The following is a 72,089-nucleotide window of genomic DNA, read 5'->3' as shown; positions in this document are numbered from 1 at the left end:
TCTGGGTCGTGGTGAAATTCTGAGTCGATCTGAGCATGTCCGTCCGTCCGTCTGTTGAAATCACGTTAACTTCCGAACGAAACAAGCTATCGACTTGAAACTTGACACAAGTAGTTGTTATTGATGTAGGTCGGATGGTATTGCAAATGGGCGATATCGGTCCACTTTTACGTATAGCCCCCATATAAACGGACCCCTAAATTTGCTTGCGGAACCTCTAAGAGAAGCAAATTTCATCCGATCCGGCTGAAATTTGGTACATGGTGTCAGCATATGATCTATAACAATCGTGCAAAAATTGCTCCACATCGATACATAATTATATATAGTCACCATATAAACCGATCCCCAGATTTGGCTTGCGGAGCCTCTATTTAAGAGAAGCAAATTTCATCCGATCCTGCTGAAATTTGGTACATGGTATTAGTATATGGTCTCTAATGATCATACCAAAAATGGTCCACATCGGTCCATAATTATATATAGCCCCCATATAAACCGATCACCAGATTTGACCTCCGGAGCCTCTTGGAAGACCAAAATTCATCTGATTCAGTGACAGTATTTCGTAGAAGTTTCTACGCAATCCATGGTGGAGGGTAAATAAGATTCGGCCTGGCCGAACTTACGGCCGTATATAGTTGTTTTTTAATTGGCTTCGGCGATTGATACTAAAGGGTGATTGGTCAATATAAACTTGACGTATTTCTTTCAATTTTGCATTTAAAAAACCTGAACAGCCCCCATTTTGAAGGTGTGTGTGTGTAGAATGTTGCTCCTATTTTGATTTTGGAATTCACTCTTCAGTTGTCAAAATGCCGTCCAAGCAAGAAGAGCAGCGTATCAAAATTTTGCTCGCGCATCGCGAAAATCCGAGCTACTCGCACGCAAAGCTGGCAAAATCGCTAAAAGTTGCCAAATCAACCGTTACAAATGTAATTAAAGTGTTTGGGGAACGTTTGTCGACAGACAGGAAGTCTGGATCGGGGGGAAATCGAAAACCGGAAGCCGCCGAGACGACAAAGAGAGTTACCGGTAGTTTCAAGCGAAACCCTAACCTCTCTCTCCGAGATGCCGCAAATAAGCTGGGTGTATCGTCTACAACCGTGCATCGAGCAAAAAAAAACGAGCCGGACTATCGACTTACAAGAAGGTAGTGACCCCAAATCGCGATGATACACAAAATACAACGGCCAAAGCGCGATCCCGGAGGCTGTACACGACGATGCTGACGAAGTTTGACTGCGTGGTAATGGACGACGAAACCTACGTCAAAGCCGACTACAAGCAGCTTCCGGGACAGGAGTTTTATACGGCAAAAGGAAGGGGAAAGGTAGAAGATATTTTCAAGCACATAAAACTGTCAAAGTTCGCAAAGAAATATCTGGTTTGGCAAGCCATCTGTACCTGTGGCTTGAAAAGCAGCATTTTCATAGCTTCCGGGACTGTCAACCGAGAAATTTACGTGAAAGAGTGTTTGAATAAAGGTAGTGACTCCAAATCGCGATGATAAACAAAATACGACGGCCAAAGCGCGATCCAGGAGGCTGTACACGAAGATGCTGACGAAGTTTGACTGCGTGGTAATGTACGACGAAACCTACGTCAAAGCCGACTACAAGCAGCTTCCGGGACAGGAGTTTTATACGGCAAAAGGAAGGGGAAAGGTAGCAGATATTTTCAAGCACATACAACTGTCAAAGTTCGCAAAGAAATATCTGGTTTGGCAAGCCATCTGTACCTGTGGCTTGAAAAGCAGCATTTTCATAGCTTCCGCGACTGTCAACCAAGAAATTTACGTGAAAGAGCGTTTGAATAAACGTCTGCTGCCTTTCCTGAAGAAACACGGTTGTTCCGTACTGTTTTGGCCGGATTTGGCATCTTGCCATTACGGTAAAAAAGGCCATGGAGTGGTACGCCGCCAACAACGTGCAGGTGGTTCCCAAGGATAAGAACCCTCCCAACACGCCAGAGCTCCGCCCAATTGAGAAATACTGGGCTATTGTCAAGCGGAACCTAAAGAAGACCAAAAAACTGCCAAGGACGAGCAGCAGTTCAAGGCAAACTGGCTTTCTGCGGCGAAGAAGGTGGACAAGGTGGCTGTACAAAATCTGATGGCAGATGTCAAGCGTGAGGCCCGGCAATTCGGATTTGGAAAAGCGAAAGCCTAACTGAATATTTTTCCTGAATTTTATACTTATTGAACTTGAAAAATAAATTTAATTTGATTTTTTAAATAAACGATTTCACCGATTTACACGCGTTTTCCTTGACCACATTTTGACCGTAACACCCTTTATCATTGCTGTTATCAAAGAAATTTCCAATATGTTACAGCTCGCATTGTCGTGGTGAAGAGCGATCCGTCTTCGACAGTTAGTTCAAAAGGACTCAGTACCAAGAATGACGTCAAAAGAAAGTTCCTCGCTTCATTTTTTACCGTACAAACCGTTGGACTTTTATGCATGAGGCCAAACTGGCACAACAAAGATGGCGCTTCGCCGGAAATACCGCAGAGCCACTTTCGAATAGCGTGTGATGACTTTGTCGGTCGTTTGAAGGCCATAATTCGTTACAAATGTCCTACCAAAAAATATCGTGCGTGAGTGGGCGTGAGTATGATTTCTCAGTCGTGAGTGTGAGTGAGCGTGAGTAAACTATTACTCACGCGCACACCTCTATTTGATACTAGTTTCTATTTTTTCAGTTGAGAAAGATTTACCACCACATCCACCAGTAGATTTAAATTATAAACCTAATAAATCTTTTAATTAGCATTAGCATTTGTTCTGAATCTGTCGCGGCGAAAGCAACTATATAATATTAATAAAAAAAAAGTTTAAAAAATTAAGCATAAATTAAAGTGCAAATCTTTTGTCAATTTGGTCTTATTAGCCATGCGATCACATACATTCACCACCATTGGTATAAATTGAAGATGGCAAGATGATTGCTTTTAATTTAGAACGTAAGCTTTCTTAAGTCAATCATTTTTCAGTTTGTGCACCCACCCCAAATAAAATTTGATTACGTCGCTGATATTGTAGCCCCCACCAGAAATAACGCATCTTGTATTGTAAACCCCAATATCAAATAAAATCCTAGTAATCCCTTATTGACATTAGGCTCGAAATCGATTCAAACAGGGTTTGAAATCCTTTTTTATAGAGCAAATGACAGTTGAAATCTAGTTAAAGAAGAAGTGTAATGTGAATGAGGTATAATGTGAATGAGGTATATTAAAACACAGGGAAGTGTGAAAATTGTATCAATCTCGTATATTATACATTTTTTTTTTCATTTCAAGGCCAAATATTGCAGACGCGGTCTCTGAACATTCTTTTAATATTTTATTAAAACCCAACTTATTATTTTTTTTGTTTTGTTTAACATTAAACGTAAAACACACACTAATGAATATATCCGTAGTGGGTTTATTTGCTTGTTATTTGCTACTGACCAACAGCTGCAACAACATCTAGTCCAACTGGTTGACTATTAACAATTGCTTCTTGAACTTTATTTAATGCCTATTCTAATCATATAAATTATTTTTGAAATTAATTAGAATATTCCAAGACTCACACACGTTTTCAATTCGCTATGATAGACAGTTACTTTAAGTCACATTCAAATTTATTAAAATTAGTATGGTTAATAAATGTTATGACTAAAGACATAATTCTTTTTTTGAATTTATGTAAAGACTAGATGTAAACAATTTTTCTGTTTTTTCATACGATTATACTTTTATGTCATTTTTTGTCGTTGTACCTGTAAAAGATATTTTTTTTTTTTTTTTTTTATTTAAGCAATTTCTACAATCATACTATGCTTATATTAACTACAACTAGTCTCTTTATACAGTAGTGACTAACCAGTAGTTTAATTAAGGAATTTTGTAATGTTAATTAATTAATGATTCATAAATTAAAAGCAAAATTTAACTGGTTGTAAAGCGAGTAATAAGGTCATGCGGCTTAAATCTTTGTAATCTTCTTCTCATGTTGCCAATTTGAGAAAGTTCTGCTGCTCCCATGTTTACATGTTGTTGCAGTCTTTCATTATGCCTCTTTGCGAGGTTTACTATTTCTTCCTTTACGGTTTTTACTTGCAGGTCCCGATGCAGATCGCTATTCCTAATATACCATGGCGCGTTTACCGCGTTTCGTAGAACTTTGTTTTGGAAGCGTTGTATTTTCTCAATATGGGTAGCTTTTGCACATCCCCAGAGTTGTATGCCATATAACCAAACAGGCTTTAGTACTTGGTTATAAATCATAAGTTTGTTGTCAAGAGATAGGATGGAATTGCGTCCAAGTAGCCATTGGAGTTCTCGGTATTTTGCCTTCAATTCTACTTGTTTTTTGTCGATATGTTCATGCCACTTGAGTTTGGAATCTAATGTAATCCCGAGATATTTTGCTGAATGCGAATGAGGAATCTGGTTTCCATTTATGAATAGAGGATTGTATGTTATTTGATTTAGAGCGAAATCTATGTGAATTGATTTGTTACTGTTTAATTTTAGATCCCAATCTGTCGTCCACTTATATAAGCTATTCAATGTTAATTGCAAGTTTTGTTTGGTTTCTACAGTGTTTAAACCAGTCGACATGATGACCGTATCATCCGCAAAGGTACCTATGAAACAGTTTTCGCTCGTCGGAACGTCGTGGGTATACAAAAGGTATAACGTGGGGCCCAGAATGCTTCCTTGTGGAACACCAGATGTGATTTGATGTAACTCACTATATGAATTTTCGTAACGAACTCTAAAGTATCGATCTTCCAAGTACGATTGAAGAATATAACAAAATTTAAGCGGTAGTAGCGTACTAATTTTTTGAATAAGGCCAGCATGGTTCACTCTATCAAAAGCTTGGGAAATATCTAAGAATACTGCAGAGCAGACTTTTCTATGTTCAAAAGCCTCTTCTATGTAATTTGTTACCCTATGAACCTGATCTATCGTTGAGTGTTGTTTTCTGAACCCAAATTGATGATATGGAATAATATTCTTCGAAGTTATAATGGTTTCCAATCGGTTGCATAAAAGTCTTTCAAACAGTTTTCCAAGCACGGTATATACTTTTACATTTTTGATATACTTTTACATTTTTGTGCTACCTTTTTATCTTATTGTCGCACTTATTAATTTATTCCTTTTATACCGTAGAATATTTTTTGTAAATTTTTGTCTCGAATACCGTTAAAATAAAATAAGTATACACACCCAGAAAAAATTGCCTCGAAACTAAAGGAAAAAATGTTCATCAATATGGTTTATCCATTTTATTACCATTAAGGTAAATTTTTGTGAGAAATAATAAAATTTACTTGTTTCAGTAAAAAAATCCTAAACTGTAAGCAGTTAGGAATAGTTCATTAACTAGAATAAGTCATGGAATTTTACTCATACAGTTTTCTTCGCTGGGTATAAGAATTTACTACTAAACAAGAAAATTTTATTCACCGATAACAAAGCATTCGTAAAAATAAACAAAATCCGAACTGAAACCAAGTTTCCTCAAAATTAGTAAAATTTCTTATAAAATGATAATTGCGACTTCCTTTGTAATAGAAAGTTTTTCATACATACGAACAACACTTGGCATAGAAAAATATTTTAGTTCATTCGCACTAAGAAGTATGCAATCCTTTCAAAACTTAAGGAAACACACTTGTTAGAATATAGAAAATTTTCCTATATTTCTATTGTCTACCTGTAATCGATACCTGTCATCGTAATCGATGAGTTTGCGCGTGGGTGTAATCGATATGTTTGCGCGTGGGTTGTTTTTTAGTTGGAATCGCGTTGTTGTGGTATACGGAGAGATTGTTAAAAAATAATATGGTAAAATAATATAATAAATAACAAATAAAATATATAAAATATTTGTTATTTTAAATTAGTGAGAAAAATTTTCGTTTTTTGAAAATAAATCTATCAATGTTCGTGGTGGTGTATAAAGAAAGAAAACACCAGCAGAATAACAACCCTTTCATTTGTCTTCATTTTGGAATCTTCAATTATCAGGTAATATTCAGTGACGCTAACCTTTTGTAACAAAAATGGTTTATGATTTTTTATATTTGTAGGTATTGAAATTGCAAAAGGAGAACAAAATCGTTAACTTATTAAAAGTGAAAAGTACAAGAAGAAGAAGAAAAAGTGCGTTTTACAGTTGATAATATCACATGGAAATTGGAAATAGTGCAATAATAAACTAATATTTCAAGGACAGTCGATGCTGTTGATTACTAATAAATATATTCAATATATTAATAAAACATGTCTTTTATTGAAGATAAAATTGCTTATATAAATAAATAAAATTGTATTTAAAAACGACGGTAGGCAGTTCTAATTATGAAGTAAAAGTTTTACCACAAATAAGTAAGATTTGTCCAAATGAATGAAAAAATTTCAATAAAATCATTCCATATATGAATTCAAATCAGTTAAATTTTTTCATTCTGTAGTATAGTGGTACATAAATATAGGAAAATGTTAACTAATATATGGAATGCCTTATACCTAATTTCTACGAAAATCACATCGTTCAAACAAATAAAAATGTCTTTGGCGCTATACGAAGTTCAATTTTCTTCACAATGAGTTCATTTTAACTTAAAGAAGGGGTCACTTTTTTCTGGGTGCAGTGGGTTGTAAAAACCACAGTACAAAGGAAATTTGGGCAATGAATATGGGCCTCATGAGAAATTCTAAGACGATATAGCCATGGCCTGTCTGTCTGTTGTAATCACGCTACCGTCTTCAATAAAGGGTGATACGGTCAAAATTTGGTCAAGGGAAAACGCGTGTAAATCGGTGAAATCGTTTATTTAAAATTCAAAATAAATTTCTTTTTCAAGTTCAATTAGTATAAAATTCTGGAAAAATATTCAGTTAGGTTTTCGCTTTTCCAAATCCGAATTGCCGGGCCTCACGCTGGACACCTGCCATCAGATTTTGTACAGCCACCTTGTCCACCTCTTCGCCTCAGAAAGCCAGTTTGCCTTGAACTGCTGCTCGTCCTTAGCAGTTTTTTGGTCTTCTTTAGGTTCCGCTTGACAATATCCCAGTATTTCTCAATTGGGCGGAGCTCTGGCGTGTTGGGAGAGTTCTTGTCCTTGGGAACCACCTGCACGTTGTTGGCGGCGTACCACTCCATGGCCTTTTCTCCGTAATGGCAAGATGCCAAATCCGGCCAAAACAGTACGGAACAACCGTGTTTCTTCAGGAAAGGGAGCAGACGTTTATTCAAACACTCTTTCACGTAAATTTCTTGGTTGACAGTCCCGGAAGCTATGAAAATGCTGCTTTTCAAGCCACAGGTACAGATGGCTTGCCAAACCAGATATTTCTTTGCGAACTTTGACAGTTTTATGTGCTTGAAAACATCTGCTACATTTCCCCTTCTTTTTGCCGTATAAAACTCCTGTCCCGGAAGCTGCTTGTAGTCGGCTTTGACGTAGGTTTCGTCGTCCATTACCACGCAGTCAAACTTCGTCAGCATCGTCGTGTACAGCCTCCGGGATCGCGCTTTGGCCGTCGTATTTTGTTTATCATCGCGATTTGGAGTCACTACCTTCTTGTAAGTCCGGCTCGTTTTTTGGCTCGATGCACGGTTGTAGACGATACACCCAGCCTATTTGCGGCATCTCGGAGAGAGAGGTTAGGGTTTCGCTTGGAACTACCGACAACTCTCTTTGTCGTCTCGGCGGCTTCCGGTTTTCGATTTCCCCCCGATCCAGATTTCCTGGCTGTCGACAAACGTTCCCCAAACACTTTAATTACATTTGTAACGGTTGATTTTTCCAGCTTTGCGTGCGAGTAGCTCGGATTTTCGCGATGCGCGAGCAAAATTTTGATACGTTGCTCTTCTTGCTTGGACGGCATTTTGACAACTGAAGAGTGAATTCCAAAATCAAAATAGGAGCAACATTCTACACACACACACCTTCAAAATGAGGGGTGTTCAAGTTTTTTAAATGCAAAATTGAAAGAAATACGTCAACTTTATATTGACCAAATTTTTGACCGTATCACCCTTTAATGAAGCAATCGTGCTGAAATTTTGCATAAACTCGTGTTTTGCCTGCAGGTAGGTCAAGTTCAAAGATGTACTAAATCGGTCCGGGTTTTTATATAGTCCCCAATATAAACCGACCTACCGATTTGGGGTCTTGGGCTTATAAGTTTTTATCCAATTTGCCTGAAATTGAAAATCTAGAGGTATTTTACGACCATAAAGAGGCGTGCCAAAAATGGTGAGTATCGGTCAATGTTTTGATATAGCTCCCATATAGACCGATCTCCCGATGTTATTTCTTGGGCTTCTAGAAACCTTAGTTTTTATCCAATTTGCCTGAAATTTGAAATCTAGAGGTATTTTAGGACCATAAAGAGGTGTGTCAAAAATGGTGAGTATCGGTCCATGTTTTGATATAGCCCCATATAGACCGATCTCTTGATTTTATTTCTTGGGCTTATAGAATCCGTAGTTTTGTTTTCCAATTTGCCTGAGATATGCCGAAAACGGTGAGTATCGGTCCATGTTTTAGTATAGCCGCTATAAGGCCGATCTCCCGATTTAACTCCTTGGGTTTCTAGAAACCGCAGTTTTTATTCGATTTGCCTGAAATTTTAAATATTTAGTTTTTATCGGTCCATTTGGTAAGACCTATATGTACACCGATTTCACTTCTTGAGGAAAATTACCACATTTTACTTCCCTTAATCATTTAAATTAAGGAGGTGAAAATCTACAGATTTTAGATTTCAAATCAAGGCGTTATTTCATCATTTTGAGAGAGATGTTAATGATTCCTTTAAAACTCAAACAAAAATGGTTCTCACAAATCCGGAATCAGATATAGTCTTCGTAGGTAAAATCTTTAAATGTATATTCGGGAAGTGTACTGGTTTAATTGCTCTGCTTGGGATATCTGTCATCAAATCCCCCTGAAATTTTCAAAGGAAACTATGATATTTAATTCATGGTGGTGGGTATTTAAGATTCGGCACGGCCGAACTTACTACTATATATACGTGCTTTTGGGATCAGTTTCATTATAAAACTAAACCTCAATATTTTAAATGAAAATAAACCCCAATTTTCTTTTTGGGATTGTGCTTTGTTTTCAAGTGGGGCCTATTTTCGCATTCTAGGATTTCACAATGATGGCAACTACAGACACTTTTATTGTTCCGAATAGTTTTACTTTATGCGTGGACAGCCTTCGGCCGGAGTTTAGGATTTTCTCCTACACTGAAAGAGGAGATTTCTTTTCTGGGGAACGAAATTTTGGACAAACAAAGTTTTCTTTTGATGCTATTGAATTTTCTATAAAATTTAATAAAAGTAATTACAGACAAACGTAGGACAGTTTGTCATATTTACTCTTAAAGAAAATACTTTGCATACCTATTTATACCCTTCACCACTACTGTGGTACAAGGTATAATAAGTTTGTGCATTTGTATGTAACGCCAAGAAGGAAAAGTCTGAGACCCATCGTTTAGCATACCGATCGTCTTAGAATTAAATTCTGAGGCGATTTAGCGATGTCTGTATGTCTGTCCGTCCGTCTGTCTGTTCATGTATTTTTGTGCGCAAAGTACAGGTCGCAGTTTAAGTCCGATCGTCCTCAAATTTGGCACAGGGTCGTTTTGGGGAACAAAGACGATCGCTATTGATTCTGGAAAGATCGGTTCAGATTTAGATATAGCTGTCATATATATTTATCCCCGATCTGGTTATAATTGGCGTGTTTATCAACCGATTTTCTTTAAATTCAGTACATCCGAATATTTCATGAGTTTTGAAAAACTTGCAAAATATTATCCAAATCGGTTCAGATTAAGATATGGCAACAGAGGCCAAATTTTACTACCGATTTTTGTGAAATTTTGCACAGAGAGCAGAGTTGGCATTCTACCAATGGTTGGTAAATTTGATTGAAATCGATTCATATTTAGATATAGATTTTATGGGGGCTATACGTAAAAGTGGTCCTATATGGCCCATTTGCAATACCATCCGACCTACATCAATAACAACTACTTGTGCCAAGACATGCTTAGATCGACTCAGAATTTCACCACGACCCAGAATATATATACTTTATGGGGTCTTAGAGCAATATTTCGATGTGTTAAAAACAGGGATCCGGAGCGGTCCATTTTTTTCGCTCCGCTCCCGCTCCCGCTCCGGAGAAAAAAAAACCGCTCCGCTCCGAGAAAAAAAAAATCGCTCCGCTCCGCTCCTCTTCGAGAAAATTATAGTACAAACATTGTGTTATTTGTTCAATTGAGTTTTATTTTATTTAGAAAAATCGGGCGGTACATATATGGGAGCTATAGCTAAATCTGAACCGATTTCGATGATTTTTTGCACATATAGTTAGTGCTATAGAAGATTACATTTCGCCAACTTTGAGTAAGATCGGTTGATAAATAAGGGTTTTATGACCTAATTTGACAAAATCGGGCGATACATATATATGGGTCCTATATCTAAATCTTAACCGATTTCGATGAAATTTTCAGACTTAAAGGGTGACACAGAAGATTATTTTGTGCTAAATTTGACGACGATCGGTTAGTAAAAAAAGTGCAACGTGACCCCATTTGTCGAAATCGGGCAATACATATATATGGGAGCTATATCTAAATTTGATCCGATTTCTTCCAAATTCAATAACGTTCGTCCTTGTGCCCAAAAAAACTCCCTGTACTAAATTTCATCAAAATCTGTGAACAACAAATACATGGACAGACGGACACCAAGCGCTAGATCGACTCAGGAGGTGATTCTTAGTCGATCGGTATATATTTTATGGGGTCTAAAATCAATATTTCTTGTAGGCACATTTTTTGGCAAATCAAACTTATTATACCCTAACCACTATGTGGTTTAGGGTATAATGACTTTAAAACAATGTGTTGAAACATTTTATTAATTTTGAAGATTTTTTCAGAAATATTAAATCCATTTTGACTTCATAAAAACGAAATTTGCATTCATGTTAGGATACACAGTTTTATGTCGAATCATTTAGCTATAAGGATAAACGGACTTCATTGAAAAGTTTAGAGACTTTTAGACAAGGAAAAACTTTTTTTCAGAGAAATACGTCTTCTATTCTAAGCAAAATTAGTACTCGTATTTTAAGCATGTGAAATATTTGGACTCCCGACAATATTCTTTGCGGTGCACCATCTACTATTTAATATGTGATAGAAACCAAATTTATGATATAGGACCAAAATGGACCAAATTCTGTTTGGTCTGACCATCGGACCAAATTTAAAAATTGGAAATCTTTTGGACCAATTTTGGTCCGATCGGACCAAAACGGCAACTGATTGGAATTGAAAGTCTATACACAGAGTAGAAGTAACTACTCTCCGAAAGTTTTTTTTTGTTTTGCAACAGACGTAGAGAAGAGGTTTTGTTATATTTGTAATGTGTGTGTGGATGTTTATGTTTGCAACAACCTCCATCGACATCAGTCCGTGATATACCTACGAATATTCTTACTCAGATCTAGTGTTACCTAATTTCGCTTTTTCCCCCTTTATTGTATAATAAATGTATATGCGCACATTTTTCAACCAAAATTGAAACTATCCATAATTTTAATTAAATTTTCGAGAACTAATATCAGAAATAAGAGAATGCTAGGATATAGTACAATAGTAAAGCAAATATGAATGTCCTTACACTGAAAAAAAGCATGCCCGGTTCCAAAGATTTTGTCTTTACTTTAACAGTTTGGCTATTAATTCCGAGCCAAAGAAGCGGAGAATACAAGTAAGGATACTTTAAAGACGTAATTCTCTTTTAAATTTGGGGGTTATGTACTTGCTTCTAGGAAGCAAATGTTAATTTTTCATTTTTTTTAGATTTTTTTCGTCAGTTGTTATCAAAATCCTTTAAAAACGAGTTAACGAGTTGTTTTTTTTTTCCATATTAAGACTCGACTTCCAGTAGAAATTATGCTATGTTTCAAGTAAAAAGCGTCTTTAAAATAAAGTGTTGAAAAACATGTCTTATTTTTTAACGATTTTTTGCTTTGTAGGCAAGATGCAAAAAGGAAACAAATTTAAAGACAATTTTATTAATTTTAAAGAATTTTTCTTAATTATTAAAGTCACGTTGACCTTACCTCAAAAATTTTATCTTTCATGTTATGATACACATTTTTAAGTAAAATCACTTAATTATAAGGACATTACAACTTCATTCAAAAGTTTATTGCCTTTTGGACAAGAAAAAAAACTTTATTTTAGAGAAATGCGTCTTCCATGTTAAGCAAAATTTGCATTCTTATTCTAAGGACATGGAATCTTTGACTTCACGACAGTATTTTTTTCAGTGTAGGAAACTAAAAAATTAAATATAAATAAGATCGTTTAATTGCATTTATTTGACGTTCATTACAAACATCTTTGTAGTAATACGGGATGAAATTGATCGAAGGTATTGTTGTTACTTTTACAACACATACTAGAGATATATTTTGACATTTGCCGTTTTTGAAAACAATTACTAAAAAAACACGTTGTGTTTTCCCCAATGTACGTACGTACAAAACTACATATCGTACATTTTAAACGTTTGCTCACACTACGCTAAGTACTAGCTAAATTTGAAATTACCTACACAGTGTAATTTCAAAGTTACACATTTCATTCAAGTAATATTATATTCGGAGCGGAGCGGTTTTTCATTTGGAAACCGCTCCGCTCCCGCTCCGCTCCGGATTTTAGAAATGCCGCTCCCGCTCCGGCTAAAAAAGGGCTTGCTCCGCTCCGCTCCACGCTCCGCTCCGGATCCCTGGTTAAAAACGGAATGACAAAGTTAATATACCCCCCATCGTATGGTGGAGGGTATAATAAGTCGGGTTTGCCTTCCTGACGATTTAACTCCAGAACGCACGAACTGATTTCCAACGTTTTGCATACGATTTCCAACGTTTTGCAAGGTCTCGGGCTTCGTAAGGTTTATAGAAAAGGAAATTCAAGAAAAGTTTCATCGGAAAAGAGGGAAAATCTTTTTTTTTTCATGCAGCGCAAAAATTGGTCCACATCGGTCCATAATTATATATAGCCCCCGTATAAACCGATCCCCAGATTAGGCTTGCGAAGCCTCTAAGAGAAGCAATTTTCATCCGATCCGGCTAAAATTTAATACATGGTGTTAGTATTTATATGGTATCTAACAACCATGGAAAAATTGGTCCACATCGGTCCATAATTATATATAGCCCCCCTATAAACCGATCTCCAGATTAGACCTCCGGAGCATCGTGGAAGAGCAAAATTCATCTGATGCGGTTGAAATTTGGTACGTGGTGTTAGTAACATATATGATCTCTAACAAACATGCAGGAATTGATCCATATCGGTCCATAATTATATGTAGCCCCCATATAAACCGATCCCCAGATTTGACCTCCGGAGCCTCTTGGAAGAACAAAATTCATCAGATTATGTTGAAATTTGGTACGTGGTATTAATATATGGCCTCAAACACACATGGAAAAATTGGTCGAAATCGGTCTATAATTATATATTACCTATCCCCACATTTTACCTCCGGAGGCCCTTGGAAGAGCAAAATTCATCCGATTCGGTCGAAACTTGGTACGTGATGTTAGTATATGGTCTCTACCAACCATGCAGGAATAGGTCCATATCGGTCCATAATTATATATAGCCCCCATATAAACCGATCCCCAGATTTGACCTCCGGTGCTTTTTTGAGAAGCAAAATTCATCCGATCTGATTGAAATTTAGTACGTGGTGCTAGTATATGATATTTAACATCCATGCCAAAAGTGGTCCATATCGGTCCATAATCATATATAGCCCCCATATAAAGCGATCCCGAGATTTGGTTTTGGAACCTCTTGGAGGGGAAAATTTCATCCGAGTCAATTGAAATTCGGTACATTGTGTTAGTATATGGCCGTTAAAAACCATGCCTAACTAGGTCCATATCGGTCTATGTTAGGTTTGGTTAGGTTAGGTGGCAGCCCGATGTATCGGGCTCACTTAGACTATTCAGTTCATTGTGATACCACATTGGTGAACTTCTCTCTTATCACTGAGTGCTGCCCGATTCCATGTTAAGCTCAATGACAAGGGACCTCCTTTTTATAGCCGAGTCCGAACGGCGTTCCACATTGCAGTGAAACCACTTAGAGAAGCTTTGAAACCCTCAGAAATGTCACCAGCATTACTGAGGTGGGATAATCCACCGCTGAAAAACTTTTTGGTGTTCGGTCGAAGCAGGAATCGAACCCACGACCTTGCGTATGCAAGGCGGGCATGCTAACCATTGCACCACGGTGGCATATCGGTCTATACACTAATAGAAAAAATTGCGTTTCACAATCGTGAACGGACGTAGTCAAAATGAAACGGAAACGTTCACAAAAAATCAAAACGGAATGTTCACGATTTCGTCCACGGGCGTTAGTGATTTCATGAACGGCTTTCGTTTTTCTTTGGCCATGAAAAGTCTTAAAATAATCGTTAGACGTTGTTATGGCAACTCCGCCGTTGGTGCAATGTGTTAAGGCGACTGTTAACGCATATCGTGCAGGCAGCACAGGTTCGAGTCACGGTAGCGGAAATCTTTTTTTAATTTTATTTATAAATTCGGAACTATTATGTTTTTAGATCATAAACGCTGGTTGTTGTTTTGATAACGTATGGTGTCATTTTTACGTTGTCAGATTGACCCCATCTGTTCTCAGTTTGACAACACATGTGTATTGATTCACTTTCATGAACGGATCGTTTCGAAATGACCACTTCGTTCATGATTTTTTCTATGGGTGTAGTTTTATGTTATATAGCCCTCAGTTAAATCGAACCCCAATCACACAAAAATTGGTCCATATCAAGTTCATAATTGTATATAGCCCCCATATAAGCGACCCCCATATTTCAATTCTTGCTCTCTACGTACCGTGCAAAAGTCCATATCGTCCATATACTTTTTTTGGCTAATATATACCACGTATGGACTAACTCACAATTTAAAAAACGTTGTTAAGAAGTTTTAAGATACCTTGCCATCGGTAAGTATTAGCACAACCCAAGTAATTCGATTGTGGATGACAGTTTTTCGTATAAGTTTCTACGCTATCCATGGTGGAGAGTATATAAGACTGCCGTATATACTTGTTTTAGTATATTAGATTAACTGCTCATAAGTGAACACCTCCCAAATATAGACAAGATTTAGACGACCGTGGGTGTACAATTTTGAGGGGTTTCACTGTATATTTTTCCGGTTTTAACCTGTTGTGAAAAAAAAAATTTTTGATTACTTGAAATTTTGAATTTTCGAATAAACTGAAAACAGTTTTCCAAAAAAAAAAACTAATAATTGGTGCCATAACTATCAATTTTAATCAATAGCTTAATCATCAATATCAAATACATACATCATATACCATAATGTGTTAAACTTTGACCATGTGTTGACAAAATATAAATACATATATTTTTTTCAATTTAACAATAATAGCATTGCGTGAGAAAGAGCATCATTGTTTATTAAAACCAACACAAAATACAAACACTTGTTCTAAAAGAAAAAATATATTTTTGTATAGACAATGAATAATTAATGAATGACATTTTCAAAACTAATGGTAGGCTTTTAGATTTTATTAGATTGCAATGATTGAAATGCAATATCAAAAAAAAAAAAAAATAATTGATTGATCATTGTGGGAAAGCGATAATTTTTTGATTCTATATTATTACAGTATAATATGCATATGGACAGGCATAATATTTTCAATAGAAAACAAGTAAGGAAAGTCTAAAGTCGGGCGGTGCCGACTATATTATACCCTGCACCACTTTGCAGATCTAAATTTTCGGTACCGTATCACATCCGTCAAATGTGTTGGGGGCTATATATAAAGGTTTGTCCCAAATACATACATTTAAATATCACTCGATCTGGACAGAATTTGATAGACTTCTACAAAATCTATAGACTCAAAATTTAAGTCGGCTAATGCACTAGAGTGGAACACAATGTTAGTAAAAAAATATGGGAAACATTTAAATCTGAAGCAATTTTAAGGAAACTTCGCAAAAGTTTATTTATGATTTATCGCTGGATACACCCTCAAAAAAAATCGCTTTTCTAACATATGTTCCAAACATATTTTGCAGGAAGCACATATATTATTGGATATTGCCGAAACATTATTATGTTTGTTTTATGTGAACATATTATATGTTTGGAAGCATTTTGAGCCCAAAAATATTATATGCTTGGAAGAATTTTCTCCCCAAGAAGATTGTGCTCATTCCCTCACATAATTTTCACTTCCACGAAATTTTTAATTCTTGACACCTTTTTCTGTAATATAAATAATGTTGAAGAAATTATTCAATTTTATAATTTGTTGTAAATTTTACCTTTCGCCTGGACGGAGAATCGAACCGAGAACCATGCAATTTGTAAGCCAACACACTACCACTGGGCTACGTAGCTGTTATAGTCACCAAAAGACAATTATCGTTATAAGTTACATTTATATAGCATCCCAGCAAAAAAAGCGTCGCCAGAAAAGTAGTGAAAATTTTCTTTTTGGATTCGGAAGTGGTGCAAAATTGGCGCAGAAGCGATGATTTTAACATGGGCTTGTCATAGGATGGAAGTGCTCCATTTCAACTGCCGTTGCACTGAATTTGCATCACTTCCTAAGGTGTGATGCGCATCCAGTGATTTGGATGTGAATAAAGAAATTTTGTGATGTTTTGACAAATAAATAATTTTTACAATTTTTGTATGATTTTTAACGCATTATAACGCTTGTCTAGAACGTTTGACATCAAACATTTTTAAAAATTCGCAATTTTTCTAGAAAGGATTTAGCATTTTTTTCGACAAAATTTAAATAATATGCACTATTTTATTAATTTTTAATCTGTTTCTAACCCATTTGAAACAATAACATTTTAAATTTCCCATTAAAAATATGAAAAAATCGAGTTATAAAAAAGTGACTCAAATGAACGTCCTGTGCAGTTAAAATAAAGAACATCTTTGGGAGGACATTTTTGGAAGTGCTTTTAAAGTTGTGCCTTAAGAAGAACTTCCAAATTATATTTAAGTGCAAACATGTAATGTTCCTAAACTAACACTAAATGTTTGGGACATCTATGTTAATATGTTAGAATATATTATGTTTGTGGCATGAATGTTTCATAAAAATCATATGTGTGAATGCAAACATACATAAATTTACAAATTTCGACTAAACATACATATGTAGAAATAGAGATGAAAACCGGGAGAGTTGACGAAAGATATCAACATAACGCAGCGAGAGAATCAAAAGAGAGCTATTTCTGTGAAACCGCTTGTATGCACGCAGAGAAGGAATATGATCACCTCAAACATGTTTCAAGAGCAAAATGTTATTTTTGTATGATGACCATGTAACATGTTTGTCAATAAGATGTTATTTTCTCGTCAAACATAACCTGCTTGCCGAAATCAGATACATGATTTCCGAGAAAATAACATGGTTGCGAAAACCATGTTACATGGTCACCAGCCAAAAATAACATTTTGCTCTTAAAGCATGTTTGAGGTAATCATATTCCTTCTCTGGGTGTGTTATTTCGGAAAACTGTTTTATGATAAGGCCAAAAATTTGATATGCTTAAGTCTAAATATTATTTAATTTGAATAAAGAGAATGGACATTCGGAACCAAGAAAATAGACATTTGAAAAACAAACAGCATATGTTTTCGACTTGAGAGCAGCATTTTATGTATGTGTGGACATGTGTTTTGTTTATCATTTTGGCATTATGGGCACAATTTTTTTCTTGGTTCGTTAAAAGAAATCAGGGGTCTTCATAAAAATAACGAAAGGTCACTATACTCTTTTTAGAGTTGGGACAGTAAAATGAAATAAGGAGGAAATGGTGAAAAATTACACAGTAAAATGTATAAAAACAAAGTTTAGTTCCTCTTAATTAATAAGTAGTCCGCGAGGAGTTGACGGACACCTTCAAATATAAAAGCGTGCGTTAAGTTCGAGTTTTGCAGCTAAAACAATTTAAAAGTTTATTTTCTTTAAAATGGATTATTTAAAGAAAAATAAAATGCATTTTAGAGCGATGGTGTTAAATGCTAGTAAAAAACTGTTCACGCCTAAATAAATGTATGTTTATATTATAAAATTATTTATGTACGTTTATACTCGACTCCACGTTCTTCTTTTGTTAGAGTTTTTGTATTCCTTCCAAATTTTTAAGTTTTGTACCAAAAACAGTTTTTTTGTTATAAAATTTTTATTTTTGCAAAAAAAAAAAAAATATTTTATCCAAAAATCAGTCAATTTCGTTTATATCAAGCTACTGTCTATAAATCTTTAATAACCCACATTTCGAAGTTTCATTATAAAAATTTAAAAAAAGTGTTCGGTCGGAGCAGGGATTGAACCCACGACCCTTTGCATGCAAGGTAGACATGCTAACCACTGCTCCACGTGGCAAATAAATGTATGTTTCTGTTAAATAATGTTATGTTTGCATGGGCTCGTGGGCGCTGCAAACTATACTAGATAAAGGTAACTTATAACGATAATTATCTGCTGGTGACCATAACAGCTACGTAGCCCAGTGGATAGTGTGTTGGCTTACAAACTGTATGGTCCTCGGTTCGATTCTCCGTGCAGGCGAAAGGTAAAATTTAAAAAATTTATAAAAGTGAATAATTTCTACAACATTATTTGTATTACAGAAAAAGGTGCCAAGAACTAAAAAATTTCGTGGAAGTGAAAATTACGAGTATGTTAGGGAATGAGCACAATCGTCTTTGGTAAACATTTTTCCAAGCATATAATATTTTTGGGCTCAAAATGCTTCCAAACATATAATATGTTCACATAAAACAAACATATTAATGTTTCGGCAGTATCCAATAAAATATGTGCTTCCTGCAAAATATGTTTGGAACATATGTTAAAGAAGCGATTTTTTTTTGAGGGTGTGGGAGCTATATCTAAATCTTCAACCAAATTTGGCACGCATAGCTATAATGCTAATTCTACTCCCTGTGCAAAATTTCAGCTAAATCGGAGTTAAAAATTGGCCTCTGTGGTCATATGAGTGTAAATCGGGCGAAAGCTATATATGGGAGATATATCTAAATCTGAACCGATTTCAACCAAATTTGGCACGCATAGCTATAATGCTAATTCTACTCCCTGTGCAAAATTTCAATTAAATCGGAGCAAAAGATTGGCCACTGTGGTCATATGAGTGTAAATCGGGCGAACGATATATATGGGAGATACATATATCTAAATCTAAGCCGATTTCAATAAAATTTGGCACACTTGACTGCACTACTAATTGTACTCTTAGTGCAAAATTTCAACCAAATTGGGCTAAAACTCTGGCTTCTGGGACCGTATTAGTCCTTATCTGGCGAAAGATATAAAGGGTGATTTGTTAAGAGCTTGATAACTTTTTTTTAAAAAAAAACGCATAAAATTTGCAAAATCTCATCGGTTCTTTATTTGAAACGTTAGATTGGTCCATGACATTTACTTTTTGAAGATAATTTCATTTATATGTTGACCGCGGCTGCGTCTTAGGTGGTCCATTCGGAAAGTCCAATTTTGGGCAACTTTTTCGAGCATTTCGGCCGGAATAGCCCGAATTTCTTCGGAAATGTTGTCTTCCAAAGCTGGAATAGTTGCTGGCTTATTTCTGTAGACTTTAGACTTGACGTAGCCCCACAAAAAATAGTCTAAAGGCGTCAAATCGCATGATCTTGGTGGCCAACTTACCGGTCCATTTCTTGAGATGAATTGTTCTCCGAAGTTTTCCCTCAAAATGGCCATAGAATCGCGAGCTGTGTGGCATGTAGCGCCATCTTGTTGAAACCACATGTCAACCAAGTTCAGTTCTTCCATTTTTGGCAACAAAAAGTTTGTTAGCATCGAACGATAGCGATCGCCATTCACCGTAACGTTGCGTCCAACAGCATCTTTGAAAAAAATACGGTCCAATGATTCCACCAGCGTACAAACCACACCAAACAGTGCATTTTTCGGGATGCATGGGCAGTTCTTGAACGGCTTCTGGTTGCTCTTCACTCCAAATGCGGCAATTTTGCTTATTTACGTAGCCATTCAACCAGAAATGAGCCTCATCGCTGAACAAAATTTGTCGATAAAAAAGCGGATTTTCTGCCAACTTTTCTAGGGCCCATTCACTGAAAATTCGACGTTGTGGCAGATCGTAAGTCTATTCATGATGAAATGTCAAAGCATACTGAGCATCTTTCTCTTTGACACCATGTCTGAAATCCCACGTGATCTGTCAAATACTAATGCATGAAAATCCTAACCTCAAAAGAATCACCCTTTATATGGGAGCTATATCTAAATCTGAACCGATTTCAATAAAATTTGGCACACTTGACTATAGTACTAATTGTTCTTCTTGTGCAAAATTTTAAGCAAATTAGGGTAAAACTCTGGCTTCTGGGGCCATATAAGTCCATATCGGGCGAAATATATATATGGGAGCTATATCTAAATCTGAACCGATTTCTTCCAAAATCAATAGGGTTCTATTCTGAGCCAAAACACATACTTGTGCCAAATTTGAAGTCGATTGGAATAAAACTGCGACCTAGACTTTCATTACAAAAATGTGTTCACGGACAGACGGACATGGCTATATCGACTCAGGAGCCCACCCTGAGCATTTTTTCCAAAGACACCCTGTGTCTATCTCGTCTCCTTCTGGGTGTTGCAAACATATGCACTTACTTATAATACCCTGTTCCACAGTGTGGCGCAGGGTATAAAAATGGAAGCAACCAATTGGCGCCTTAAAAATATATACACACAAAGCATTAAAAGGGTTTTTTTCTGTTTGACAATACAAACAATATTTTAATATTTTGCTTGAAGCAGAATGTGTTTGGGATTATATGGTATGTTACAGAAGCGTTTTTTTAGGGTGTAGATATGTAATTCCGTTTCTCTCCGAATTTCCAATTACAAATTTTAGAAAAATATTCAGTTTCGGCCGATTATTGCTATTTGTGCCAAATATCGGCTTCGGCAAAGAAACCCCGTTTCGGTCGAGCTCTAATACGAGTATTTACATCTTACGAATGAATATGCGTTTTCTATTGTTGTGGTCAATTTCAATTAAGCGTATCACACCACTGTACAATGTTTTTTTTTTTTACTACTTAAAGAATGTAAGATTTTCCAATTTTCAGCATAAAGCTTTCCAACAATAGAAAATGCGTGAATATATATGAAGGTGTCATATATCATATCATATCTTATATATACTGATCTAAGAATACGTTCCATTCAATATCGATTTGAAATTAGAAGAGGTCACGTCAAAATGGCTTTATTAAAATATGGGTTTCTATTAGTTTTGATATATTCTACGGAAGGAGAAGAAAATGAGATTTCAAAAGCTATGCTATTACATGAAGTTATACCAGATCTTTTAGATGAAGGACCAAGAGAAACTTTAAAGGTAACTAAAACCTACGAATTTAATTTCTTCCAAAAGCTCTATTCTGGTCTATTAAAGGTTACATTTGGCAATGGAGTCACAGTGAATAAAGGCAATGAATTAACACCCACCCAAGTACAAAATGAGCCTAATGTTGAATGGGAAGCTGGTGAGGGTGTATTCTACACTCTTCTAATGACCGAACCTGATGCCCCATCTCGTAATGATCTAACTATGAGAGAATGGCAACATTGGCTTGTGGTTAATATACCAGGCAATAATATAACTAAAGGCACTATTTTGTCAGAGTATCAGGGATCAGGTCCTGATCAAGGTACTGGACTACATCGCTATGTCTATTTGCTGTTTAAACAACCGAAAGCTATACAGTTTGATGAGACATATTCAGCGGCCACTAGTACCAAAGGGCGTCCACATTTCTCTACACGGAGATTCATAAAGAAATATGATTTGGGTATACCGATAGCTGGCAATTTCTATGAGGCTCAATACGATGAATATTCCGATGTTATTCTGAGGCTATTGGGACTTAAAACAAAGTAGGTCATAGGGGGAATTAATCAGTCAATCAATATAGTACGTAAGTATTTATAACTTGGAAATGGGAACAGGGATTATGTTTAAGTTACAATGTGGGATCAAATAAATTGTGATATGTTCAGCTATTAAACATTAGTTTGTTTTTTTTTTTTATTTTCAATTTTGCTGTTTTGATCCGTTTAGTTCTATGTACAAGTACCTTGGGGAACTCCCTGTTTCACTCTACGGGGTCTCGCTTTAGTAGTGGAATTTTGCAAAATTTTCCTCTTCACAAATTTTCTAAAAAAAAAAATTAAATTTTCTAAAAATTAATTTTTTACAAAATTTTCTATAGAAATGCAATTTTGACAAAATTTTCTATATAAATGAAAATTTGACAAAATTTTCTATGGAAATAAAATGTTGACAAAGTTTTCTATTGAAATCAAATTTTAACAAAATTTTCTATAGAAATAAAATTTTGAGAAAATTTTCTATAGAAATAAAATTTTTGCAAAATTTTTTATAGAAATAATATTTTGACAATATTTTCTATAGAAATAAAATGTTGACAAAATTTTCTATAGAAATAAAATGTTGACAAAATTTTCTATAGAAATAAAATGTTGAAAAAACTTCCTATAGAAAAAAAATTGACAACATTTTCTATACAAATAAACTGTTGCAAAAACTTTCTACAGAAAAAAAATTTACAAAATTTTCTATAGAAATAAAATTTTCCATTGAAATAAAATTTTGACAAAATTTTCTATAGAAATAAAATAGTGCAAAAACTTTCTATAGAAAAGAAAATTTTTACAAAATTTTCTATTGAAATAAAATTTTGACAAAATTTTCTATAGATATTAAATTTTGACAAAATTTTCTATAGAAATAAAATTTTGACAAATTTTTTTATAGAAATAAAATTTTGACAAAATTTTTATAGAAATAAAATGTTGACAAAAATTGCCATAGAAACAAAATTTTGAAAAATTGTCTACAGAAATAAAATTGTATCAAAATTTTCTATAGAAATAAAATTTTGACGAAATTTTCTACATTAATCAAATTTTCGCAAAATTTTTTATAGAAATAAAATTTTGGCAAATTTTCTATAGAAATACAATTTTGACAAAATTTTCTATAGAAATCAAATGTTGCAAAAACTTTTTACAGAAAAAATTTTTGACAAAATTTTGTATAAAAATAAAATGTTGCAATAACTTTCTACAGAAAAAAATTACAAAATTTTCTATAGAAATAAAATGTTGCAAAAACTTTCTATAGAAAAGAAAATGTTGCAAAAAATTTCTATTGAAATAAAATTTTGACAAAATGTTCTATAGATATTAAATTTTGACAAAATTTTCTATAGAAATAAAATTTTAACAAAATTTTCTATAGAAATACAATTTTGACAGCATTTTCAATAGAAATAGAATTTTGACAAAATTTTCTATAGAAATAAAATGTTGACAAAATTTTCTATAGAAATAAAATTTTGTCAAAATTTTCTATAGAAATACAAATTTGCCAAAACTTTCTATAGAAATAAAATTTTGTCAAAATTTTCTATAGAAATACAAATTTGCCAAAATTTTCTATAGAAATACAATTTTGACAACATTTTCAATAGAAATAAAATTTTGACAAAATTTTTTATAGAAATAAAATTTTAACAAAATTTTTTATAGAAATTAAATTTTGGCAAAATTTTCTATTGAAAAATTTCTATTGAAATTTTGACACAATTTTCTACAGAAATAAAATTTTAACAAAATTGTCTATAGAAATTAAATGTTCGCAAAATTTTCTATAAAACAAGTAAGGAAAGTCTAAATGTTGACAAAAATTGCCATAGAAAGAAAATTTTGACAAAATTGTTTACAGAAATAAAATTGTTTCAAAATTTTCTATAGAAATAAAATTTTGACAAAATTTTCTATCGAAATAAAATTTTGACAAAATTTTCTATCGAAATAAAATTTTGACAAAATTTTCTTTCGAAATAAAATTTTCGCAAAGTTTTCTATAAGAAAAACATTTTGACAAAATTTGCTTTAGAAAAACATTTTGACAAAATTTTCTTTAGAAAAAAAATTTTGACAAAGTTATCTATTAAAATAAACAATTTTAACAACATTTTCTATAGACATAACATTTTGACAAAATTTTCTACAGTAATCAAATTTTCGCAAAATTTTTTTTATAGAAATAAAATTTTGGCAAATTTTCTATAGAAATACAATTTTGACAAAATTTGCTATAGCAAAAAAATTTTGACAAAATTTTCTGTAGAAATAAATTGCTGACAAATTTTTCTATTGAAATAAAAGTTTGCAAAAATTTTCTATAGAAATAAAATTTTTACAAAATTTTCTAATGAAATAAAAGTTTGCAAAAGCAATAAAATTTTGACAAAATTTCCAATAGAAATAAAATTTTGACATAATTTTCAATAGAAATAAAAATTTGACAAAATTTTCTATAGAAATAAAAATTTTAGAAAAATGTCTATATATTCAATATCTTTAAACATTTTAATGTTCGTATTGGTCCATTCGTCAAAGTCCATTGTGTCAAAGTCCATTAATATTCGACACATTTACAATTCAAGGATAATTTTTGGGGTGTATAAATAACTAAAAAAATTATCGGTAATAGAAGAGATCATATTTGCAATATTATAGCAAATACTGAAATAAATGTCTAAAATAAAATAATAAAACATTTCTGTGGAAGAGACAAACATTTTTTTTTTAAGTTTGATAAAAAATCTTCAAAATATTTTTTTTTAATTTGGTAGATTTTTTCGTAAAATTTTCTTCAAATTTTGTTATATTACTTTTGGTACAAGTGTCAACCGTGATTACCACCAATAAGAAAGCTAAAGTTTACGAATATATTTTTTGTGGAATAGTTCCATATCTATAAGCATAACGCCCTTAAAAACCGAAAATTCCACCACATTCTACTTTCCCGCCAATTGCCGATGAACACTGGGTACATAATCATCCCATTTGGCTTCATAAAAATTTCCAGCTATCGCCTCACCCAATTTATATTTTTGTATAAATTTTTCTGTGCTAAATTTTCCACGATTCGATCCATTATTTTTGGGAATATGTTTTTCAGTAAATTTCAATTTTTCCATTTGTTTAAACAATAAAAACACATAACGATGTAAACCAGTGCCTTGGGGCGGTGCCGAACCAACATAAGCTGTTAAAATGTCACCCCTGTCAATTGCACTGCCACGAATATTAACCACAAGCCAATGTTGATATTCACGGAATGATGGAGTTTTACAGCTTGGTGCATCAGGATCTGTCATTAGCAATGTATAAAATGCTCCATCCTCAGAATTCCATTCAACAGTGGGGATATCCTTAACTTGGGTGGGAGTTAGCTCATTGCCTTTATTTACTTGAATATTTCCGGGATAGGTTACCTTAAAAGTGAAATAGTTTTTGTATGTTGTAAAAGAATGCAATTCAATTTAATTTTATTTTTGGATAATTACCTTTAAAAACTGTTTTGGAGCGGTTGCCAACACATCGGGAACTATCTTGAATTTTTTAAAAATTATATCAACTTCATTGTTTGCTGTCATAATTGTACCAGGAAAAACAAAACATGCGTTGTGATTTCTCCTTTCCTCTTTTTAGTTTCTCCTCTATTTAGTTTGACATAGTTTGAATTTTGAATAAACAAAAAATAGTTTGATCTATTGCAAGGCATATTTAGTAAGGTAGTTTTAGTATTACAAAAACAAAAATGTGAGTCGCCATATTGAAACTTTGATTGTCAGTCAAATTGATTTAAATTTTAAAATAGAGAAAAATGGATATGTATGATTCGAAATATGAGGAATTATGCTAGGATTCGCAAGAATAATTGAAGTAATTCTTACCATCAATTATGAGGACCATTTATTTCGATACTTTTCTGAAATGAATTTAAAACAAATTGAATATTTCAAAATTTTTTATACATAATAATTTTACAATTGATAATTGTTGATAAAAACGAGCTCGAGGTCTGGATGATTAATTTTTATTTATTCAATATTTCGTCTTTTCATTGAAAGACTTCATCGGGAAAATTTTTCTGCGTATACAAATAGAAAAGAAAATATATACACAATACATTTAAATACGTACAAATTGCATGTTACATTAAAAACACTCACGAAAAGAACAAAAAATAATACACCAACTGTAGAGTAAATAGCTAACGACGGTGTCTGTTGCATTACTAACGCTTACTCTGCTGCGCTTTGCTTTTTCTAATGAGATTTCTGTAGCTTTGCGCCAAATTGTCAGTGTCTGTCTTATAGTTTATTCGCTTCTGTGCAGTGCTGCCGCTAGTGAAAAATTGAGTGAAGTAGATTTTGGAAAGAAGTGGAGTAGATTGAAAAAAAATTGAAGTAGCATACATTTTTGAAAACAAAACAATAGAATTCATTTTATTATACCCTCCACCATAGGATGGGGGTATATTAACTTTGTCATTCTGTTTGCAACACATCGAAATATTGCTCTAAGACCCCATAAAGTATATATACTCGTATTCTGGGTCGTGGTGAAATTCTGGGTCGATCTAAGCATGTCCGCCTGTTGCAATCACGCTAACATCCGAACGAAACAAGCTATCGACTTGAAACTTGGCACAAGTAGTTAATGTAGGTCGGATGATATTACAAATGGGCCATATTGGACCACTTTTACGTATAGCCCCCATATAAACAGTCCCCAGATTGGGCTTGCGGTGCCTCTTACACACAAAGAAAATTTCATTAAAAGTCATCCAACGAAAAATTTTCATTGATATAACGAAACATTTTCATTGATACAATGAAAATATTCGTTAATAGTACGAACCGTTATGTTGATTGGTAGAAAATTCGTTCTATTAACGAATTGGTTTCATTGGCTGACTTTTAACGACACATTTCGTTAATATAACGAAACTTTTTCTATTAGTGTAGAGAAGCAAATTTCATCCGATCCGGTTGAAATTTGGTACGTGGTGTAAGTATATGGTCTCTAATAACTATGCAAAAATCTTTCCACATCGGTTAATAATTCAATGATTAAAACCGCTATGTTCATCGTAATTAAAGGAATAGGAAACAAATTAGGTAATATGGGAAAAAATTTAAAAATTTGAAGCAGGACAAAAAGTGAAGCAGATTTTTGGAAAAAGGAGTGACGAAGTAAATTTTATGAAAATGAAGCAAAATACTTCGATTGAAGTAGTAGCGGCAGCACTGCTTCTGTGTTGGTGTATTGAGAATGTGCAACATCTCCAGTGTTAGTCTCTTGTTGTAATTACTCTCACACTGTAACACACGCGCTCTCTCCAAATCTGGGTGATGGTGTTCTCCTGCACAGTGGGTTGATAATGCTGTTTTTTGCATAGGTCTCTGCAAACGGTGTTTCAGATCTGATTTGTGGCCTGATAAACGAGTTTTTAATTTATTTTTTGTAGTTCCTACGTAAACCTTGTCACACACGTCTTTTTCGTTCCCATTGCACTTTATTTCGTATATTAAATTGGATTTATCCATGTCGTCAATTTTTGGTTTTAGATTAGTAAATAGTTTTTGTAGTGTATTATTAGTTTTCGGGGCTATTGCGAAGTTACTTTTGTCAATGAAATTGGCATTACTGAATCTTTCGTGTAATTTTGGAATATACACGACCGATTTGTAACAAAATAATTTTATTTTGAATTTTTCTTTTTATTTGTCACAATTGTCAATTAATTAATTTCACTACCTAAATAAACCTAAGGATATACACTTTAATTTTTCTCTTGTTTTTACTAGTACTAACAGCATGTAAAACAAAAATTGTCATGTTGAGATCCTACCTCAATTACTTCAAGAGCTATATGAGCTTGTTCTGAAAATTTGATTCTTGAATGGTGACAAAATGGCCTTACGAAAAGAAGCGCTAGTTGGTCTATAATATTTTTCAAAGTATGAGAATAAATACAAAAAGATCCCGAAAAATTATCAGCTATAGGTTTTGTATAAATGTCAATTTACTAAAGACATACAGTAGAAAAATTGTCTCAAATTTTCATATTTTTCGTTTATTGTCAAAGAAGTTTATAAAAATTTATTTTTGTGCTCACCAATATGGAAAATATTTATAGCTTAGTTAGATTAAAGCCTCTACTTTGAAATAACATCGAGAAATAAATCGAAACTAAGTGGGAAAATAGAATTTGATGTCTTTTTCGAATGTCCTTCTAAGTGGACATCGGTAGTGAAAGGGTTAAACATTGGCATAGCTAGCAATATTCTCGTAAGGGGTAAGAGCTAGAAAATTTTTGAAGAAAATTTTACCTAAAATCTATCAAATGTATATTGAATTTATAGAAAATATTGTCAAAATTTTATATTTTTTTTGAAATTTTGCCTTTATTTTATTTCTTTAGACAATTTTGTAAACATTTTATTTCTATAGAAAATTTTGTCATTTTTTTTTTTGTATAGAAAAATTTTTTTCTGTTGAAAATATTGTTAAAATTTAATTCTACATTTATTTTTTTCAAAAATTTGTTTCTAAATTTTGTCAAATTTTTATTTCTAAATAGTTTTCAAAATTTTTTTACTTTAGACATTTTTATTTCTATAGAAAATTTTGTCAACATTTTATTTCTAAACAAAATTTTATTTCCATAGAAAATGGTGTCAACATTTTATTTCAACAGAAAATTTTGTCCAAATTTTATTTCTATAGAAAATTTTGTCAATATTTTATTTCCATAAATTTTTTCAAAATATTATTTCTATAGAAAACTTTGTCAACATTTTATTTCTATAGAAAATTGGTGGAGGGGATTAATTTTGCAAAATCTAACAAAACATAAAGAATTCTACCAATCTACCAAACAATAAAAAATCTACCAATTTTGTCAATTTTTTTTTTCTATAGAAAATTTTGTCAAAATTTTATTTCTTAGAATATTTTGTATTTCTATAGAACATTTTGTCAAAATTTTATTTCTGTAGAAAATTTTGTCAAAATTTTATTTCTATAGAAAAATTTTTCAAAATCTTATTTCTATAGAAAATTTTGTCAACATTTTATTTTTATAGAAAATTTGGCAAACTTTTATTTGTATAGAAAATTTTGTCAAAATTTTATTTGTATAGAAAATTTTGTCAAAATTTTATTTGTATAGAAAATTTTGTCAAAATTTTATTTCTGTAGATTTTTTTTTTCAAAATCTTATTTCTATAGAACATTTTGTCAAAATCTTATTTCTATAGAAAATTTTATCAAAATTTTTTTCTATAGAAAATTTTATCAAAATTTTGTTTCTATAGAAAATTTTGACAAAATTTTATTTCTACAGAAAATTTTGTCAAAATTTCATTTCTATAGAAAATTTTGTCAAAATTTTATGTCTATAGAAAATTTCGGCAAAATTTTATTTCTATAGAAAATTTTGTCAAAATTTTATTTCTATAGAAAATTTTGTCAAAATTTTATTTCTAAACAATAAAAAATCTACCAATTTTGTCAAATTTTTTTTCTATAGAAAATTTTGTCAAAATTTTATTTCTGTAAAAATTTTGTCAAAATTTTATTTCTGTACAAAATTTTGGCAAAATTTTATTTCTATAGAATATTTTGTATTTCTATAGAACATTTTGTCAAAATTTTATTTCTGTAGAAAATGTTGTCAAAATTTTATTTCTATAGAAAAAATTTTCAAAATCTTATTTCTATAGAAAATTTTCTCAACATTTTATTTTTATAGAAAATTTGGCAAACTTTTATTTCTACAGAAAATTTTTTCAAAATTTTATTTGTATAGAAAATATTGTCAAAATTTTATTTCTGTAGATTTTTTTTTTCAAAATATTATTTCTATAGAACATTTTGTCAAAATCTTATTTCTATAGAAAATTTTATCAAAATTTTTTTTCTATAGAAAATTTTATGAAAATTTTTTTTACAGAAAATTTTGACAAAATTTTATTTCTACAGAAAATTTTGTCAAAATTTCATTTCTATAGAAAATTTTGTCAAAATTTTATTTCTATAGAAAATTTTGTCAAAATTTTATTTCTATAGTAAATTTTGTCAAAAGTTTATTTCTATAGAAAATTTTGTCAAAATTTTATTTCTATAGAAAATTTTGTCAAAATTTTATTTCTATAGAAAATTTTGTCAAAATTTTATTTCTATAGAAAATTTTGTCAAAATTTTATTTCTATAGAAAATTTTGTCAAACTTTTATTTCCATAGAAAATTTTTTCAAAATTTTATTTCTATAGAAAGTGTTGTCAAAATTTTATTTCCATAGAAAATGTTGTCAAAATTTTGTTTCTATAGAAAATTTTGTCAAAATTTTATTTCTATAGAAAATTTTGTCAAAATTTTATTTCTGTAGATTTTGTTTTCAAAATCTTATTTCTATAGAACACTTTGCCAAAATCTTATTTCTATAGAACATTTTTTCAAAATCTTATTTCTATAGAAAATTGTATCAAAATTTTATTTCTATAGAAAATTTTGTCAAAATTTTATTTCTATAGAAAATTTTGTCAAAATTTTATTTCTATAGAAAATTTTGTCAAAATTTTATTTCTATAGAAAAATTTTTCAAAATTTTATTTCTATAGAAAATGTTGTCAAAATTTTATTTCTATAGAAAATGTTGTCAAAATTTTGTTTTAATAGAAAATTTTGTCAAAATTTTATTTCTATAGAAAATTTTGTAAAAATTTTATTTTAATAGAAAATTTTGTCAAAATTTTATTTTTGTAGATTTTTTTTTCAAAATCTTATTTCTATAGAACACTTTGCCAAAATCTTATTTCTATAGAACATTTTTTCAAAATCTTATTTCTATAGAAAATTTTGTCAAAATTTTATTTCTGTAGATTTTTTTTCAAAATCTTTTTTCTATAGAACATTTTATCAAAATTTTATTTCTATAGAACATTTTGTCAAAATTGTATTTCCATAGAAAATTTTATCAAAATTTTATTTCTATAGAAAATTTTATCAAAATTTTATTTCTATAGAAAATTTTTTCAAAATTTTATTTCTATAGAAAATTTTGTCAAAATTTTATTTTTTTAGAAAATGTTGTCAAAATTTTATTTCTATAGAAAATTTTGTCAAAATTGTATTTCTATAGAAAATTTTGTCAAAATTTTATTTCTATAGAAAATTTTGTCAAAATTTTATTTCTGTAGAAAATTTTGTCAAAATTGTATTTCTATAGAAGATTTTGTCAAAATTGTATTTCTATAGAAAATGTTGTCAAAATTTTATTTCTATAGAAAATTTTGTCAAAATTTTTTTGTCAGGTTCGGCTTTCACCGATCATCAACATTTTCATTATGCCATCAATTTTTTGTACTATTCGGTTCTCTTATGAATACAAAATAGTCTTAAAGTGTTTCGAGATCTGTATAATACCTCCTGTTCCAATTACATTGTAATCAGCTGACTAATTCCTCCGTGTGTATAAATAAAATAACGGAAGAAGGTGCCAAAGGACATTTTCTTTATTTTATGCCCGCATAAACTTAACTCAGTTCATTGCGCTTTTATTTTAACTCTGTAAAATATGCTCGCCAAATATTAGCTTTTTATTGTTCATTGGACCTGTCTAACCAAGGCTGAGTGGTGTACCTTTGAGATAGTTTAACAGGTTGGCTGATAAGTCCCCGGTCTAACAAAGAAAAACACATTTTTTTGTCAAAATTCGTTTTTATTATTCAACATAGTTCCCTTCAAGAGCGATACAACGATTATAACGACCTTCCAATTTTTTGATACCATTTTGGTAGTACTCCTTCGGTTTTGCCTCAAAATAGGCCTCAGTTTCGGCGATCACCTCTTCATTGCAGCCAAATTTTTTCCCTGCGAGCATCCTTTTGTGGTCTAAGAACAAGAAAAAGTCGCTGGGTGCCAGATCTGGAGAATACGGTGGGTGGGGAAGCAATTCGAAGCCCAATTCATGAATTTTTGCCATCGTTCTCAATGACTTGTGGCACGGTGCGTTGTCTTGGTGGAGCAACACTTTTCTCTTCTTCATATGGGGCCATTTTGCCGCGATTTCGACCTTCAAACGCTCCAATAATAGTCACTGTTGATGGTTTTTCCTTCTCAAGGTAATCGATAAAAATTATTCCATAGCGCATCCCAAAAAACCGAGGTCATTACTTTGCCGGCGAACTTTTGAGTCTTTTGCACGCTTCGGAGACGGTTCACCGGTTGCTGTTCACTCAGCCGACTGTCGATTGGACTCAGGAGTGTAGTGATGGAGCCATGTTTCAGCCATTGTCACATATCGACGGAAAAACTCGGGTGTATTACGAGTTAACAGCTGCAAACACCGCTCAAAATTATCAACACGTTGTTGTTTTTGGTCAAATGTGAGCTCGCGCGGCACCCATTTTGCACAGAGCTTCCGCATATCCAAATATTGATGAATGATATGACCAACACGTTCCTTTGATATCTTTAAGCCCTCTGCTATCTCGATCAACTTCATTTTACGGTCATTCAAAATCATTTTGTGGATTTTTTTTGATGTTTTCGTCGGTAACCACCTCTTTCGGGTGTCCACTGCGTTCACCGTCCTCCGTGCTCATTTCACCATGCTTGCATTTTGCATACCAATCAATTATTGTTGATTTCCCTGGGGCAGAGTCCGGAAACTCATTATCAAACTAAGTTTTTGCTTCCACCTTATTTTTCCCCTTCAGAAAACAGTATTTTATCAAAACACGAAATTCCTTTTTTTCCATTTTTTTTCAAAATAACAAAAGTTGCTTCACAAAAGACGTTCTATCTCACAAACCAATTGACTTACAGACGTCAAATGTTGACACGAATCATTTGAAGGTTGGTACTATATAAAAATAATATGCATTTAATACTAGCGATGCCATCTATGTGTCAGAGCGGGGACTTATCAGCCAACTTGTTAACATCACGTACCAAATTTCAACTGAATCAGACGAATTTTGGTCTTCCAAGAGGCTCCGGAGGTCAAATCTGGTGATCGGTTTATATGGGGGCTATATATAATTATTAGAGACCATATACTAACACCATGTACCAAATTTCAGCCGGATCGGATGAAATTTGCTTCTCTTAGAGGTTCCGCAAGCCAAACTTGGGGCACATTGCAATACCATCCCATTTGCAATACCGTCCGACCTACATCAATAACTACTACTTGTGCCAAGTTTCAAGTCGATAGATTGTTTCGTTCGGAAGTTAGCGTGATTTCAACAGACGGACGGACGGACGGACATGCTCAGATCGACTTAGAATTTCACCACGAGCAATATTTCGATGTGTTACAAACGGAATGGCAAAGTTAATATACCCCCATCCTAGGGTGGAGGGTATAAAAACGGTTTATACATCTACCGCCTAAATCCTCCACTAAGAATCGCACACAAAATTACCATAAATGTAATACCATAGAGAATAAAAATACAAGAGGACGAAACTGTGAAGCGTAACTGCGTCAGTAGGTGGCAGTCATGAGGAAAATTTATCTAATATCATGCAGTTTTTGTCGGCGCTTCTCTCAAATATCATACAGTTTGCGTCGGCGTCAGCCAGTTCAGTTCTCTGCCGGCCTTACGAAACGTAGAAAAATAGGATTTATAACTTACTTTGTAATAACAAATGTCCTTTTATATAAATCTTTTCATTCCATTAATTTTTTTTGCAGACAATGTGAAATTATAACTGCCGATGCCTTTATAAAGAATTTATCAAAACAGCGCTTCGACCGCAACGTCGGTAATACCAAAGCTGCGGACATTGTTCGACATCTATTCGGTTGACATTTGTTGTTTTTGTAGAAGAGAAATTTTCGTCTTCTTGTATTTTTTTTTTTCTCTCTGGTAATAAATACATCGCACTAAAAGTGAAACAGCTTCTTTTTATTTAAAATCCTATCGCCCAAAAATATGTTACATATTATGCTCTGAAAAGATCTGCTGCAATACCGACATGTTAGTTTGGCAACTCATTATGGTAAAGCCGGTCAAGTTATCACATACATTTCGTAAAGATGTCGTCTTTGAATTGGTAGATGTCGCTCTTGACTATTCGTCCTCCAATAATGCACGAAGAAGTTTCTTTACTAAAATATATATATTCCCAGTAACACAAATTTATATATATTTAATATAAATAATTATTAAATACCATTTATATATATAATCAGAACATAAATTTTTATATATATATTTAAATTGAATTATTAAATATTATTTTTATTATAATTTTCTGCTCATTGCGTTGTAGTATTACTATATTAATCATATATGGCCCTACTGGGCTCGATTAAATAAATAAAAACAAATGAAATGAAATGAAATACAAAATTAAATTTCGATCTGTTGTACATTATTTAATTTATTTCATTCATTTACAACCCATTGCCCCAATATAAACTTGTCGTTTCTAGCTAGGGAGATAAATTGTCATTTAACTAAACATAGGATCGGAGAGAAAACGCTAATAACACTAAAAGTTAATTACCTATGCTATCAAAATGGATTTATTGATCTCATTATGTCTTTAACATCATATACTCGACATATCTAATATAATGCCACAAGTCCAACATGCAATGGAAATCCATGTCCTCATGAAATTAGGCCAAACTAAAACAAGTTTTAGAGGAATCAGGATTGAGAAATATCAGACATCGTTTGTAGTAACCATTGAGTGCTTCTTATTTTTCGGCACATTTTTGGATGTTTTCGCAGATATTTTTGCTACGTCTTCTAACAAACTCCTTTGGGTTTTGAATGGTAGGCTCTTAATTCCTTTCACTGAAAAATGAATACCAATCGACATTTGCGATATATTTGAATTTACGCTTTAGTACTTAATGGAAGCAGTGCCACGAAATATCTAAGTCTATACTCAAACAAAAAAGCTTTTCCTTAAAACCAAAAGCCTCAAAACTATGAACTACTGATCGTGCCAGTTTACATTACACCTCTATGTTGTTAATAATTTTTTTTTATTTATTTATTAACAAACAGCATGTCGCTTCGAGAGGTTCTCCTTTTTGGTTTGTTGGCGTTCGTTGCAAATCATTTAATTGAAGCACACAGTATAAATCCAGTGGAAATTCTATTCAAAGATAATGAAATTGTTCCAGATGTTATTCCCCAAGCACCCAGTCTACTTTTAAAGGTAATTGATGAGAAACACGTAATGTGTATACCAAATAATTGAAATTGAATATTAAAATATAATGGAATTAAATTATAGGTGTCATATGATAATGGCCTAAAAGCTGACAAAGGTTATGAATTAACCCCAACTCAAGTACAAAAGCAACCTACAGTCGAGTGGAGGGCCTATGACAACGAATACTTTACATTGATAATGACTGATCCTGATGTTCCCAGCCGTACAGATCCCAAATTTGGTGAATTTCGTCATTGGTTGGTTGGCAACATACCTGGTAATCACATTGATCAAGGTGACGTCATAGCGGCATATGTTGGTGCTGGACCACCCAAGGGAACTGATCTACATCGCTACGTTTTCCTTCTATACAAACAGCCGGGTAAATTACACTTTGACGAGGAAAGAGTTGGAAGTAACTCGAGCAAGGATAGACCAAAATTCAAAGCAGCTAAATTTGCCAAAAAATATAATTTGGGAACCCCCATAGCTAGTAATTTTTTTCAAGCCAAATGGGATGAATATGTATCAATTTTAAACCAACAATTGTCTGGTCATTAAGCTTACAATTATTTTATTTAATCATTGTTGTGTAGCTTAACCAACAGAGGAAAAGAGTGTTTGTCAAATTTATTTGGGCAAAGCCCTATAGACTGCAAGACGCACGTTTCGGAATTACCACATTCCTCATCAGCATCCTATACTTGCAGCAAAACTATCAACCAATTATCAGAATAAATTCAGGCAGTTCTAGGGATGCCAGACGTGCTCTTTTAAAGATCACATGTGCTCTTTTTTACAAAATGTGCTCTTAAAACAAGACAGGCCAAAAGAACACGTAAAAGTGCTCTATTTTTAGTTAAGTGCGCTTTTTATGGATCACAGCAAATATTAATCCAACGCGATTCAAAAAATTATAAAAGTAAACTGAAAATACGTGAATGTCGCACGAAGAGATTTTCCTAGTCGTTATTTTCTAATTAAATAGTGTTTTACTTTATATATAAGGGTCGTAGAAGAGCACGCCGATGTTACTTCTTCACTTTGTACTCTGTAAAGAAACTTCTTCAATAACGTTTTTCACAAAAACACCAAAAAATGACTTACAAAGTATCGTAAGAAAATTAGCTTTAGTTGAATGTAGGTTATTTTATCTTTATTATATGTTATGTTATGCTTAAATGAATTATATTTCAATAAATTGGAATTAAATGTTTTTCTTTTATTTGAAAAAGTGAAAAAGTGTGCTCTATTTTTGTCGTATGTGCTCTTTTTATAAGCTGAATGTACTCTTTTTGCTTCTTCAAAATCTGGCATCCCTAGGCAGTTCATTAAATCCAACAATGAACCACACTTGAACCTTCCGAAAAAAGGTTTTACATGATAGCCGGCATGATAGCCGAAATAAATTCGTACAAACATATCCCTTTTCCTTTGCCACCGTCCAATTATCGATTTGGGTGCAGTTTGCTGGGTTTATTTTGAGCGTGCTTCCTCTCTTTTCATTAGTTTCGTTTTGTTATTTTTGGTTTTGTTCTTTAATCATAGTTGTTGTTTTTTGTTTTCAGCTTAAAATTATTTTATTTATTTAAAAATCTAATGTTATTTTTAAAATGTTATAAAATACATTTCAAAGAATTGTTTATTTCCTTTGAGTTTATTTGTTTTTAATTCAAATTTAAACGTCTTAACCTTAATTTGGATTTCTTAGAACTAAAATTACAGAATCGGCCTGTAAGAACATTTTCAATACAATCTTTGTTGGATAGTTTCATCTTCGTTTTGCTCTTTCCTGTTCTTTATTTAGAATTTCACTTTTCTTTCGGACCATTTTAAATTTGGCACTTATCCATAAAGAATGAGAAGTAATCATCCACATGCATATTTGGTTTCCTAAGCCACATAGAAACCATTTGGGATGTCTTCAAAAGGAGCCCAGCGTCATTTAAAAGTTAAAATTTCAAAGGCCAGCTGAACCATTTTTTGGACGCCACGCAATGTTATGTTAGCCATTCATTACTTTCAACTATTGTAGAAGTCGACTCCCCAAAAATCAAAAATAAATTCTGCAAATAAAAAACAGTGTTTGTCTCTGCTGTTATTTTATTTTCTTTGTATTTCTTGATCTGATGGACAACAACTTGAAAAAAAATTGTAAGGCTCAAAATGTTACCCACAAGTTTTTAAGAATCCAAAATAATTCCCGCTCCCTTATCTTCTTAATATCTCCTAAATGTTATAAGCAAAATTTCGATTGCTTTTATGTCTGATTTTTTTGAACAAATTGAAATTAACTATTTAAAAAAAAATCAAAATGTCAATGCAACATTTCCATTTATTAAAAACTATTTAATGTTTCAAATATTCTATTTTATGAACAAAAAAGTAAAATCGGTTCATACATCTACCGCCTAAATACTCCACTAATAATCGCACACAAAATTACCATAAAAGTAATACATCGCTCTAAAGGGAAACGGCTTCGTTTATATTTAAAATCATATCGCCCAAAAATATGCTACATATTATGCTCTGAAAATATTTCCAATACCGACATGTTAATTTGGCAGCTCATTATGGTAAAGACGGTCAAGTTACATACATTTCGTAAAGATGTTGTCTGTGAATTGCTAGATGTCGCTGTTGACTATTCGTCCTCATAAAATGCACGAAGAAGTTACTTTACTAAAATACAAAATTTATTTTCGATGTGTTATTCATTATTTAATTTATTTCATCCATTTACATCCCATAGCCCCAATATAAACTTCTCGTTTCGAGCTGGGGAGATAAAATGTAAAGATAAATTGTCATTTAACTAAACATAGGATCGGAGAGAACACGCTAATAAAAATAGAAGTTAATTACCTATGGTATCAAACTTGACTTATTGATCTAATTATGTCTTTAACATCATACACTCGTCATACCTAATATAACACACACAAGCCCGACATGCACTACAAAATCCTTTTCTCATGGAATTCGGCCAAACTAAAACAAGTTTGAGGGAAATCAGTGTTGAGAAATAACAGACAATGTTTGGTATTGTAGTAACCATTGAGTGCTTCTCATTTTTCACAATATTTTTGGCAGTTTTTTTTTTAAATATTTTTGCCACGTCTTCCAACAAATTTTTTTTTTTGTCCAGTTACTCGAAAAGAGGATTATTTGGCCACCGAAGTACTACGCCAACGATACTGGAGGTGCTCTCGAAGCTATTTTTCACAGTCTTATTCTAATCTCCTCAACAAAGTCACAGATTGTGCTTATCTTCTCGATACCAAATAACTCAACAAATTGTTCTATGCTGTGTGTTTCCATCAGCTGCTTGTTTGCTTGTCTTTGAGTGCCATATCGTTCACAATGGAAGATAATATGGGATGGCGATTCCAGTGTGCCACATTGATCATATTGGTCCGTTGGTACCACATTGAATCTCGATGTTTCATTGCAGAAACAATTGTTTGTCAGGATTCTGTTGGCTGTTTTCACCCTGTCAGGGCTCAGTTGCATTCCACGAAACCAAGGTTTTTCCTCACCGTCGGGAATATTTTGAAAAAATGATTATTACCGGCAATCGCTATCCCTTCATACTGTTCTTTCCATTCATTCCATAATCTTTTCTGTATCGCCGCCACTGCGTCACCGATAGGCTAAGGTACCCCAGTTATTTCAGCTTCATCATTATCGTTTCTCGCCGCCGTGTCTGCCATCTCATTGCCATGAATAACACTATGTCCAGGTACGTAGTGCAGATGTATCCCCAACGGAATTTCTTCTGACAGTGCAAGAAAGTCGTCTATTAAGTAGTTTGACGATGAGTCCCCCTCTATTGCGCTCAAACTGTCCGTAACTTGATTATATTGTTTCTCTTTGCATATTCTGTCGCCTTGATAAACGCCAATATCTCCGCCGACATTGATGAGAGTTCTTTCGATGCTTGAAATGATCTGGTGGTGTTTGTGTTGTGGTGGTGGAAGGAAGGTGAATGGCAGCCTTCCAATTCCTTTCACAGAAAAAATAATTTCAATCGACATTTGAAATATATTCGAATTTAAAATGATTTTTTTTTATTATTATTATTATCTTTATTTGTAATTTGAAGCCTTAAAGGCCAATTGAGGTAAATTACAATTACGCCCATTTTCATGAAGCTCCGTTAGTGCTCCGTTAGCTAACGAACTTTTTAACCGTATTATGAACATAGCTGTCATCTTGCCTATATATTCCATATGCCAGTTAGGAACCGGAGAGAATATATTTGGAATTTACTTTTTGTTAACTGACAGTTAAAACCTTACGGAGCTACATGAAAATGGCCGTTAATCTACTAAAGAATAACTCCTCGAAACAAAGTTTTACTTATAATCTAAGATGGTTAAAGGTATGGAATTAAAGTTATCACAAATATAAACTTCTTAAGTCTAAAGAAAAAAAATATAAAATTTTATAATTTTCAATAAAAAAACTACTCTTGATTTCATACTTAAATGGAAACAGTGTCAACGTCTATGTTAGTCAACAAAAAAAGCTTTTCTTAAAAGCTTAAAGCAAAAGCTTTGAAACTATAAACTACTGATCGTGACTTAAAACCAGTTTTCATTACAACTCTATGATGTTAATAATATTTTTTATCCATTAACAAACAGTATGTCGTTCCGAAAACTTCTCTTTTTTGGTCTGTTGGCTTTCGCCGCAAATCATTTAACCCAATCACAAAATGCAAATGCAGTGGAAATTCTATTCAAAGACAATGAAATTGTGCCAGATGTTATTCCCCAAGCACCTAGTATTCTTTTAAAGGTAATTGATGAGAAACACAAAATGTGTATACTTAAGATATAATATATACTACGATTAAATATAGGTATCTTATGATAATGGCCTCAAAGCTGACAAAGGTAATGAATTGACCCCAACTCAAGTACAAAAGCAACCTACAGTCGAATGGAGTGCTGATGACAACGAATATTTTACATTGATAATGACTGATCCCGATGCACCCAGTCGCACAGATCCTAAATTTCGAGAATTTCGTCATTGGTTGGTTGGTAACGTACCTGGTAATCACATTGATCAAGGTGAAGTCATTGCAGCATATGTGGGTTCTGGTCCACCCAAGGGAACTGGCCTACATCGTTACGTTTTCCTGCTATACAAACAGCCAGGCAAATTAGAATTTGACGAAGAAAGGGTTGGCAATAATACTCGCAAGGATAGGCCAAAATTTAAAGCAGCCAAATTTGCTGAAAAATACAATTTGGGAGCACCAATAGCTGGCAATTTTTATCAAGCCCAATGGGATGAATATGTGCCCATTTTAAGCCAACAATTATCTGGCCAGTAATCTAACACAAATTATTTTCAAAATATTATAAAATACATTTTATTTGAAGAATTGTTTTTTCTATTGAGTTTATTTGTCCTTATTGGTAATTAAAATTAAAACTTCTCACTTTCCTCCCGCTGTTGCCAGTGGATTTCTTAGAACCAAAATTACAGAATCGCCCCTTAGGAACATTTTCGATATGAAACGATCCTTGTTGACTGGTTTTACCTTCTTTTTGCCCTTTCCTGTCCTTGGAATTTCTGTCCACATTTCTTTCACATTTTCCAAAACCATGTTACAGTGACGATCAAAAGCCTTCACTCGACCCAATAGTTTTTTATTGTTACGGCAGTTAATTAGGACCTGAGTGTTATTTTTTACCGATTGGGTTAGAACTGACAATGGACCAGTGTTGAATTCTTCCTCTTCTTGGCGAGCCAACTCTTCTGGAGTTAATTCTGATTTAGGTTTTACTAGAGCCCTAAAACACAAATACAGAAAGTAGGGTTAGTTTCTTTCTTTGAACATTTGCACGGATTAGATTAACCAATGAATTCTTACATATTATTGAAATGTGAACAATCAGCCTTTACTTATGGTGGGTGAACTGTTTAATTGGAACTGCTTCCTCCTTGAATTATAATGGAAAACGTTTACAATCGTAAGCACTTTTGTTTTTTTTAGTGACGCTTTTTCATATGCCGGATTGACATTTGTGTAATATTGCCAGGACCCAATTTTACGGCACACTCAAACAGTATTGCCAGTTTGATGAGTTTTTACGTGTTGACAAAATATGTCGGCATGGTAAGATAAAGGTAGAATTACATACCATGCGTTCAATGCGTCCGATGATTGAAGAGTTGAAATTTCTCTTTGAAATCAAAAGCTCAAATAGTCTGTCACAAACAGAAAAAACAACCCTTCCATCAACGCACGGATTGACGCATGGTGTGTAATTCCCCTGCCAACATTTTTTGAATTTGGGGACTCTTTTGAGAATCCCCACTACGTCGAAAACAATCATATACGACATCAAAAACTCGTCGGAAAAGCGCCGTCACTATTGAGAAGTTGTACCACGCCAAGTTACTACAAAAATGTTTCGCATGAGTGCAATTATTAGGTGCCTTTATAGATCAATTTAGAACGACGCCAATAAGGGACCCTCCAAACAATCAGAAAAAGTGCATTTTAAGATAGTTGTAAAAGAATCATTGTGGTCGAGTAAAACACGTTTGTTTAGATATTTATTAATTTGATTAAACATTTACAAATTCTTAAAAATATAACATTTATACCACTATCACATTACATTTAGCATAATTTTTGGCATTAATCATGATGTTGAGTTACAAGTAGCGAGTTACATGTTGCTGCGTCTATCAACCAGTGTTTTTATTCCATGGAGGCAGCGTGTCTGTAAAATATCTGAAAAACAATCACTTTATTCCATTTGGAAAATCACCAAATTGTTCACCAATATACCTTTCACAATTTTAAGCGTATAATCTATGTTTTCAGAACTTTATTTTCGTTTTTATTTAATTAAAATATAACAAGCTGGTTGCGCTTGGCGTTTCACAAAAAAATGGCTTTTTTAACAGTAGGGATGGCAAATTACTTGCATGTACTTTTTGATGTACCTTTTCATGGTGGTTGAAGTGACATTTACGAGTCTGTGGTAACGATGAGGTTGAAATGGAACTTTGAAATGCTGGCAGGGTCAACCTTAAGTACGGTAAACGTAATAACCCTGCCAACATTTTTGGAATTTGACGACACTTCTGAGAATCTCCACCACGTCGAAAACAATTGTATACGATATCAAAAACTCGTCGGAAAAGCGCCGTCACTATTGAGAAGTTGTACCACGCAAAAGTTACTACAAAAAGGTTTCGCATGAGTGCAATTATTAGGTGCCTTTATAGATCAATTTAGAACGACGCCAATAAGGGACCCTCCAAACAATCAGAAAAAGTGCATTTTAAGATAGTTGTAAAAGAATCATTGTGGTCGAGTAAAACACGTTTGTTTAGATATTTATTAATTTGTGTAAACATTTACAAATTCTTAAAAATATAACATTTATACCACTATCACATTACATTTTACATAATTTTTGGCATTAATGATGATGTTGAGTTACAAGTAGCGAGTTACATGTTGCAGCGTCTATCAACTAGTGTTTTTATTTGATGGAAGCAGCATGTCTGTAAAATATCTGAAAAACAATCACTTTATTCCATTTGGAAAATCAAAAATTGTTCACCAATATACCTTTCGCAATTTTAAGCGCATAATCTATGTTTTCAGAACTTTATTTTCGTTTTTATTTAATTAAAATATAACAAGCTGGTTGCGCTTGGCGTTTCACAAAAAATAAAATCGTAGTAGGGATGGCAAAATACTTTCATGTACTTTTTGATGTACCTTTTCATGATGGTTGAAGTGACATTTACGAGTCTGTGGTAACGATGAGGATGAAATGGAACTTTGAAATGCTGGCAGGGAAGCAGGAGGTAATAGCTTCATTCGAGTACCCGATAATATTTGACAATTATCGTACATTTTTACATGAAATCGTTCATTTACTGAAAAAAGCCAGCAAAGGAGATCCAGAAAAAGATCTAATTTGACGTTTAAGAAATAGAGACGGGTTTTTCACCGTCTCTTCCCAGTAAAAACTTGCAAGAGCCCTCACAGCATTTCAAAGTTACATTTCATCCTCATTGGTATCACAGACTCGTAATGCGCTTTACAGACTATCAGTTATTCCGGACGACAGTACTCGTGTCGAACATATCCCATATATTGTTCACATTATAAGTTAAGATAACTAATACATTAGTTATATTGAATAGCTAAATATTTGATTTTGTGTTTTAATATATCCGGCTGATGAGTCCTTCCCCTGCCAACATTTTTTGAATTTGGGGGCGCTTCCGAGAATCCCCACTACGTCGAAAACAATCATATACGACATCAAAAACTCGTCGGAAAAGCGCCGTCACTATTGGGAAGTTGTACCACGCCAAGTTACTACGAAAAAGTTTCTCATCCGTGCAATTATTAGGTGCCTATTTAGATCAATTTCGAAGGACGCCAATAAGAACCCCTGCAAAATATCAGAAAAAGTGCATTTTGAGGTAATTGTAGAAGAATCATTGTGGTCAAGTAAAACATGATTGTGTAGATGTTTATTGATTTGATTAAACATTTATAATTTCTTAAAAATATAACATTTTTCGGTTTATCTCATCACATTTTAACATAATTTTTTGCATTAATAACAGAATGATGTTGAGTTTTAAGTAGCAAGTTACATATTGCAGCGTCTATCAGCCAGTTTGTTTATTTTCGATGGAGACAGCGTGCCTGGAAAAATATTTGAAAAACGATCACTTTATTCTATTTGGAAAGTCGAAAATTGTTCACCATACACCTTTCACAATTTTAAGCGTAATATCTATGTTTTCAGAACTTTATTTTCGTTTTTATTTAAATAAAATATAACAAGCTGGTTGCGCTTGGCGTTTCACAAAAAATAAAATGGCTCTTCTAACAGTAGTGATGGCAAAATATTTTCATGTACATTTTGTACTTTTTGATATGCTTCCCCCATCACAGTTCGCGATAGTTGTGGTGACATTTACGAGTCTGTGGTAGCGATGAGGATGAAATGGAACTTTGAAATGCTGGCAGGGGTGAGCCTGAATCTTAATCGGGCTGCCACTTTAACCTAACCTAACATTTTTACTTGAAATCGTTCATTTACTGCAAAAAGCCAGCAAACGAGATCCAGAAAGAGATCCAATTTGACATTTAAGAAATAGTGACGGGTTTTGCACCGTCTCATTCTAGTAAAAACTTGCTAGAGCCCTTGCTACCACAGACTCGTAATGTGCTCTATGCGCTTTACAGGCTCTCAGTTATTCCGGACGACAGTGCTCGTGTCGAACATATCCCATATATTGTGCACATTATAAGTTAAGTCCGAAGGCATAATCGATACTGCTGCATGTTTATAGGATCGATAACACATTTACCAAGTCGTATCGATCCGAAACACTATAAGATTCTTTACAAACACCGACATTCCGTCCCGAATAACTGATACTCTGTAAAGCGCATTACGAGCCATTTTTGATACATAACCAAGATTTTATAGATTGGAAGGCGCATTACTGATTCTACCTTTTAAGTGTACCCTGTTCTTGAGCATCCCATGCAAACAGGTGATTGAAAACTTAACATCTCTGTTTTTTCTCTCATACTTCACACACGTTTCGTTTTCATTTCTGATAGTTTTTAATTTTTTTCTTAATAAAAACGAAAACTAATTTGTGCAATAAACTTGAAATAAGAAATATCAGTAAATGTCTGAAAAGGAACCAGAGATAAAGAAAGCAAAAATGACCACGGGCGTAGAAGTTGCAGAGCCACTTAAGACATCACCTGTGGCCGGCACTGTCACCGAAAAGACTTGTTCGCACTGGGTTAAAAGAAAGAAACGATTTTGCAAAATGACTGTGGCAAAAGGCAAGGACTACTGCGGAGAACATGCTCCTGCTATTAATGTGGAGGATGGTAAATCACCTGAAGACCAGGATCGAATTCCATGTCCCTTGGATGGAAAACATACAGTTTACAAGAAGAATTTACAAAAACATTTAAAAATTTGTAATGCCAAACCAAAAGTGGACTTACCCGACTATATAAGAAAAAATGCCAACGCGGGCCAAGAGGAAGACTACGATAGGCAAACAGCTGAAGAACTGAAAGCCATAAAACTGGTTGAACTAGAAGATGACGAGTTCTACAAAGTTATAGAGAAAGTGAAGGAATTGTACAAAAAGTATGTTGAGGGTAACATACAAACATTGAACTGTAATCACAAATGTATGGACGAAGAATTGGCCAATGAAGAGTATGGAAAAGAATCACGTAAACATCTGGTGCAGGCATCGGCTTTGTTAGGAATTCTGGAGCAAGAGAAAACCCTACAGGACTCTACAAGTTTTGTGGAATTTGGAGCAGGAAAAGGACAGCTGGCTTTCTACCTTTCGAAACTATTGGAGAATATGAAAGGCTCACAAGTAGTCTTGGTAGATCGAATGTCTCTGCGCCATAAGAAGGACAATAAAATTGAAGATCGTTCGCTGGTCCAAAGAATACGAGCCGATATTATTGATCTGTGTCTGGACAAATTACCGGCATTGGAAGCCTGCCAAAATTGTGTGGCGGTGTCAAAACATTTATGTGGCGGTGCTACCGATTTAAGTCTTCGATGCATTACCCAAGCATCGCAACGTCTTACGGATGTTATCATGATTGCAGTTTGCTGTCATCATCGCTGTGATTGGCCCACCTTAGTGGGGAAAGAATTCTTTCGGCGACACAATGTAACCCCACGTGAATTTGTTATTATCACCAAAATGGTTAGTTGGGCTATATGTGGTACTGGCATGAGTAGAGAAAGGCGAAAAGCTTTAGAAGAACAAAACCTATCGCAAGCGGCAGACACTAAAGACCTGCAACCAAATCAACGTCTTTCTCTAGCCGAACGTGAGGAAATAGGATTTATGTGTAAACGAATAATAGACTATGGACGCGTAGAATATTTAAGGCAACATTCATATGCGGCTAACTTGTACTATTATGTTCCCAAAGAAGTGACTTTGGAGAATGTTGTGTTATTGGCAAGAAAAATAAAACAAAGCTGAAAAAAACTGATAGTAAAAAAAGTTATTCCAGACATTTCGAACAAGACAAATTCAAAAATTTCGAGATAATTGATGGCATTAGAAATGAGAGGCCTTTTTCTATCGCCATTCAAAAAATTCAAAATTTCAAGACGGTTGTGGAGTTCAATATGCAAGGAATATTTTTATATGACAAATTCAAAATTTCAAAATAATTGCCACAATTTTTTAAATTCAAAATTTCAACATGCACATGGAGTTCAAAATATCCAAAACTTATTTTTATTCGACAAATTCAAAATTTCAAGATAAATGGAGAAATTTAAAAATCTTTAAAGAAAATTTCAAGATCGATATATTCAAAATTTCAAGATAAATGGTGGAGGTCCGAATGTTGAAAAATTCTTTAGCAAAATTCACAAAGAATGAACAAATTAAATTTGGGACAACAAAAACAAAATACGAGATAGAAGCAAATTTGATGTAAGTCTGAGAACTTTTTTATGTAGAACTGTATTTCTCCAAGATTGGAACATTACATAGCGTACTCTAATTAGAATTTTGAAAACATATACAAATTGGGCCAAGAAGTTTTGTGATAATAAAGATCCTCTTGACTAATCCATGGGGAATAGATTCAGCTTTTCCAATGAGCCATATGTATATGAACAGTATGATTATCTACATTGCATATGTCCACTAAAGTTTCTAAAAGATTTAGACTAGTAAAAATGTCCTATATTTTAAACCTACTCAATGTAATGATTGGGTAAATTCTCCATGGTTTAAATTGTTAAATTGTTCTTTATTTAGAATTTCACTTTTCTTTCGGACCATTTTAAATTTGGCACTTATCCATAAAGAATGAGAAGTAATCATCCACATGCATATTTGGTTTCCTAAGCCACATAGAAACCATTTGGGATGTCTTCAAAAGGAGCCCAGCGTCATTTAAAAGTTAAAATTTCAAAGGCCAGCTGAACCATTTTTTGGACGCCACGCAATGTTATGTTAGCCATTCATTACTTTCAACTATTGTAGAAGTCGACTCCCCAAAAATCAAAAATAAATTCTGCAAATAAAAAACAGTGTTTGTCTCTGCTGTTATTTTATTTTCTTTGTATTTCTTGATCTGATGGACAACAACTTGAAAAAAAAATTGTAAGGCTCAAAATGTTACCCACAAGTTTTTAAGAATCCAAAATAATTCCCGCTCCCTTATCTTCTTAATATCTCCTAAATGTTATAAGCAAAATTTCGATTGCTTTTATGTCTGATTTTTTTGAACATATTGAAATTAACTATTTAAAAAAAAATCAAAATGTCAATGCAACATTTCCATTTATTAAAAACTATTTAATGTTTCAAATATTCTATTTTATGAACAAAAAAGTAAAATCGGTTCATACATCTACCGCCTAAATACTCCACTAATAATCGCACACAAAATTACCATAAAAGTAATACATCGCTCTAAAGGGAAACGGCTTCGTTTATATTTAAAATCATATCGCCCAAAAATATGCTACATATTATGCTCTGAAAATATTTCCAATACCGACATGTTAATTTGGCAGCTCATTATGGTAAAGACGGTCAAGTTACATACATTTCGTAAAGATGTTGTCTGTGAATTGCTAGATGTCGCTGTTGACTATTCGTCCTCATAAAATGCACGAAGAAGTTACTTTACTAAAATACAAAATTTATTTTCGATGTGTTATTCATTATTTAATTTATTTCATCCATTTACATCCCATAGCCCCAATATAAACTTCTCGTTTCGAGCTGGGGAGATAAAATGTAAAGATAAATTGTCATTTAACTAAACATAGGATCGGAGAGAACACGCTAATAAAAATAGAAGTTAATTACCTATGGTATCAAACTTGACTTATTGATCTAATTATGTCTTTAACATCATACACTCGTCATACCTAATATAACACACACAAGCCCGACATGCACTACAAAATCCTTTTCTCATGGAATTCGGCCAAACTAAAACAAGTTTGAGGGAAATCAGTGTTGAGAAATAACAGACAATGTTTGGTATTGTAGTAACCATTGAGTGCTTCTCATTTTTCACAATATTTTTGGCAGTTTTTTTTTTAAATATTTTTGCCACGTCTTCCAACAAATTTTTTTTTTGTCCAGTTACTCGAAAAGAGGATTATTTTGCCACCGAAGTACTACGCCAACGATACTGGAGGTGCTCTCGAAGCTATTTTTCACAGTCTTATTCTAATCTCCTCAACAAAGTCACAGATTGTGCTTATCTTCTCGATACCAAATAACTCAACAAATTGTTCTATGCTGTGTGTTTCCATCAGCTGCTTGTTTGCTTGTCTTTGAGTGCCATATCGTTCACAATGGAAGATAATATGGGATGGCGATTCCAGTGTGCCACATTGATCATATTGGTCCGTTGGTACCACATTGAATCTCGATAATGTTTCATTGCAGAAACAATTGTTTGTCAGGATTCTGTTAGCTGTTTTCACCCTGTCAGGGCTCAGTTGCATTCCACGAAACCAAGGTTTTTCCTCACCGTCGGGAATATTTTGAAAAAATGATTATTACCGGCAATCGCTATCCCTTCATACTGTTCTTTCCATTCATTCCATAATCTTTTCTGTATCGCCGCCACTGCGTCACCGATAGGCTAAGGTACCCCAGTTATTTCAGCTTCATCATTATCGTTTCTCGCCGCCGTGTCTGCCATCTCATTGCCATGAATAACACTATGTCCAGGTACGTAGTGCAGATCTATCCCCAACGGAATTTCTTCTGACAGTGCAAGAAAGTCGTCTATTAAGTAGTTTGACGATGAGTCCCCCTCTATTGCGCTCAAACTGTCCGTAACTTGATTATATTGTTTCTCTTTGCATATTCTGTCGCCTTGATAAACGCCAATATCTCCGCCGACATTGATGAGAGTTCTTTCGATGCTTGAAATGATCTGGTGGTGTTTGTGTTGTGGTGGTGGAAGGAAGGTGAATGGCAGCCTTCCAATTCCTTTCACAGAAAAAATAATTTCAATCGACATTTGAAATATATTTGAATTTAAAATGATTTCTTTTTATTATTATTATTATCTTTATTTGTAATTTGAAGCCTTAAAGGCCAATTGAGGTAAATTACAATTACGCCCATTTTCATGAAGCTCCGTTAGTGCTCCGTTAACTAACGAACTTTTTAACCGTATTATGAACATAGCTGTCATCTTGCCTATATATTCCATATGCCAGTTAGGAACCGGAGAGAATATATTTGGAATTTACTTTTTGTTAACTGACAGTTAAAACCTTACGGAGCTACATGAAAATGGCCGTTAATCTACTAAAGAATAACTCCTCGAAACAAAGTTTTACTTATAATCTAAGATGGTTAAAGGTATGGAATTAAAGTTATCACAAATATAAACTTCTTAAGTCTAAAGAAAAAAAAAATATAAAATTTTATAATTTTCAATAAAAAAACTACTCTTGATTTCATACTTAAATGGAAACAGTGTCAACGTCTATGTTAGTCAACAAAAAAAGCTTTTCTTAAAAGCTTAAAGCAAAAGCTTTGAAACTATAAACTACTGATCGTGACTTAAAACCAGTTTTCATTACAACTCTATGATGTTAATAATATTTTTTATCCATTAACAAACAGTATGTCGTTCCGAAAACTTCTCTTTTTTGGTCTGTTGGCTTTCGCCGCAAATCATTTAACCCAATCACAAAATGCAAATGCAGTGGAAATTCTATTCAAAGACAATGAAATTGTGCCAGATGTTATTCCCCAAGCACCTAGTATTCTTTTAAAGGTAATTGATGAGAAACACAAAATGTGTATACTTAAGATATAATATATACTACGATTAAATATAGGTATCTTATGATAATGGCCTCAAAGCTGACAAAGGTAATGAATTGACCCCAACTCAAGTACAAAAGCAACCTACAGTCGAATGGAGTGCTGATGACAACGAATATTTTACATTGATAATGACTGATCCCGATGCACCCAGTCGCACAGATCCTAAATTTCGAGAATTTCGTCATTGGTTGGTTGGTAACGTACCTGGTAATCACATTGATCAAGGTGAAGTCATTGCAGCATATGTGGGTTCTGGTCCACCCAAGGGAACTGGCCTACATCGTTACGTTTTCCTGCTATACAAACAGCCAGGCAAATTAGAATTTGACGAAGAAAGGGTTGGCAATAATACTCGCAAGGATAGGCCAAAATTTAAAGCAGCCAAATTTGCTGAAAAATACAATTTGGGAGCACCAATAGCTGGCAATTTTTATCAAGCCCAATGGGATGAATATGTGCCCATTTTAAGCCAACAATTATCTGGCCAGTAATCTAACACAAATTATTTTCAAAATATTATAAAATACATTTTATTTGAAAGAATTGTTTTTTCTATTGAGTTTATTTGTCCTTATTGGTAATTAAAATTAAAACTTCTCACTTTCCTCCCGCTGTTGCCAGTGGATTTCTTAGAACCAAAATTACAGAATCGCCCCTTAGGAACATTTTCGATATGAAACGATCCTTGTTGACTGGTTTTACCTTCTTTTTGCCCTTTCCTGTCCTTGGAATTTCTGTCCACATTTCTTTCACATTTTCCAAAACCATGTTACAGTGACGATCAAAAGCCTTCACTCGACCCAATAGTTTTTTATTGTTACGGCAGTTAATTAGGACCTGAGTGTTATTTTTTACCGATTGGGTTAGAACTGACAATGGACCAGTGTTGAATTCTTCCTCTTCTTGGCGAGCCAACTCTTCTGGAGTTAATTCTGATTTAGGTTTTACTAGAGCCCTAAAACACAAATACAGAAAGTAGGGTTAGTTTCTTTCTTTGAACATTTGCACGGATTAGATTAACCAATGAATTCTTACATATTATTGAAATGTGAACAATCAGCCTTTACTTATGGTGGGTGAACTGTTTAATTGGAACTGCTTCCTCCTTGAATTATAATGGAAAACGTTTACAATCGTAAGCACTTTTGTTTTTTTTAGTGACGCTTTTTCATATGCCGGATTGACATTTGTGTAATATTGCCAGGACCCAATTTTACGGCACACTCAAACAGTATTGCCAGTTTGATGAGTTTTTACGTGTTGACAAAATATGTCGGCATGGTAAGATAAAGGTAGAATTACATACCATGCGTTCAATGCGTCCGATGATTGAAGAGTTGAAATTTCTCTTTGAAATCAAAAGCTCAAATAGTCTGTCACAAACAGAAAAAACAACCCTTCCATCAACGCACGGATTGACGCATGGTGTGTAATTCCCCTGCCAACATTTTTTGAATTTGGGGACTCTTTTGAGAATCCCCACTACGTCGAAAACAATCATATACGACATCAAAAACTCGTCGGAAAAGCGCCGTCACTATTGAGAAGTTGTACCACGCCAAGTTACTACAAAAATGTTTCGCATGAGTGCAATTATTAGGTGCCTTTATAGATCAATTTAGAACGACGCCAATAAGGGACCCTCCAAACAATCAGAAAAAGTGCATTTTAAGATAGTTGTAAAAGAATCATTGTGGTCGAGTAAAACACGTTTGTTTAGATATTTATTAATTTGATTAAACATTTACAAATTCTTAAAAATATAACATTTATACCACTATCACATTACATTTAACATAATTTTTGGCATTAATCATGATGTTGAGTTACAAGTAGCGAGTTACATGTTGCTGCGTCTATCAACCAGTGTTTTTATTCCATGGAGGCAGCGTGTCTGTAAAATATCTGAAAAACAATCACTTTATTCCATTTGGAAAATCACCAAATTGTTCACCAATATACCTTTCACAATTTTAAGCGTATAATCTATGTTTTCAGAACTTTATTTTCGTTTTTATTTAATTAAAATATAACAAGCTGGTTGCGCTTGGCGTTTCACAAAAAAATGGCTTTTTTAACAGTAGGGATGGCAAATTACTTGCATGTACTTTTTGATGTACCTTTTCATGGTGGTTGAAGTGACATTTACGAGTCTGTGGTAACGATGAGGTTGAAATGGAACTTTGAAATGCTGGCAGGGTCAACCTTAAGTACGGTAAACGTAATAACCCTGCCAACATTTTTGGAATTTGACGACACTTCTGAGAATCTCCACCACGTCGAAAACAATCGTATACGATATCAAAAACTCGTCGGAAAAGCGCCGTCACTATTGAGAAGTTGTACCACGCAAAAGTTACTACAAAAAGGTTTCGCATGACTGCAATTATTAGGTGCCTTTATAGATCAATTTAGAACGACGCCAATAAGGGACCCTCCAAACAATCAGAAAAAGTGCATTTTAAGATAGTTGTAAAAGAATCATTGTGGTCGAGTAAAACACGTTTGTTTAGATATTTATTAATTTGTGTAAACATTTACAAATTCTTAAAAATATAACATTTATACCACTATCACATTACATTTTACATAATTTTTGGCATTAATGATGATGTTGAGTTACAAGTAGCGAGTTACATGTTGCAGCGTCTATCAACTAGTGTTTTTATTTGATGGAAGCAGCATGTCTGTAAAATATCTGAAAAACAATCACTTTATTCCATTTGGAAAATCAAAAATTGTTCACCAATATACCTTTCGCAATTTTAAGCGCATAATCTATGTTTTCAGAACTTTATTTTCGTTTTTATTTAATTAAAATATAACAAGCTGGTTGCGCTTGGCGTTTCACAAAAAATAAAATCGTAGTAGGGATGGCAAAATACTTTCATGTACTTTTTGATGTACCTTTTCATGATGGTTGAAGTGACATTTACGAGTCTGTGGTAACGATGAGGATGAAATGGAACTTTGAAATGCTGGCAGGGAAGCAGGAGGTAATAGCTTCATTCGAGTACCCGATAATATTTGACAATTATCGTACATTTTTACATGAAATCGTTCATTTACTGAAAAAAGCCAGCAAAGGAGATCCAGAAAAAGATCTAATTTGACGTTTAAGAAATAGAGACGGGTTTTTCACCGTCTCTTCCCAGTAAAAACTTGCAAGAGCCCTCACAGCATTTCAAAGTTACATTTCATCCTCATTGGTATCACAGACTCGTAATGCGCTTTACAGACTATCAGTTATTCCGGACGACAGTACTCGTGTCGAACATATCCCATATATTGTTCACATTATAAGTTAAGATAACTAATACATTAGTTATATTGAATAGCTAAATATTTGATTTTGTGTTTTAATATATCCGGCTGATGAGTCCTTCCCCTGCCAACATTTTTTGAATTTGGGGGCGCTTCCGAGAATCCCCACTACGTCGAAAACAATCATATACGACATCAAAAACTCGTCGGAAAAGCGCCGTCACTATTGGGAAGTTGTACCACGCCAAGTTACTACGAAAAAGTTTCTCATCCGTGCAATTATTAGGTGCCTATTTAGATCAATTTCGAAGGACGCCAATAAGAACCCCTGCAAAATATCAGAAAAAGTGCATTTTGAGGTAATTGTAGAAGAATCATTGTGGTCAAGTAAAACATGATTGTGTAGATGTTTATTGATTTGATTAAACATTTATAATTTCTTAAAAATATAACATTTTTCGGTTTATATCATCACATTTTAACATAATTTTTTGCATTAATAACAGAATGATGTTGAGTTTTAAGTAGCAAGTTACATATTGCAGCGTCTATCAGCCAGTTTGTTTATTTTCGATGGAGACAGCGTGCCTGGAAAAATATTTGAAAAACGATCACTTTATTCTATTTGGAAAGTCGAAAATTGTTCACCATACACCTTTCACAATTTTAAGCGTAATATCTATGTTTTCAGAACTTTATTTTCGTTTTTATTTAAATAAAATATAACAAGCTGGTTGCGCTTGGCGTTTCACAAAAAATAAAATGGCTCTTCTAACAGTAGTGATGGCAAAATATTTTCATGTACATTTTGTACTTTTTGATATGCTTCCCCCATCACAGTTCGCGATAGTTGTGGTGACATTTACGAGTCTGTGGTAGCGATGAGGATGAAATGGAACTTTGAAATGCTGGCAGGGGTGAGCCTGAATCTTAATCGGGCTGCCACTTTAACCTAACCTAACATTTTTACTTGAAATCGTTCATTTACTGCAAAAAGCCAGCAAACGAGATCCAGAAATAGATCCAATTTGACATTTAAGAAATAGTGACGGGTTTTGCACCGTCTCATTCTAGTAAAAACTTGCTAGAGCCCTTGCTACCACAGACTCGTAATGTGCTCTATGCGCTTTACAGGCTCTCAGTTATTCCGGACGACAGTGCTCGTGTCGAACATATCCCATATATTGTGCACATTATAAGTTAAGTCCGAAGGCATAATCGATACTGCTGCATGTTTATAGGATCGATAACACATTTACCAAGTCGTATCGATCCGAAACACTATAAGATTCTTTACAAACACCGACATTCCGTCCCGAATAACTGATACTCTGTAAAGCGCATTACGAGCCATTTTTGATACATAACCAAGATTTTATAGATTGGAAGGCGCATTACTGATTCTACCTTTTAAGTGTACCCTGTTCTTGAGCATCCCATGCAAACAGGTGATTGAAAACTTAACATCTCTGTTTTTTCTCTCATACTTCACACACGTTTCGTTTTCATTTCTGATAGTTTTTAATTTTTTTCTTAATAAAAACGAAAACTAATTTGTGCAATAAACTCGAAATAAGAAATATCAGTAAATGTCTGAAAAGGAACCAGAGATAAAGAAAGCAAAAATGACCACGGGCGTAGAAGTTGCAGAGCCACTTAAGACATCACCTGTGGCCGGCACTGTCACCGAAAAGACTTGTTCGCACTGGGTTAAAAGAAAGAAACGATTTTGCAAAATGACTGTGGCAAAAGGCAAGGACTACTGCGGAGAACATGCTCCTGCTATTAATGTGGAGGATGGTAAATCACCTGAAGACCAGGATCGAATTCCATGTCCCTTGGATGGAAAACATACAGTTTACAAGAAGAATTTACAAAAACATTTAAAAATTTGTAATGCCAAACCAAAAGTGGACTTACCCGACTATATAAGAAAAAATGCCAACGCGGGCCAAGAGGAAGACTACGATAGGCAAACAGCTGAAGAACTGAAAGCCATAAAACTGGTTGAACTAGAAGATGACGAGTTCTACAAAGTTATAGAGAAAGTGAAGGAATTGTACAAAAAGTATGTTGAGGGTAACATACAAACATTGAACTGTAATCACAAATGTATGGACGAAGAATTGGCCAATGAAGAGTATGGAAAAGAATCACGTAAACATCTGGTGCAGGCATCGGCTTTGTTAGGAATTCTGGAGCAAGAGAAAACCCTACAGGACTCTACAAGTTTTGTGGAATTTGGAGCAGGAAAAGGACAGCTGGCTTTCTACCTTTCGAAACTATTGGAGAATATGAAAGGCTCACAAGTAGTCTTGGTAGATCGAATGTCTCTGCGCCATAAGAAGGACAATAAAATTGAAGATCGTTCGCTGGTCCAAAGAATACGAGCCGATATTATTGATCTGTGTCTGGACAAATTACCGGCATTGGAAGCCTGCCAAAATTGTGTGGCGGTGTCAAAACATTTATGTGGCGATGCTACCGATTTAAGTCTTCGATGCATTACCCAAGCATCGCAACGTCTTACGGATGTTATCATGATTGCAGTTTGCTGTCATCATCGCTGTGATTGGCCCACCTTAGTGGGGAAAGAATTCTTTCGGCGACACAATGTAACCCCACGTGAATTTGTTATTATCACCAAAATGGTTAGTTGGGCTATATGTGGTACTGGCATGAGTAGAGAAAGGCGAAAAGCTTTAGAAGAACAAAACCTATCGCAAGCGGCAGACACTAAAGACCTGCAACCAAATCAACGTCTTTCTCTAGCCGAACGTGAGGAAATAGGATTTATGTGTAAACGTATAATAGACTATGGACGCGTAGAATATTTAAGGCAACATTCATATGCGGCTAACTTGTACTATTATGTTCCCAAAGAAGTGACTTTGGAGAATGTTGTGTTATTGGCAAGAAAAATAAAACAAAGCTGAAAAAAACTGATAGTAAAAAAAGTTATTCCAGACATTTCGAACAAGACAAATTCAAAAATTTCGAGATAATTGATGGCATTAGAAATGAGAGGCCTTTTTCTATCGCCATTCAAAAAATTCAAAATTTCAAGACGGTTGTGGAGTTCAATATGCAAGGAATATTTTTATATGACAAATTCAAAATTTCAAAATAATTGCCACAATTTTTTAAATTCAAAATTTCAACATGCACATGGAGTTCAAAATATCCAAAACTTATTTTTATTCGACAAATTCAAAATTTCAAGATAAATGGAGAAATTTAAAAATCTTTAAAGAAAATTTCAAGATCGATATATTCAAAATTTCAAGATAAATGGTGGAGGTCCGAATGTTGAAAAATTCTTTAGCAAAATTCACAAAGAATGAACAAATTAAATTTGGGACAACAAAAACAAAATACGAGATAGAAGCAAATTTGATGTAAGTCTGAGAACTTTTTTATGTAGAACTGTATTTCTCCAAGATTGGAACATTACATAGCGTACTCTAATTAGAATTTTGAAAACATATACAAATTGGGCCAAGAAGTTTTGTGATAATAAAGATCCTCTTGACTAATCCATGGGGAATAGATTCAGCTTTTCCAATGAGCCATATGTATATGAACAGTATGATTATCTACATTGCATATGTCCACTAAAGTTTCTAAAAGATTTAGACTAGTAAAAATGTCCTATATTTTAAACCTACTCAATGTAATGATTGGGTAAATTCTCCATGGTTTAAATTGGATAAAAATATTCGGTTATGCATATTCTAGGATTGTTAATGACATCTGGGACAAATATCATATCTGAAATATATTTACGCTTGTGTTGACCAAAGAACTAACGGTGGGTTCTAAGTTCGAGTTTAGTCGCTAATATTAAAAATAAATCTGCAAAATCAAAATAACTTAAGTTATTTTTTGTAAATTTTATTCCACCATGTTCTGATATTCGGAGTCGCGAAATTTTTGTTTGTCGATATTCCCTTAACCCTGAAAGCCACAGTCCTAAAATTTGGCAAAACAGTTCTCTTTAATGAGAAGCTCAATTTAAAATGAATTGCTGTCCGTGAGCATCTCGATTTTTTCCGTTATAAGAAAAATAAAATCTTGCGATTTGCTATGGAGCAAATGCAGTTTATGGTCTCCTCACCGAATTGCGTAAATTTCATATATGTTGTGTCATTCGGTGAGCTGATTTCAACGAAGCGACCCATAGCCGGGGGGAAGTACCCGGGTTATGAGATATAGCCCTCGAAAGGGTAAAAAAACTTGATATATCTCCTTTGTTGTTTGTCCTATCGTATGAAAGCTTATTTAATGCACTTTTATACGCAAAATTTCATTGCGATTCCTCAAACTTCTTTCCATCTTCCTCCTCGTGTCCGTCTATTTCCGGCCGGAATGAGTCCATTGTATGATGTATCCTTCGGACGCTCCTAGTTCCTCCACCCCGAAGACGAGAATATTCTCGCAAGTCGGTCATATTCTGAAAGAAATAAGAGCCCAGTATTTTTTTTTTTCTTCTGAAAGATAGTGCTGTACAATGGCACAGGAAGTGAAAAGAATCTTCCACAGCCTCGGGGTCCAGACAAATATCATCATTCGCTAGGCCTATCCTTACCATGTGTTTTCCCAAGGTGTTGTGTCCCGTTATGACGCCTATCATAGACCTCACATCCTCTTTCTGCAATGACATCAAGACTTCAGAGTTCCTAATATTATTGTCGTCCCATATCAGTTTGGTTTGTTCACAGCCAATAGAAGAAGCCCATCGTTTATTTATTTATTTATTTTATTTTCATTATGTAATTTGAAGCCACATAGCGGCCAATTTATGTAAATTACAATGGACTACTAACCGTGACTAAAGTATAATTGAAGTTGTGACAATGTGAAAATATATGCGAGTATATAAAAAGTATAATTACATATATAAGGTATAAAATAGATTAATTAATAATATGACAAAAAATGAAATATGAGAATTATAATTAATAATATGATAAAAAAATATAAAAAAATGAAATATGACAAAACATTTTTAGTTCCCATTATGATTGAAAAAAGACACAATAAGAAAATATTATTTACTCAAACAAGCACAACAAAGCAGCACTACTAACTCGAGTTTGGATAAGCTTCATGCAGGTGATCCAAGATGATCGAGTAATCTTTTACGATATGTCGAATCAGAAATCGAGAAGTCCTTCAAATTAGTAGGGAGACAGTTATAAGATCTGGCGATTCTAGCCTGAAATGACTTGTCCATATGACCTCTGGCAAGAGGTACAACAATCTGATTTCGCCGCGATCGGCCAAATGAAAATAAGTCCACGAGAAATCGAGGTGACTGAGCACTGAAAATTTTGTGGAAAAGAACAAGTGATCTGAAGTCAATAAAACTCGAAAATGGGCACCCCAGGAAATCCTGGACATGAGGAGATATGTGGTCATATCGACGCAATGAATGTAGATAACGGACTATTCTATGAATTGCTAGTTTAACTTTCCTTATGTTACCAGCATTTGTGCCACAAAAAACCTCAATGCCGTATAGAATATTGGGCATTGCCAAAGCATGTACAAGTCTCTTTTTGAATGAAAAAGGCAGCATCAAATCAGAGTTGTACAATTGGCGTAGAGTCAAATTCGTTTGACTAATAACATTGTCTATATGTAGATCAAATGAAAGTCTATCGTCAATGGTAACCCCCAAACATTTTAAATGGTGGACGACTTCAATATCACACCCATTATAAGAAAGAGTTAGTCCAATATCAGGATGAGATGAAAAAATTAATGCTTTTGTCTTAGAACCATTGACGGAAAGATTATTGAGACACATCCAACTGTATAAACTATTAGTTACAAAATCAATCTTAGCTTGTAAGACATCTAAATTATTAACATCCCCCCGAAAAAGCAACTGAACATCATCGGCGTACGAAAAAGTGGAGCATAAGTCTTCATATTTGCTATTTATCCTGTAAATAAACAAGGAGAGCGGACGAAAAACGTCCGGAATGACGTTTTCCGTACCACCTGCGTCTTCCTTAGCCAGTATATCTGCCTCTTCATTCCCAGCTATGCCATAATGTCCGGGTACCCAGCACAGAGTTACATTATGCTGTTCAGTGTGAACCGTAAGCTCTCTACGACAGCGGCTGACTACCTTCGACCTTATGTTCGTATTGCTCAGGGCCTTTATAGCTGCCTGACTATCGATGAAAATGCTGATATCGCATTTAAATAACGGCCTCATCGATAGAAGTTCTGCAGCTTTTGCAATAGCAAATATCTCTGCCTGAAAAATGTTGCATTGCTCGTCCAACTTAAAGGACTCCTCAAGTTCCAATTCCTTGCAGTATATTTCGCTGCCTAACCCCCGGCCATTTTTGAGCCGTCAGTGTAGATGTTGAGATTCCCAAAGTGTATCCTATTTTCATCCCAGTCCTCGACGCTCGGGATAATTGATTCCAGGTCGCTCTCAAACACATGCCGTGACGCCATATAGTCCGTTTTCATATGTCGTCCGGCATACACTATCAGTTCAGTGTGTCTGCAGCCCGTGCTCTCCAAAGAGTCCAGGCTCTTCAGTCTGATCAGTATGACCTCCGCGGTCCTCCTAATATGCAGGTCCAGTTGACATATCCCCATCAATACCTCCAGTGCGGCGGTGGCCGTTGTCTTCATCGCCCCGGTCATATATATAAGGGCCGTTCTATTTGTCCTGCCCAATCTCAGTATATGATTGTGGTGGTTAGTGATGGGCCACCAGACATGACATCCATACACAGGTACTGGCCTTATTACAGCTGTGTACAGCCAGTTGAAAAGGGACGGTCTCATTCCCAACATAGTTAGAAAGCATACATTCTGGCCTTTCAATTGATGACTTTATAGGTCTACTTTTAGCAAAGTTATTGAGATTTGATTCTGAGTGGGAAAAAAATTGATCATTACTGAAATAATTTTTTATGTTGTAAGTATTAATTTATTAATTAGATTATTTAGAAGAATAACAGCCGTTTTCATGTAGCTCCGTTAGGCTTTAACTGCCAGTTAACAGAAAATAAATTGTCAATATCTTCTCTCCGGTTAATTTTAACTGAAAAAATTGCAGCTAAGTTCTTAACAAACATAAGGACCAGGGCCGTCTTTAACCTTTTAGAGGCCCTGGGCATATTACTATAATGGGGCCCCTATGACATTGACAGAACATTATTTTGTAACAAAAAAAAAAAAAAAAAAACAACAACAAAAAATTTAATATTTGCCACAAAGGTAACTCCCTTAGCATTCATAGATTAGTGATTAAAAATTTATGTAAGAACTCAATTATATTTTTTAAAAAATACGAAAAATTAGGAGCAAAGGTAGAATTAAAAATTTTAAATAATAATCGATCGATGGTTGATGGCACTTTAAACCGGCAACTGTAACGATAAAACAAAATTAGAATTAGAATACGCGACAGAGCAGAGCAACTTTAAACGACTTACTTCTTTTACAACTTTTTACGATTCAATCATCTTTTCTCATGGACATCAGAAGTTGGCGCTAGGGGGACTGGCATCAGGGTTGCCTCCTAATTTATGTCGTTTGAAAATGAACCCTTCCAGATTTGAGACAGACAAAATCGTTTGGTTAGTTTAAAGTGGCCGCCCGATTAAGTTTCAGGCTCACTTTGACTATTCAGTCCATTTTAATAAGGCAAATCGTTAATCACTTCTTCAAATTCTATGCTTTTTAGCACATCACATCCCAGCAAATTGAAAGTACTTCTAAGGTCACAACTTTAAGAGCACTTCCGAAAAATGTCCTCCAAAGATGTTCTTTATTTTAACTACTCAGGAAGTCCTTTTAATTCAATTTGTTATAACTTGCTTTTTCATATTTTTAAAGGGTAATTTGAACTTTTTTTTGTTTCAAATAGGTTAAAAGCAGAGTTAGGATTAATAAAAGGGTACAAATTATTTAAATTTTGTCAAAAAAAATGCTAAATCCATTCTATAAAAATTGCGAATTTTTGGAAATATTTGGTTGTGAATTATTCACAACCAAACATCAGAGTATATTAAAACCCATAATCTACTGCACGACAAACAATCGGGTTTCAGGCCAAAACATAGTTGTATCACAGCATTGATCGACGTTGCGGATGATATTTGTTCATCAATAGATGACGGCCTCGTCACGATCACTCCAAAGCATTCGACTGTGTGAGTCATGAAATCCTCTGCATGAAACTAAAGTACTTCTTTAATTTTTCAACATCTGCGGTCTCTCTTATATCATCCTACTTGGGACAACGAACACAAGCTGTGGAAATTGGTGGCTTAACTTCTAGACCTTTAAATCTCGCTAAGGGTGTACCTCAAGGATCGATTTTGGGTCCCCTCTTATTTTGCCTTTACATAAATGATCTGCCAAGCTGTCTGACGTTTTCGAAAATACATATTTATGCTGACGACGTGCAAATCTACCTAAGTTGTAAAAAATCTCAGCTGACAGATGGAATTAACAAATTAAATTTGGATCTTCTTAATATACATGAATGGGCCACAAAAAACAGTTTACATATAAACCCAAATAAATCTAAATTAATAATAGTCAGCAATCGTACCCAAGTTGTTTCGACTGATCTGTCTATACAAATTGGTAATGATTCCATAGAGAGAGTCAAAAAATCAAAGAACTTGGGAATTATTTTTAATTCATCAATAACCTGGAAGGACCATGTTTGTTCAACCGCTGGTAAAATCTTTGGAATGCTACGCACCCTTTATCAAACCCAATCTTTCACACCACTGCACATCCGCATACTGCTGGCAAAATCTTACTTAATTCCTATAGTCCTTTATGGCTGTGAATTGTTTAGTAAAGCCGATGCGTATAGTAAACGTCGACTTGAAACAGCATACAATGCAATCGTTAGATATGTTTACGGTATCAAACGCTTTGATAGTTGTGCTGCGTACACTAAATATCTTTATGGTGTAGAATTGTATATATATATATATATATATATATATATATATATATATATATATATATATATATATATATATATATATATATATATATATATATATATATATATATATATATATATATATATATATATATATATATATATATATATACACAGTCTTACAAAAGTTTACATACCCCAGATTTTTTTAGGTTTTTAACTAAATAATTTTTATAAATTACTACGCGGAGATTTATTTCCTTTTAATATAGATTTTTATTGAAAAAGAAAACAAAAACTAACATATATACACATAAATTCATATTAAAACATAAAGAAAATTAATTTTTGTCTTTTTTGTTAATTTACATAAGTTTACATACGTTTAAAAAATATCATTGAATCACTCTTAATTAATATCTTGTGTGGCCCCCATTCGCTTTTATGACAGCAGACAGTCGAGATGGCATAGATAGAGCCAACTTTTTGGTTATTTCAGGTGTGATACTATTCCACTCATCCTGTAACGCCTCCTTCAATGTTTGAATTGATGTTATTCGACGTTTACTCAGGCCCCGTTTCAAAATGTCCCACAAATGCTCAATAACATTTAAATCAGGAGATTGTGGGGGGTGGTCTAGCTGATTTTTTACATTGTTGAGAAGCCACTCCTTTACAATTTTCGAAGTATGCTTCGGATCGTTATCCTGAAGAAAAATAGAATGTTCTCTAAGATGCAAAATTTCAACACTGGGTAGGTAGCTATCTTTCAAAATATCTATATACATGGTCTTATCCATAGTGCCATCAATGAATCTTAATTTTCCAACCCCGTTTGCGGCCATGCATCCCCAGACCATGATTGATCCACCTCCATGTTTTACCGTGGAATTAACATTTTTCTGTGAAAACTCGGTATTTGGCTTTCGCCAAACTTTTGCTCGGCCATCACCTCCAAAAACCATAAATTTACATTCATCAGTGAATATTACCTTTTCCCAAAATTGAGGATCATTAATGTGGGCATTTTCATATTTACGAGCGTATTCTAAACGTTTTTGAATATTCACTGGTCTAAGTAGTGGTTTTTTTCTGGCAACTCTGTTATTGTACCCTTTTCGTTTTATGCTTCTTCGCACAGTTTGGTCAGAAACAGTTATTCCTAGATCGGTCTTCAATTTTCGATTTAATTCCACTGCACTTTGTTTTGGGTTTTCTTGGATGGAGCGAATTACAGCCCGTTCCGACCGGTCGTCGAGAATACGGGGACGGCCGGGACGTGCCTTAGTCTCAAAATTTCCATTTGCTTTGAAATTTTTTATTATGGTTTGGACTGTAGACTTCGCTAAATTTAATATCGTTCCGATTTCACTGAGAGATTTTCCATCATTCCTCAATTTAACGACCAGTTTTCTAATTGGCTCCGAAATTTCTCTACCTTTGCCCATTTTATAACCGCAATTGATACTTATGATCTTTATTTTTCACGTATGACCACCTTCTTTAAGATAACAAGCTCTACTAATGATTTGAGTCAAAAATTGCGAAATTTGCATCGGTACTTATAACGGTACATCATTCTTTGGACAGCGTATGTAAACTTATGTAACCTTGCAAAGTCACATGTTTCATGTTTTTTGTTGTTGTTTATAAACAACACCAAAAAAACTCAAAAGAAATGTAAGAAATACTTTGTTTTACAAATTAGTTTACAAAAAGTAAAACATATATATGCATTTTTTATTATATATCTTAAGAAATTAGAATGTTTTTAATCGTATGTAAACTTTTGTAAGACTGTGTATATATATATATAGCCAGAAATTTAACAATAGAGAATGAATTTATAAAAGTGTATATATATATATATATATATATATATATATATATATATATATATATATATATATATATATATATATATATATATATATATATATATATATATATATATATATATATATATATATATATATATATATATATATATATATATATATATATATATATATATATATATATATATATATATATATATATATATATATATATATATATATATATATATATATATATATATATATATATATATATATATATATATATATATATATATATATATATATATATATATATATATATATATATATATATATATTAGCATTAAGCGGAGAAATGTTCGAATAAAGCATTTTTGAATGTAGTAGCATTGCCAATGAATTGAATAGTCGCAGGTAAAGAGTTCCACAGGTGAACGGCGTTGAAAAAAAGTGCCATTCAGATATCAGGAGCTGGTGTTGTTTTGGAATTATTAAAATTCTTCTGTTTGATCTCCCAAAACGTAGTTTGTCATAAAGATATGTTGGTTCTTTGGTGTAGATAATTTTTTGCAGCAAAATTAACGCTCTGATATTTAACAGTTGCGCAAATTCTACACCATAAAGATATTTAGTGTACGCAGCACAACTATCAAAGCGTTTGATACCGTAAACATATCTAACGATTGCATTGTATGCTGTTTCAAGTCGACGTTTACTATACGCATCGGCTTTACTAAACAATTCACAGCCATAAAGGACTATAGGAATTAAGTAAGATTTTGCCAGCAGTATGCGGATGTGCAGTGGTGTGAAAGATTGGGTTTGATAAAGGGTGCGTAGCATTCCAAAGATTTTACCAGCGGTTGAACAAACATGGTCCTTCCAGGTTATTGATGAATTAAAAATAATTCCCAAGTTCTTTGATTTTTTGACTCTCTCTATGGAATCATTACCAATTTGTATAGACAGATCAGTCGAAACAACTTGGGTACGATTGCTGACTATTATTAATTTAGATTTATTTGGGTTTATATGTAAACTGTTTTTTGTGGCCCATTCATGTATATTAAGAAGATCCAAATTTAATTTGTTAATTCCATCTGTCAGCTGAGATTTTTTACAACTTAGGTAGATTTGCACGTCGTCAGCATAAATATGTATTTTCGAAAACGTCAGACAGCTTGGCAGATCATTTATGTAAAGGCAAAATAAGAGGGGACCCAAAATCGATCCTTGAGGTACACCCTTAGCGAGATTTAAAGGTCTAGAAGTTAAGCCACCAATTTCCACAGCTTGTGTTCGTTGTCCCAAGTAGGATGATATAAGAGAGACCGCAGATGTTGAAAAATTAAAGAAGTACTTTAGTTTCATGCAGAGGATTTCATGACTCACACAGTCGAATGCTTTGGAGTGATCCAATAACGTGAGACAGGTGACGAGGCCGTCATCTATTGATGAACAAATATCATCCGCAACGTCGATCAATGCTGTGATACAACTATGTTTTGGCCTGAAACCCGATTGTTTGTCGTGCAGTAGATTATGGGTTTTAATATACTCTGATGTTTGGTTGTGAATAATTCACAACCAAATATTTCCAAAAATTCGCAATTTTTATAGAATGGATTTAGCATTTTTTTTGACAAAATTTAAATAATTTGTACCCTTTTATTAATCCTAACTCTGCTTTTAACCTATTTGAAACAAAAAAAAGTTCAAATTACCCTTTAAAAATATGAAAAAGCAAGTTATAACAAATTGAATTAAAAGGACTTCCTGAGTAGTTAAAATAAAGAACATCTTTGGAGGACATTTTTCGGAAGTGCTCTTAAAGTTGTGACCTTAGAAGTACTTTCAATTTGCTGGGATGTGATGTGCTAAAAAGCATAGAATTTGAAGAAGTGATTAACGATTTGCCTTATTAAAATGGACTGAATAGTCAAAGTGAGCCTGAAACTTAATCGGGCGGCCACTTTAAACTAACCAAACGATTTTGTCTGTCTCAAATCTGGAAGGGTTCATTTTCAAACGACATAAATTAGGAGGCAACCCTGATGCCAGTCCCCCTAGCGCCAACTTCTGATGTCCATGAGAAAAGATGATTGAATCGTAAAAAGTTGTAAAAGAAGTAAGTCGTTTAAAGTTGCTCTGCTCTGTCGCGTATTCTAATTCTAATTTTGTTTTATCGTTACAGTTGCCGGTTTAAAGTGCCATCAACCATCGATCGATTATTATTTAAAATTTTTAATTCTACCTTTGCTCCTAATTTTTCGTATTTTTTAAAAAATATAATTGAGTTCTTACATAAATTTTTAATCACTAATCTATGAATGCTAAGGGAGTTACCTTTGTGGCAAATATTAAATTTTTTGTTGTTGTTTTTTTTTTTTTTTTTTTTTGTTACAAAATAATGTTCTGTCAATGTCATAGGGGCCCCATTATAGTAATATGCCCAGGGCCTCTAAAAGGTTAAAGACGGCCCTGGTCCTTATGTTTGTTAAGAACTTAGCTGCAATTTTTTCAGTTAAAATTAACCGGAGAGAAGATATTGACAATTTATTTTCTGTTAACTGGCAGTTAAAGCCTAACGGAGCTACATGAAAACGGCTGTTATTCTTCTAAATAATCTAATTAATAAATTAATACTTACAACATAAAAAATTATTTCAGTAATGATCAATTTTTTTCCCACTCAGAATCAAATCTCAATAACTTTGCTAAAAGTAGACCTATAAAGTCATCAATTGAAAGGCCAGAATGTATGCTTTCTAACTATGTTGGGAATGAGACTGTCCCTTTTCAACTGGCTGTACACAGCTGTAATAAGGCCAGTACCTGTGTATGGATGTCATGTCTGGTGGCCCATCACTAACCACCACAATCATATACTGAGATTGGGCAGGACAAATAGAACGGCCCTTACATATATGACCGGGGCGATGAAGACAACGGCCACCGCCGCACTGGAGGTATTGATGGGGATATGTCAACTGGACCTGCATATTAGGAGGACCGCGGAGGTCATACTGATCAGACTGAAGAGCCTGGACTCTTTGGAGAGCACGGGCTGCAGACACACTGAACTGATAGTGTATGCCGGACGACATATGAAAACGGACTATATGGCGTCACGGCATGTGTTTGAGAGCGACCTGGAATCAATTATCCCGAGCGTCGAGGACTGGGATGAAAATAGGATACACTTTGGGAATCTCAACATCTACACTGACGGCTCAAAAATGGCCGGGGGTTAGGCAGCGAAATATACTGCAAGGAATTGGAACTTGAGGAGTCCTTTAAGTTGGACGAGCAATGCAACATTTTTCAGGCAGAGATATTTGCTATTGCAAAAGCTGCAGAACTTCTATCGATGAGGCCGTTATTTAAATGCGATATCAGCATTTTCATCGATAGTCAGGCAGCTATAAAGGCCCTGAGCAATACGAACATAAGGTCGAAGGTAGTCAGCCGCTGTCGTAGAGAGCTTACGGTTCACACTGAACAGCATAATGTAACTCTGTGCTGGGTACCCGGACATTATGGCATAGCTGGGAATGAAGAGGCAGATATACTGGCTAAGGAAGACGCAGGTGGTACGGAAAACGTCATTCCGGACGTTTTTCGTCCGCTCTCCTTGTTTATTTACAGGATAAATAGTAAATATGAAGACTTATGCTCCACTTTTTCGTACGCCGATGATGTTCAGTTGCTTTTTCGGGGGGATGTTAATAATTTAGATGTCTTACAAGCTAAGATTGATTTTGTAACTAATAGTTTATACAGTTGGATGTGTCTCAATAATCTTTCCGTCAATGGTTCTAAGACAAAAGCATTAATTTTTTCATCTCATCCTGATATTGGACTAACTCTTTCTTATAATGGGTGTGATATTGAAGTCGTCCACCATTTAAAATGTTTGGGGGTTACCATTGACGATAGACTTTCATTTGATCTACATATAGACAATGTTATTAGTCAAACGAATTTGACTCTACGCCAATTGTACAACTCTGATTTGATGCTGCCTTTTTCATTCAAAAAGAGACTTGTACATGCTTTGGCAATGCCCAATATTCTATACGGCATTGAGGTTTTTTGTGGCACAAATGCTGGTAACATAAGGAAAGTTAAACTAGCAATTCATAGAATAGTCCGTTATCTACATTCATTGCGTCGATATGACCACATATCTCCTCATGTCCAGGATTTCCTGGGGTGCCCATTTTCGAGTTTTATTGACTTCAGATCACTTGTTCTTTTCCACAAAATTTTCAGTGCTCAGTCACCTCGATTTCTCGTGGACTTATTTTCATTTGGCCGATCGCGGCGAAATCAGATTGTTGTACCTCTTGCCAGAGGTCATATGGACAAGTCATTTCAGGCTAGAATCGCCAGATCTTATAACTGTCTCCCTACTAATTTGAAGGACTTCTCGATCTCTGATTCGACATATCGTAAAAGATTACTCGATCATCTTGGATCACCTGCATGAAGCTTATCCAAACTCGAGTTAGTAGTGCTGCTTTGTTGTGCTTGTTTGAGTAAATAATATTTTCTTATTGTGTCTTTTTTCAATCATAATGGGAACTAAAAATGTTTTGTCATATTTCATTTTTTTATATTTTTTTATCATATTATTAATTATAATTGTCATATTTCATTTTTTGTCATATTATTAATTAATCTATTTTATACCTTATATATGTAATTATACTTTTTATATACTCGCATATATTTTCACATTGTCACAACTTCAATTATACTTTAGTCACGGTTAGTAGTCCATTGTAATTTACATAAATTGGCCGCTATGTGGCTTCAAATTACATAATGAAAATAAAATAAATAAATAAATAAACGATGGGCTTCTTCTATTGGCTGTGAACAAACCAAACTGATATGGGACGACAATAATATTAGGAACTCTGAAGTCTTGATGTCATTGCAGAAAGAGGATGTGAGGTCTATGATAGGCGTCATAACGGGACACAACACCTTGGGAAAACACATGGTAAGGATAGGCCTAGCGAATGATGATATTTGTCTGGACCCCGAGGCTGTGGAAGATTCTTTTCACTTCCTGTGCCATTGTACAGCACTATCTTTCAGAAGAAAAAAAAAAAAATACTGGGCTCTTATTTCTTTCAGACTATGACCGACTTGCGAGAATATTCTCGTCTTCGGGGTGGAGGAACTAGGAGCGTCCGAAGGATACATCATACAATGGACTCATTCCGGCCGGAAATAGACGGACACGAGGAGGAAGATGGAAAGAAGTTTGAGGAATCGCAATGAAATTTTGCGTATAAAAGTGCATTAAATAAGCTTTCATACGATAGGACAAACAACAAAGGAGATATATCAAGTTTTTTTACCCTTTCGAGGGCTATATCTCATAACCCGGGTACTTCCCCCCGGCTATGGGTCGCTTCGTTGAAATCAGCTCACCGAATGACACAACATATATGAAATTTACGCAATTCGGTGAGGAGACCATAAACTGCATTTGCTCCATAGCAAATCGCAAGATTTTATTTTTCTTATAACGGAAAAAATCGAGATGCTCACGGACAGCAATTCATTTTAAATTGAGCTTCTCATTAAAGAGAACTGTTTTGCCAAATTTTAGGACTGTGGCTTTCAGGGTTAAGGGAATATCGACAAACAAAAATTTCGCGACTCCGAATATCAGAACATGGTGGAATAAAATTTACAAAAAATAACTTAAGTTATTTTGATTTTGCAGATTTATTTTTAATATTAGCGACTAAACTCGAACTTAGAACCCACCGTTAGTTCTTTGGTCAACACAAGCGTAAATATATTTCAGATATGATATTTGTCCCAGATGTCATTAACAATCCTAGAATATGCATAACCGAATATTTTTATCCAATTTAAACCATGGAGAATTTACCCAATCATTACATTGAGTAGGTTTAAAATATAGGAAATTTTTACTAGTCTAAATCTTTTAGAAACTTTAGTGGACATATGCAATGTAGATAATCATACTGTTCATATACATATGGCTCATTGGAAAAGCTGAATCTATTCCCCATGGATTAGTCAAGAGGATCTTTATTATCACAAAACTTCTTGGCCCAATTTGTATATGTTTTCAAAATTCTAATTAGAGTACGCTATGTAATGTTCCAATCTTGGAGAAATACAGTTCTACATAAAAAAAGTTCTCAGACTTACATCAAATTTGCTTCTATCTCGTATTTTGTTTTTGTTGTCCCAAATTTAATTTGTTCATTCTTTGTGAATTTTGCTAAAGAATTTTTCAACATTCGGACCTCCACCATTTATCTTGAAATTTTGAATATATCGATCTTGAAATTTTCTTTAAAGATTTTTAAATTTCTCCATTTATCTTGAAATTTTGAATTTGTCGAATAAAAATAAGTTTTGGATATTTTGAACTCCATGTGCATGTTGAAATTTTGAATTTAAAAAATTGTGGCAATTATTTTGAAATTTTGAATTTGTCATATAAAAATATTCCTTGCATATTGAACTCCACAACCGTCTTGAAATTTTGAATTTTTTGAATGGCGATAGAAAAAGGCCTCTCATTTCTAATGCCATCAATTATCTCGAAATTTTTGAATTTGTCTTGTTCGAAATGTCTGGAATAACTTTTTTTACTATCAGTTTTTTTCAGCTTTGTTTTATTTTTCTTGCCAATAACACAACATTCTCCAAAGTCACTTCTTTGGGAACATAATAGTACAAGTTAGCCGCATATGAATGTTGCCTTAAATATTCTACGCGTCCATAGTCTATTATTCGTTTACACATAAATCCTATTTCCTCACGTTCGGCTAGAGAAAGACGTTGACTATGACCGACTTGCGAGAATATTCTCGTCTTCGGGGTGGAGGAACTAGGAGCGTCCGAAGGATACATCATACAATGGACTCATTCCGGCCGGAAATAGACGGACACGAGGAGGAAGATGGAAAGAAGTTAGAGGAATCGCAATGATATCTGAATGGCACTTTTTTTCAACGCCGTTCGCCTGTGGAACTCTTTACCTGCGACTATTCAATTCATTGGCAATGCTACTACATTCAAAAATGCTTTATTCGAACATTTCTCCGCTTAATGCTAATATATATATATATATATATATATATATATATATATATATATATATATATATATATATATATATATATATATATATATATATATATATATATATATATATATATATATATATATATATATATATATATATATATATATATATATATATATATATATATATATATATATATATATATATATATATATATATATATATATATATATATATATTATATATATATATATATATATATATATATATATAATATACATATATATATATATATATATAGCCAGAAATTTAGCAATAGAGAATGAATTTATAAAAGTGTATAAATATATATATATATATATATATATATATATATATATATATATATATATATATATATATATATATATATATATATATATATATATATATATATATATATATATATATATATATATATATATATATATATATAAATAAATAAATAAATATATATATATATATATATATATATATATATATATATATATATATATATATATATATATATATATATATATATATATATATATATATATATATATATATATATATATATATATATATATATATATATATATATATATATATTTATACACTTTTATAAATTCATTCTCTATTGCTAAATTTCTGGCTTTTAAAATTTCCTTCTTATTGTTAAAATTTTGTTGCTTGTTATAAAAATTATCTATGTTAATTATCAAT

At 33.5% G+C, this 72,089-nt stretch overlaps 9 protein-coding genes and 3 long non-coding RNA genes across 12 annotated transcripts; 6 read left to right on the top strand and 6 right to left on the bottom strand.

Moving 5' to 3' along the window:
* The first annotated feature begins 21,348 nt into the window (after positions 1–21,348).
* On the top strand, positions 21,349–22,257 carry LOC142222402 (protein D3-like). The gene is made up of 2 exons (XM_075292541.1): positions 21,349–21,587; positions 21,645–22,257. The coding sequence occupies exons 1-2, from the start codon at positions 21,354–21,356 to the stop codon at positions 22,128–22,130; spliced, it is 720 nt and encodes a 239-aa protein (XP_075148656.1). The 5' UTR covers positions 21,349–21,353; the 3' UTR covers positions 22,131–22,257.
* Positions 22,258–24,626: 2,369 nt separating this feature from the next.
* On the bottom strand, positions 24,627–25,821 carry LOC142219386 (protein D3-like). The gene is made up of 2 exons (XM_075288381.1): positions 25,633–25,821; positions 24,627–25,560 (listed from the first exon to the last, which is right to left on the bottom strand). Exons 1-2 carry the CDS (start codon positions 25,720–25,722, stop codon positions 25,081–25,083), a joined length of 570 nt encoding a protein of 189 aa, XP_075144496.1. The 5' UTR covers positions 25,723–25,821; the 3' UTR covers positions 24,627–25,080.
* Positions 25,822–35,139: 9,318 nt separating this feature from the next.
* LOC142222397 (protein D2-like) lies at positions 35,140–36,978 on the top strand. The gene is made up of 2 exons (XM_075292537.1): positions 35,140–35,326; positions 35,405–36,978. The coding sequence occupies exons 1-2, from the start codon at positions 35,174–35,176 to the stop codon at positions 35,882–35,884; spliced, it is 633 nt and encodes a 210-aa protein (XP_075148652.1). The 5' UTR covers positions 35,140–35,173; the 3' UTR covers positions 35,885–36,978.
* Positions 36,962–37,591, bottom strand: LOC142222400 (uncharacterized). The gene is made up of 2 exons (XR_012718307.1): positions 37,501–37,591; positions 36,962–37,389 (listed from the first exon to the last, which is right to left on the bottom strand). It is a non-coding gene; the product is annotated as an uncharacterized LOC142222400 (long non-coding RNA).
* Positions 37,592–39,941: 2,350 nt separating this feature from the next.
* On the top strand, positions 39,942–40,724 carry LOC142222395 (protein D3-like). Its single transcript, XM_075292535.1, has 2 exons — positions 39,942–40,129; positions 40,194–40,724. The coding sequence occupies exons 1-2, from the start codon at positions 39,977–39,979 to the stop codon at positions 40,671–40,673; spliced, it is 633 nt and encodes a 210-aa protein (XP_075148650.1). The 5' UTR covers positions 39,942–39,976; the 3' UTR covers positions 40,674–40,724.
* Positions 40,725–41,386, bottom strand: SmD2 (small ribonucleoprotein particle protein SmD2). The gene is made up of 2 exons (XM_075292540.1): positions 41,217–41,386; positions 40,725–41,136 (listed from the first exon to the last, which is right to left on the bottom strand). Coding segments are annotated over exons 1-2 (360 nt in total). The 5' UTR covers positions 41,219–41,386; the 3' UTR covers positions 40,725–40,778.
* Positions 41,387–42,664: 1,278 nt separating this feature from the next.
* On the bottom strand, positions 42,665–43,744 carry LOC142222401 (uncharacterized). The gene is made up of 2 exons (XR_012718308.1): positions 42,936–43,744; positions 42,665–42,879 (listed from the first exon to the last, which is right to left on the bottom strand). It is a non-coding gene; the product is annotated as an uncharacterized LOC142222401 (long non-coding RNA).
* A 1,172-nt stretch (positions 43,745–44,916) lies between these two features.
* On the top strand, positions 44,917–47,451 carry LOC142222394 (tRNA:m(4)X modification enzyme TRM13 homolog). Its single transcript, XM_075292534.1, has one exon. It carries the CDS (start codon positions 45,035–45,037, stop codon positions 46,379–46,381), a length of 1,347 nt encoding a protein of 448 aa, XP_075148649.1. The 5' UTR covers positions 44,917–45,034; the 3' UTR covers positions 46,382–47,451.
* Positions 47,452–49,990: 2,539 nt separating this feature from the next.
* LOC142222396 (protein D3-like) lies at positions 49,991–50,773 on the top strand. Its single transcript, XM_075292536.1, has 2 exons — positions 49,991–50,177; positions 50,242–50,773. Exons 1-2 carry the CDS (start codon positions 50,025–50,027, stop codon positions 50,719–50,721), a joined length of 633 nt encoding a protein of 210 aa, XP_075148651.1. The 5' UTR covers positions 49,991–50,024; the 3' UTR covers positions 50,722–50,773.
* Positions 50,733–51,435, bottom strand: LOC142222398 (putative small nuclear ribonucleoprotein Sm D2). Its single transcript, XM_075292539.1, has 2 exons — positions 51,266–51,435; positions 50,733–51,185 (listed from the first exon to the last, which is right to left on the bottom strand). Coding segments are annotated over exons 1-2 (360 nt in total). The 5' UTR covers positions 51,268–51,435; the 3' UTR covers positions 50,733–50,827.
* Positions 51,436–52,713: 1,278 nt separating this feature from the next.
* On the bottom strand, positions 52,714–53,809 carry LOC142219385 (uncharacterized). Its single transcript, XR_012717553.1, has 2 exons — positions 52,985–53,809; positions 52,714–52,928 (listed from the first exon to the last, which is right to left on the bottom strand). It is a non-coding gene; the product is annotated as an uncharacterized LOC142219385 (long non-coding RNA).
* A 1,177-nt stretch (positions 53,810–54,986) lies between these two features.
* LOC142222393 (tRNA:m(4)X modification enzyme TRM13 homolog) lies at positions 54,987–56,624 on the top strand. Its single transcript, XM_075292533.1, has one exon. The coding sequence runs from the start codon at positions 55,084–55,086 to the stop codon at positions 56,428–56,430; it is 1,347 nt and encodes a 448-aa protein (XP_075148648.1). The 5' UTR covers positions 54,987–55,083; the 3' UTR covers positions 56,431–56,624.
* Positions 56,625–72,089: the final 15,465 nt, after the last annotated feature.

Source organism: Haematobia irritans, chromosome 1 (assembly GCF_050003625.1).
Source record: "Haematobia irritans isolate KBUSLIRL chromosome 1, ASM5000362v1, whole genome shotgun sequence".
NCBI classification, from domain to species: Eukaryota; Metazoa; Arthropoda; class Insecta; order Diptera; family Muscidae; genus Haematobia; species Haematobia irritans.
This window is presented reverse-complemented; position numbering and strand designations above follow the sequence as displayed.

Bases quoted from the DNA above. Each gene is read 5' to 3' on its own strand.
- LOC142222402 (XM_075292541.1), top strand. From the start codon at position 21,354: ATGAAGGTGTCATATATCATATCATATCTTATATATACTGATCTAAGA. The intron at 21,588-21,644 runs GTAACTAAAACC...GGTCTATTAAAG, and splicing joins GACCAAGAGAAACTTTAAAG to GTTACATTTGGCAATGGAGT.
- LOC142219386 (XM_075288381.1), bottom strand. From the start codon at position 25,722: ATGACAGCAAACAATGAAGTTGATATAATTTTTAAAAAATTCAAGATA. The intron at 25,561-25,632 runs GTAATTATCCAA...TTCACTTTTAAG, and splicing joins CTCCAAAACAGTTTTTAAAG to GTAACCTATCCCGGAAATAT.
- LOC142222397 (XM_075292537.1), top strand. From the start codon at position 35,174: ATGTCGCTTCGAGAGGTTCTCCTTTTTGGTTTGTTGGCGTTCGTTGCA. The intron at 35,327-35,404 runs GTAATTGATGAG...ATTAAATTATAG, and splicing joins CACCCAGTCTACTTTTAAAG to GTGTCATATGATAATGGCCT.
- LOC142222395 (XM_075292535.1), top strand. From the start codon at position 39,977: ATGTCGTTCCGAAAACTTCTCTTTTTTGGTCTGTTGGCTTTCGCCGCA. The intron at 40,130-40,193 runs GTAATTGATGAG...GATTAAATATAG, and splicing joins CACCTAGTATTCTTTTAAAG to GTATCTTATGATAATGGCCT.
- LOC142222394 (XM_075292534.1), top strand. From the start codon at position 45,035: ATGTCTGAAAAGGAACCAGAGATAAAGAAAGCAAAAATGACCACGGGC.
- LOC142222396 (XM_075292536.1), top strand. From the start codon at position 50,025: ATGTCGTTCCGAAAACTTCTCTTTTTTGGTCTGTTGGCTTTCGCCGCA. The intron at 50,178-50,241 runs GTAATTGATGAG...GATTAAATATAG, and splicing joins CACCTAGTATTCTTTTAAAG to GTATCTTATGATAATGGCCT.
- LOC142222393 (XM_075292533.1), top strand. From the start codon at position 55,084: ATGTCTGAAAAGGAACCAGAGATAAAGAAAGCAAAAATGACCACGGGC.